The 71139-nt window shown below is 46.1% G+C and overlaps 2 protein-coding genes across 2 annotated transcripts; one reads left to right on the top strand and one right to left on the bottom strand.

The window, feature by feature from the left end:
* Nucleotides 1-31374: 31374 nt before the first annotated feature.
* Nucleotides 31375-49039, bottom strand: Zic4 (Zic family member 4). The gene is given in 5 exon segments (XM_058574870.1): nt 31375-33649; nt 35970-36285; nt 40818-41435; nt 47617-47732; nt 48924-49039. Coding segments are annotated over 5 exon segments (1167 nt in total). The 3' UTR covers nt 31375-33648.
* Nucleotides 49040-55108: 6069 nt separating this feature from the next.
* Zic1 (Zic family member 1) lies at nt 55109-58945 on the top strand. Its single transcript, XM_046431913.2, has 3 exons — nt 55109-56096; nt 57558-57721; nt 58409-58945. Exons 1-3 carry the CDS (start codon nt 55115-55117, stop codon nt 58604-58606), a joined length of 1344 nt encoding a protein of 447 aa, XP_046287869.1. The 5' UTR covers nt 55109-55114; the 3' UTR covers nt 58607-58945.
* Nucleotides 58946-71139: the final 12194 nt, after the last annotated feature.

Below are 71139 nucleotides of genomic sequence, written 5' to 3'. Positions count from 1 at the left end.
CTATGACTTCCAAGTCAATGGAAAGTTCTTGTTCAAAGAGTAGACACGCTGGCCCGAAGCCAACAGATGGAACTTCTATTTTAGAGGAGGACCCCCGACAGACCCGACTACCGGAAACCTCGGGAGAAGTTCACTCCTGCAGTACTGCAGGGAAGGCTGGGTCTGAGCTGCAGCAAGAGGAAGTCTTAAATCTGCTCAGGGAGATGGTCTCAGCTGAGGCCACCAGACCCCAGGGTTGGGAGGGGGACAAGGGACCAAGCTGTTGGGGGGACGGTCAGTGCGTTAGGGAACCTTTTATATTAGACTCTCCCAGCAGGTGCCCCCACCCCCCCACACACACACACACGCCACATCTGGGCGCCTTGGAGACAATTCTGGCTTCCGCAGGAGATTTTTTGAAGGAGAACAAATATTATTTTCCTATTATTCGATTTCCATTCTCTGGGTTAATTTCAGTCTTTCCTAGGCACTATTCTGAGCCAAGAAGGAGGTCAGTTTCTCCAAACCCGTCCACACCAGGAATCTTGACCATATCGAGGGGACATACAGACAGAAAATTCATTAACTGTGAACGACATTTGGGGAAAGAAGTTGGGCGGGATAGGGACTAGGTTCTACGCTAGGAAAACCCAAGAGTGGACCCGGCTGCCCTACCCGCTCTGTCCCCTCCCTTCCCAGAATCAGCCTCTTGAGGTGGGATGGAGCGAATGCTTTCCCCCAAGTGTGACCCGCGCCGCTCCCCCCACCTGCCCGCGCTCCGCGGCTAATATTGTGCATGTTTTCTGCGTCGTGTTGAGAACATATCCTAATGTCTATAGAAACTTGGTGGAAAGAACTTGATGAATGTGTCTAATTGGTTTAACTCGCCGTCTATTCATGAGAAGAAGAGATCCATCATTAGCCTTAATTAAGTTTTTTTTTTTAAGTCGCCGCCTTTAATGATCATAGAAACCGCAAAGTCCAACAAAGGCATCTGCGTCATTTTAATTACCCTGTTTATTTGCTGAGGATGTGGCAAAGTTACCCAATATTTCCTCACTCCTTTCCAGCTCATAGGGGTGCGCCTCGAGCAGGGCAGGCCGGCTTCCAACCCGGGAGGACGATCTAGAGAGCCGCATTTGGAAAGTTGAGGCTGAGCTTCCAGCAGGGCTTCCAATCCCAGCCTCTCCTGCCCGGCGCCCCACCCCCACCCCCTCACTCCCCACCCCCACCCCCGGGCGCTGGCTATTTGAAGATTTTGAACCACCGCCTGGGGAATGCTTTGCCATCGGATTTGTCCTCGGCCCATGTCTCACCAAACTAAATAAAATCAAAACCCCTGAAACTGGAAGATAAAAGTGCTCGAAAGAGCAGCTTGAAAAACCTACACCTGACCCTGCATTGGGAAGTTCACAGTCCCTGATCAACGGCCCATGAGTTTCAGCACCAACAGAACAAGATAAAAGGCCTTCGCCACATTCCCTCCCTGGCTGGAAAAGCCCTGGGCTGAGGCTCCTTATTCAAGAATTTTCTTTTAATTCCTACAGTTTTCTTGGTGCTGAAAACTGGAAAGCAGACTTCCTAGTCAGTAGCTGGCTTGTGGTACCCTATCCCAGTCCCTCCAGCAAAACAAACAGATGCAAAAGCAGGCCATCAGGACTTCCACCAGAATGCTCAAAACTCATCCATTCTTCATGTTAATTAAATCTGGACAACTTCACTTTCCCTTGGACTGGGGCCTTAAAAGCTTTATTCCTTACTTGTATGGCAGGAACTTGCTTTTCAAAAGTTTGGCTTTAGTTCATCCTCCACTGTTCTCTAGGTTGATGAAAAATAACAAACACAAACAAAACTAAAAGCAATCCAACTTCTTGAGCATTGATGGAGAGATGGCAGGAGCTGTGCTGGAAGCCCTTGGGTCCCAAGTCAAAGGCTCTCACTCAGTCATATTCTCTTTGTTTTGCCTTGTTTGTTTGTTTTCAGCAAAACCCCTGGTAACATTTTAAGTTGGTGGTATAAATTTTACTTCCACCTTTACAAAATTAAAAGTTCACTGAATAAAGAATATCAGAGAGTAGCCATATAAGTCAGGCAAAGGGTTTTATTCTCACAGACAGCTGCTGATCAAAAGAAATTTAAAAACATTTTTTTTTCTTAAAAGGGTCAGTGAGAGAATTCATGCCAAATGGGAAGGGAAATGTAGGAAATGTCTTATTTTCTAGAATAAGACAAGTGGCTATTTGACAGATGCCATTGGCTACACCTCTGTACTTGGGCACAGCTCTGCTCTGAAGTGGCTAGGTTTTAGCTCTCTGAGGATCCAACTTTGGGCTCAATGAGGGCCTGCAAGACCTGCCCCAGGCCAGAGGCTTGACCACTTTGGTCATATTGTCAAGAAGTATATCCAGAAAATCCTACAGATGTGGAAGCCACAGAATCTGAAGATTGTCTTTGGGTGGGGATGGATCTGGAACCTCTCAGAGACCTCATGTCAGGAGTCTGCCTGCTGCCTGCTCTGCATCTTTCACCTCACCACGACCATGCTTCAGACCCAATGGTACAGGCTGAGGTTGCTGAGTCATTTTGAGAGTCCAAGTCAGACAAAAGCAGCCAAAATCTCCCCCCAGCCTATCGCACTGCCCCACCTCTGTGCTTCCCTGTAAGGGTAAGCTGGGGAGAAAGGGGACATGGTGAGACAGTGTTTGAATTTCAAGTTCCATCCTTCGAGGAAAGCAGGCCCTAAGGAGCCACCTAGGCAGTTCATTTCTTGGGGTATTTCTGCAAGACCCCTTAAGTGAGCTATAAAGACCCAAGATCATTCTCCCAATCCTGTAGCTGGGGAAAGTACTATATCACCTCGCCCCCATTCCACATCAGCTTTTCCAAGACAGACTAATACTCCAGACAAAAAGCAAAAAGCATTCCCTGTTTAACAAGATCATTCGGTTTTGTTTCTATTCTCAACCTCCTCTTATTTTGTCTTGTGGTGCTGCTCTTCGACCTCTATTCTTGAGATGAGTGTTACTCTTGTTGTTTGCTCTGTCCCCCACCCTTTCCCACTTTCACAGTTCCTGGATTTTTTTTTTTTTTTTTTTTGCATCTGCACTTTGTTGCTTAAGGAGACTAGGTGCCTGGAGAGATAGGGCTGCTGAAAGGGGGGGGGGGGGGGGGGCTGAAAGAGAAGTCTTGGCAGCCTGAGGGCAGCCATGTGTGCAGCCCATGCAGCCCGCCTGAATGTGTTTTGGTGCACAGAGTTGGCGCCAGTGCAGTGCTGGAGTCCCCAGCCCTGGCCAGACAACGGACAGCTGCGGCTGCTACAAAAGAGCCCCTTGGCTGAAGGCACTGTTTACTTAGTGTCAGGGCTGATCCTGGGCTGCCTGCCACCAGTACAGATGCTGATTCTACCCTGGGAACTCTCTTTCTCCAGTTCTTTGGCCTGGCTGGCCCATGCACATGTTTGCAGAGAACTTCATTGACTTCTGCTGACATTGGCTTTGGGGAAAGCATAAGGGAGACTCAGGGGCAAAGGCTGCTAGCCTCTGGAGGGATGGCTTCCCACACCCTTGTCCAGGTGTGGTGTAGAACTAACGGATGATTATCTTCTCTTCTTTCCAGAGGAAGCAGATAGTCTCCAGCTTTTGAAAAATTACTGTTTTAATTTCCTAGCACAAGCAAAGTCTGGAAGGAACCCAAGAAAATGGAGCAACCCCTCTCAGAGCACGTGGACACATGAACACACACACTTACTGGCCAAGCCAGAGAATTCTTTTTGCACGTGCAGAACACATTTCTCTGGGGCTGCTGCTGGTCTATTATTTTCCATGCATGTCTGCTGATACACATGAGAATCATGATCCCTGACATCTCGACTTGATTTGAATAAAATGCACTAGGTCATCACAGTACCAAAGACAGATAAAACTTTTAAGTACTTAAACATTGTAGTTGCTCAGGGTAGAGCATACTCAAAGACCTCAGTTGGATGGCAGTGACAAGAAAATTTTAAAAAATAAAATAAATAAATGCAGTAATTAAATACAGTTTGCCCTAAAAGTAGTCTTTCTTGCCAGAGTGTCTAAAACTTTTAGAGTTTTTGTTTGTTTGTTTCTTATGTGTGTAAATTGAAGGTTCGGCTGGCAAGGAGATGCCCTACTTAACCAGATTTCCCTCCCCTAGGAATGTCTACACCTTTGAAGCTCTATCTTGGAAGAGCTGCCAGGAACCCACATCTGTAGAGACAACTGTTGGGACTTCCCCAATTCCCCAATTCCGGAGTGTCCCATACCCATCACAGTCTACACCTCAGCCTAAAGATGCCGCTGTCTCCTGCCCACCCCAGACTGACACCCAAAGACTTTGACATTGTCCCAAGCTTAATTCAGCAGGGAAATGACCAAGCCTAGTACCACTTTCCTTCCCTGATTCCAGAGATTTTATTTTTCTTAAGTGCCCCTTTAGGTTTGAGGGTGGGGGTGGGGGTGGGTTTTTGCAGGAGCTTCTTCTATGGGCAGGACTGGATGGACACCTCCACTGAGAATGTTGGAGAAGGTGGTTGGAAACCAACTGAGGCAGAAGAAGCTGAGCTCCTGGTGCCCCACTCCCTCTTTTCTCCCCTGCTTGACATTGTTCAAAATGATGGTCTAGTGCAGATATGACGAGGCTAGCGCCTCCCTTGAAATGGAAACAGAGGACTGAATAAAAAAGAAAAAAAAAGTACTTTGTAGTCTGCATCGTCCATCTTTAATTCAGAGATGCATCTATACTCCAGGGAGCTCTGCCTTTGATCTCTTTGATTTTTTTTTTTTACACCAGATCTGTTATGGACTAAAATTCCTAGGTTTTCCATAGAAACATCTCCATTCCTTCAGGATATTGATGTTTTCTTCTTCCTGGGGGTTATGATATGGTAAATCAGATTCAGAAAAGAAAGGACAATGCCAGCATTCATTGGCCTCCCCCTCCCTCCCTCTCCCCCGTGTTCTCTCTTCTCTCTCCCTCCCTCTCATTCATTCAGATATTCTCTCTCTCTCCTCTCTTCTCCTCTCCCCACCCCCTTCCTCCTTTCCTTTCTTTCCCTGCCTCATTTTCTCCCCGTTGTTCAACCAAAATAGGGTTGTAATTCTGGTCTCTTCAAGCCCTTTCAAGGGCCTTCAACTTTGGCGGCGGCAGCAGCAGGTTGCGTTGCCATGGAGACGGTACTGTATGGCGGCGGCGGTGGCGGCGGCGGCGGCGGCGGCGCAGCTCGCCTCCCCCAAACAATGCCCAGCCAAGTGCAGGTTTCTCGCCCTTTTCCGTGCACTTTTCCCTTCTAATGGGGCTAATGGCCTCAAATGGGCGATGCATCTTGACATGACAACAATCCCTACCCCTCCTCTTCGTCCCCCTCCCTTGCTTTTCCTTCCTCCCTCCACTGTCTTTGATCTATTAAAAATCAAAAGAACAAAGTCAAAGAGGAAAGTTGGGTTTTGTTGTGACTGCCACGGCACAAAATGGGGCTCTTCAAACAGAGTGTGGTGGAACCGAGGCCAAACAATGCTGATCCAGGATTGGTTGTAGCTACAGGTTAAACGGGACGGCTCTACCCAAGAGGGTGCAAATTATAGTCAGGCCCGCCAAGGGGCAGCAACCCTCTCTGCCCCAAACCCACTGTAGCGTGGAGCTTCTGGTGGCCAGAGATACTTCCATTCAGGCTCCAAGTGCAGTGTGGATGAGATCAGGGCTTTGAAGAGGTCCCATGCTGAGCCACAAGGACCCAAAGCTAGAATATAGGCTCCATCCTAAATCATCTTATAGCCTAGGTGTGGTGCCGAACCATACGCATATCTGAACCAGCTGCAGCTTCCTCCACAGTGTTTTGCACACAGCAGGTGCTCAATATATAATTCTTGGCTTTTGCTACTGCATTGCCAAACCCTCCGCTAGGGGGCAGGAGAGAATATCTGCCCAGCCAGGAGGGAGTGGTTAGACAGTACAAATCAAAAAACTAACAATTACACTTTGCCTAAAGGAGGGTCAGATGGGATATCGCTGGGGTATAGCTCAGTTGGTAGAATACTTTTTTGAATGCACAAGGCCCTGGGTTCAAGCCCCAACACTACCAAAAAAAAAAAAAAAATTTGTTAGATGGTTGAGAAAACAGCAAAGTAAGCAGATACTAAATCTGGTTTTCTTTTTCATAACATCATTATGATCAGACGTCATTTGCCACATTACATGACTGGTGACACCAACTCTGAGTCAAAACATAGTTGGGCCAATTTCCCAGAACTGTAAAACTGTTGTAAGTTCCTCAGTCTTCAGACAATCGAATTTCTTTAAGTAATGTATTCAGTACCTACCATGTAAATATAGGATGGATATTCATTGAACTAATCATGTTGGGTCTAAGTTATTAATAACATTTATAGATCAGTTTTATTTCATTTATATTCTATTTAAACAGAAAACAAATGGAAATAGGTATTACATTCCTCTCAATTTCAAGTTAGTGACAAAAGTGAATTTGCATACTTCAATAATTTACTTCATTTGGATTCAACATTAAGTGTACATGTCCTTTGGTAACCTTTACCTTTTCCATATTAAAATAATGTTAGGTGAAAATTCCTTGTAAAGTGAGAAAAAGAAAACAAAACAATCTTTAAAATCTTTAAAATCCAGACAACATGTTCCTGTTCGTAGTATAAAGTCTATCTGAATGTTTTTTGAGGATCTAGTGTTCTGATGATCCCCTGAAACATTTTAGCAATGTTAGTAAGCTTTATAGGCTAAAGAACAGCTAACAAAATGTGATAGTAAATAAACATCTGGCAAGATTAAATTTAAATATATCTTTTTAAGTCAGGCAACAAATAGCTATGCTGTGCATTTGTAGGTTTGGGGGTTTTTTGTTTGTTGTTGTTGTTTGTTTGTTTTTGGTGTTAGTGATCAAACCCAGAGTCTTTCACATACTAGGAGTAGTCATTTTTAATAACGTATCTATAAGAATCATGATAATGCAATTGAGTTTTTCCTCATGCATAATAGAACTGCTTAGTTATTTGTAATATGGAAAAAAAAGGAAAAACTTGGGAATGTGAAATTGTTGCTAGGGATTTGTTAGCATAGAAAGAATTGTGCAAAACCTTGTTAAGGTTTCAGAACTCTTGTACCTTGATCCTCATCTCCAAAGGCAGACTAGAAATTTCTGCCTTGGTCCCTAAATCTAGAGAAAATGAGATTGAAAACTATTGATAAAATAAGCTGGGAAAGAAATGTATGGATATTCCTAACCCAAGTGACAAGGACTTGAGATTTGAGGTTTATACTGTCAAATAAATTCAAACATAGAATAGGAAACTTTTAACTAGCAACATGATTGCTTGTGGTATAACACATACTCTCTTAACTAGTTAAATATTCCATAGACACACACATGCACTCACACAAAAGTTCAATAGAAGAATCTTACACTTTTCTTTCTTATGTTTTTTCTTAATGCATTTACTTTGCAGTTTAAATAAATTCAGAAAACCATCCCCTAGACAATTGAAAAGGCAGACTGTGAGCTGACTGAAAGTTTTTGGGCTATGTTCCTGCCCTCAAGGAGAGAAGAGAAAAGTCTATGAGGCCTCTTCATGGGTAGCCAGAAAGGAAGCCAAGAAGTAACCATGGTAACCACTACTGAGGTTAAAAAGGTAGTTCTGTAGGAGCCAAGTTCTCCTAAACATCAAACTAAACAGCAAAACCTCTAAAGCATGTTCGTATATGCACACACACACATACACACACAAACACACACACCAAGCCCCTCACACACAACAAATCTATCCAGAGTAACTAGCACTTCAATAACCCAATACCCAGTTCTCCCAAATCTAAATGTCATTAGCCTTATTAAAAATGGTCACTGAGCCTGGTGCAGTGGCCCATGCCTGTAATCTCAGACTCCGGAGGCTGAGACAGGAGGATTGCAAGTTCAAAGCCAACCTCAGCAATTTAGCTAAGCAACCTGTCTCAAAAAAAAAAAAAAAAAAGGCTGGGGGTGTGGCTCAGTGGTTAAGCACCCTTGAGTTCAATCTCTATTATCCAAAAAAAAAAGAAGTCACTGAGACCTCAGGAAAAGAGAGGACCTATGCAGGATCCCCTTTCTTCCTCTCTTTCACAAAAGATGCCCTAATCTTGAAAATGATTTGGTCATCTTTTGACTGAGAAACTAAACGTTAATCAGAATAAATCCATATTTTCAAAGTATCTTCTTGTTTGTGAAAATTTTAAGGTCGTTTTCTGTCTAGCCAGAGTCATTCTCCTCTTCAACGCCGAGGTCCTTTGGGTCTCTTTGTGTCTTCTAAATGTACAATCAGGATCACTTCATACTGCTGGCATTGCTTAAATTGCCTCAAAATATGGTCCCAGATCACTAGCCTCATCATCATCTGATAACTTATTAGGCAAATTCTTATGGGGATGGAGCCCAACAATCTCCTGCTGTGTTTTGTTTGTGTTGTTAATAGATTTGTGTTGACTTGTGAAGTTGATCAAGTTTCCAGTTTAAAGGAAAGACCCAACTGGCAGGTGGCTCACACCTGTAATCCTAGCAGCTCTGGAGGCAGAGGCAGGAGGATGGGGAGTTCAAAGCCAGTCTAGGCAACTTGCCCTAAGCAACCCAGTGAGACCCTACCTCTAAATTAGATATAAAAAATAAGGGCTGGGAATGTGGCTCAGTGTTTACGCACCCCTGAGTTCAATCCCTGGTGTCAGGACCAAAAAACAAGGAAAGACCCATCCACTCTTGTTGATGAAAAATGATAGACTTGAAAGTTTCAGCTCCTCCAGTTTGGAGACAAATCTGAAAGAAGAGACTAAGAAAAGTTCTGTAAAGCTGAGAGCTGAGAACAGAGCAGCCAAGTGAGAGGTCTTTGACTTTGAATATGCTCCCCACCCAGCCCAGGACACTATGCAGCCTCTCAGGTTCCCAGCCCTAGCTCACTGTGACTGTCAGCTGTGGATAGGTGGGGAAAGTGACCATGAGACCTGTTCTCCAAATCCAGAAGGGGGGAGGTGGAGATGCTGACCCTTCCCAATGAAAGAAAGCTATGGAAGAAAGAAGACATAGAGGGCAAAACACTGGAAATAAGGTTCTCCAAAACTGACAGAGGAGCTCAAACCCCACTAGCAAAAGGCAGGTGAGGAGTGGCTTGAGTGCAGAAGTGGGAGTGGTGAGGCTGGGTGTGGGGTATGCAATGGGTTTGTAAGTCTGGGGGAAGTAAGGATTGAGAGGAGGAGGATGACAGGAGATATGTAAGAGGTGTGAACACCTGGGGATGATGGCTGACAAGAAGGGGTAAGAGGAGGGGGGGTCCGTGGAACTTGGAGAGGGTAAGTGGGAGTGTATAAAGGGGCTGAAGAGGGAAAAGATGTTAAAGAGGAGAAAGGGCGGTGGGAGAAGTGAGGAAGGTGGAGTAGATGAAAGGGTATATGGGATTCTGTGGGAGTGGAGGGTGAAGAGTGGAAAAGGCAGGGGGAGGAGAAAGACTAGAGGGGAGGGGGTTAATGACGGGTTGAGAGCATTTGGAAAGGTGGGAGGGTGGGAGACCCTGAGAGTAGATAGAAGGGGCCGGGGAGGGTGAAATGGGACGGGGGAGTCGCTGTAGAAAAGTGAGAAGGCCAGATGAAATAGGGATCTGATAATTACAAGAGACAAGAGTCAGAAGCCAAGAGCATCCTACAGAAGGCCCCCTGCTCCCCCCCACCAGCCTGCTTTCAGATCAACCCGAGAGTGAGCGCCCAGCCCTCCTCGGGCTTGGGTACCTGCCGCGCTAGCTCCCTGTGGGGATCGGCTTCCGCTGGTGGCTGATTAGCACAAGCGCTGGCAATGCCTGGTGGCAAATTAAGGGGCTGCTGAAATGTCAGGTGAAAACGTGGTTCCTACACCTCTCGGGGTTCCGCGGCCCTGCAGCACCCCCCCCCCCCAATGCCTGCACTGCTCCCTCTCTCTTCTGTAACTTTGCATTCACGAGGTTTATACAAAAATAGGATTAAAATGGGACCCAGTCACTTAGGAGTCCGAGATTTTCCAAGACAGCGGTTAGGAACGACTTCCACGCATAAATCTCACCTCCTGGCCGAAGTTTGGCAAGGAATCCATTCCAAATGCCCTCTGGAATCAAATCCCTAGATAGTATTGCCCCAGCTTCCTCATCCTCTGCCAGGGATAGGTAATTAAGGCCACAAGGATGACGCAATCGGGTTTGGAAATCGGTGCCCAATTTATTTGGTCACAGATTGATAATCAAAACGAAGGTGGGAAGAACTATTTCTCTGAACCAAGAAGACCAAGATTTGTCATCCACCAGGGAATGACTCTTCTCTGATCCCCGACTCTAGCCCGGCCTGGGTACTCATGTGCAAAAGTACGGCACCTGGAAATGGCATCCTGGGCTATTCCAACTCAAGTTCAGTAATTGATAGTTACAGTCTCATACATCCAAACTATCTCTAAAGTTTCCATGTGCTCAGTAGAGTGGAATTGATAGCAACTGTGTTTAGAATTATTAGAATAATAAAATAAGCCACATCTACATAAATTAGGGAGGAAATGGCTCTGAGGAAATAGAATAGGAAGAAGATTTGGGTGCTTTTTGCAGTACCTCCAAGCCATGGAACCTTACCGTACTACTTCACTGTAATTCTACTGCGTGTGGTAAAATAGTAAAAAATAAATAAATAAATAAATAAAAATTCAGATCATGGCAGTTGCTTTTTAATAACCAAGTCAGTAAGAAAATGATTAACACAGAGGTTGCTGCATATTGAACGTATTTCAGCTTCTGTTTGCTGTAAATGCAAGCAGTTTAACATTAAGGAACATTGATTTTATATGCAATATGAAAAAATATAGCAGAAATCAAGCAAGAATTTGAATCCTATTAGAACAAATCAGTTACCTTAAGTTTTCAAATATAAACAAAATTTATAATTTTATATCTTTTTTTACTCTCAGAAAAATAACATTACTATAAGTTCTGAACTGTGTCCAGAAATGATGAAAATAATTTCCTTCTTTCTTCCCCATTGAAGTTACTACTCATTTGAATAAGAACAGTTTTGACAACTATGTTGTGTCTTCATTCATAACTCATATATGTCTTCTTGTACACTTATAGACAAAACCATCTACATATTTTAAAATATAAATACTTAATTGAATTTTAGCTTTGGCCAGGAATATGCACACAACCTAATGTTTATCAGCAATAGGTGAAAGTAACCATCCCTCATCTTCAATTTAAGTCACAGTAATTGAATAACTGAATGAATGAATTAAATACTTAAATTGTTAATAGTTAAGATATATATGAAATGCATTTTGGATAGTAGATGGATATTTTTCTAATTTTATGTGTTTTATTGAAATATTTCTAAAGCTGAGAATGTAGCTTATTGGTAAAGCACTTGCCTAGCATTTGCCAGGCCCTAGGTTCTATCTCTTGTACTGCCAAAAAAAAAAAAAAAAAAAAAAAAGATCAAAAGTACAATATTTTGATTTCAAACTAAACAAATTTAAAACTTCTTGAATTCCTAAACTGATTTTTATAGGGATTAGAAGTAAGCCTAATTTCCTTGTGTTCATTATCATGGATTGTAAATTCTAGGTTCCAGTTCACTCATAAACTTGGACCCACTATTCACCATGAGCACAGATAAAGGAAAGCAAAGACTAAAAATATAATGCTGCCTTGATTTCTCCATGTCACTGTAAAATGACTCAGAAAATGGGACCCTAAAATGTGTATTTCTATGTCTTTAAGTCCCAAATTCTCCAAAAGATTTGGAGATGTTGGGAAGGAAAAAAACAGAGAAAGAAGAGAATACTTACAGTCATTTTACTTTAAATTAAGATGATTTTTAAAAAGTAACTAAGATGATCATATAATTAATAAAATGGACAAAATCTTCTGAGAACTCAAATGTGATGTCCAAGCACAGTTATAGTTTCCTGTATTCTGGTCCTAAAGCCAAAATGCACATGCTACCATTCATTTTGTTTTCTAGCCAACTTAAAGAACTATTTTGAAATAGTTCATACCTGTCACCTTGTTGGTTAAATAATAAGCATGAACTAAAAAATCTGCACTACTAGTTAGCATATACTTTTCAAAAATTAACTGCAGGCAAATGAGTTCTTAAAAGGGAATACTGAGAAATTGTTTTTTTATATTCTTCTCATATACACTTATGTGCACTCTGCTTTCAAGCCTCTTCATATCACAATTCTCTTAAATATATCTCCCCCCACACACCTTGTATTCTGGAATTGCTGTTTTTACCTTTCTGCTACTTGTTCTAAATTCGATCTGGAATGTGGTTTTTGTTAAACAAACTCTCTTTTACCCTGAACCACAGCCCAGTAGAAAGAAGGCGAATTCTGCCCAGAGATGAAGAAAAAGAGCTTCCAAAGGAAAGGTGGTGACCCACCATCTCTTTCACCTGAAGACAGCTCAAGGAAACCTTAAAATGACCTTGCAATGCCACTCAGACATTCCGAATCTGCATTTTCAGGCAGTGGTCCTGCTGCCCTGGACAACTGCACCCCTTTGGAATGAAGGAAATAAACTCTTCTCTCTCCCAAAGGAATAACATTCCTTGAAGGGATACTGAAAATGCCCTGGTTCTTCTTAATTTGTTCTCCCTGTCTCAGCAGTCCTATCTGCCTCAGAAGTTGAGCCCTGGAAATTGGTGAGATCTTGTCAAGTTCCCGGTAATGACAAGAATGTAGGAAATTCTGAACCCAGCAAGAAACCACAGCCAAGGAGAGTTCTTTTCTTTTCTTTCTTTTTTTTCCCCGCTCCTATGTCAAAGTTCAGGAAAAGGCAACTCATTCCTCTAAATCATTTCAGATCTATAGTGTGAAGTTTAAAAAGAGGATTTAAACCAACTTAAATTTTTTACAAGGTGTTTTTCTCCTCCTGCTAAAGATTTTTGTTTTATTGGAGAAAGCTCGGGAAATGGGAGAACTTTCCAAGTCCCAAAGGATCTCCAGGGTCCTGAGAGCCTTTTGACTGGCCAGCGCTCCCCTAGGAAAAATAAACCCTCCAGGGTCTTCAGGTTCATACCCCAAACCTCCCTTTTACCAATTGTGTTTGGCACTAGTTCCTCCCAGTTTTCCCAGCTTTTCCTCTTTTTTCTTTCTTTACCCATTCCTCATCTTGGTGGAAAAGTCATTTGCGGCCATTTGAGCAAACAGCAATCTGTTGACTTCCTCAAATACAAACTTTCCTACACTCTCAGTCTTGTTTCTGGCCATTTACCGAATTTTGAGGCAGGAATGGGGGAGCTAGAGAGAGAGAGAGGTGCATCTCACATATAAATGGTCTTCTATTTAACCAGCAACTAGCAATCATCCGACATTAATTTATACGGTTTTTACAAATACCTAAGCTATTTAAAAGGCTGCTCTGGGTCGTGTGTGGCAGGGAACATCTATCTGGTGAATAGGCAGTGTCACACGGTAGCATGCTCCCTTGTCAAGGCCGATTGTGTTTTAGGCAAACATTTGCGCAAACATAAAGGCAAAGGTCAAGGACTGTTCAGCCCCAGTATGTGCTAATTCACCTAGCGAACCAATGGGGCAAAAGTTGCATTTTATATGCTCGCCCCGCCAGACCCAGGCGCAGGAGTCGGCTCCTGCTAATGAACAAAATCGTCTCTGATCACTTAGTTCCCTGGTCAATGTCTCGCCCGTTCCCTATTCAATGTTCTGGGCTTCCTCAGAAATATAACTGGCAAAGACGTGTTGGTCAACATCTGGATCAGCTCTGCCCAACCTCCGGCGCAGCACGTGTTTATTTTCACGTTCCTGGGTAAGGGAAAGCAGCAGATGTTTACAGGTCGCTTTTTAATTAAATGTACTACCACTTGGCACTGACGTCAAAAAAAAAAAAAAAATACATGCCAAGAAAATACACTGCAGACCAACAATATTGTTCAAACCACAGAACTGAGTCCCAAAGCCGTGCGTCAGTGGCAACAAAGTGCTTATAAACTACGCATTTGTAACACAAGTCTGTGCAACTGTGTGTGCGCGCGCACTGGGAGCCGAGTTTCGGGTTTCTTGGGGGCCACTTTTCTACATTCAGCGAACACAGGGCATCGCTTTCCGGTGAAATATGCCTCCCACACTAATATGTCTGCACTATCTCCCACAGATCATGCCTAGTTATTTCGCCAGCCCCTGGGGGAAAAAAATACAAATGATTTCGAGTGGATGTCAACTTGAGCAACTCGGAAGTGGTATATTTTTAGGGTTAAACAAACGCGCGCGCGCGCGCGCTCCAACCCGTAGGGTTTACTTTGCATCAATAATCATGTGGAGAGAACCAATGGCAGAGTTTTTCCAAATCGTCCATTTAAGGGAAGAGAATTTTCCCCTGATAAACCCGAGAGTCGCAGCTGTGCGCGTCCACAAGCAAGTAGTTCACACGTGCAAAACTCATTCCTGAGAGTCAGGGCCAGCCCCTGGCTCAGCTGTGGCGCGGCGCGGCGCGGCGCTCGCCTGGGGCGAGAGAGTCCACGACTTGTTGCCTCTGTGGCCCGAGCAGCGGCTCTCCAAACCCTGGCCATTCAGGGCTTGCGGCCCTCTGGGACTGTGATGACAAGGCTCAAGGAGAAAGAGTCTCCCTTTAAAATACCCACAAATCCAGAGCAAAGTCACAGGACATAGCCCAGGAAGACTCTGGGAGTCGCTTTCTAATTTTTGAAAACATCAGAAAACTAGAGCATCGTCACTGCGTTCCGAAACCAAAGAGAAAACAGAAGTAAATTTAACTTACCCCGACCTGCCACAATACTACATTTTGAGCGTCCTTTAAACACTTTGATTCTTCCTTTAGTGCGGCAATCTTTTCTTTCCTCTTGCCAGAAACCAACTATCAAACTAGCTTGGGTTACAGGGGGGGAAAAAAAGAAAAAAAAAAAAAAAAACAGATGAAAAGAACTAACACAAAAATAAAACAAAACTAGTTTCTACCCTTCTCATATCTTGCCAGCTAGAATCTGCTTCAGATACTGTTTACTTCTTTCTTTACTAAAATTCTCCAAACACCACCTGGGCAGCTTCACAGGCTTAAAGTTTGTACGGTTTGTGTGAGCATGTGTGCTAGTGGTGTGTGTGTGTGTGTGTGTGTGTGTGTGTGTGTGTGCTGGTGTGGGGAGTTAGTTGCTTTAAAAAGACATCGTTGTCCTTCAGAGTAATAAAAGTGTGGCCCCCATCTTTGGGTGTGGGGATTTTACATGCACCTCTCATTTCAGTTAACTTTTTTCGAACTGAGAAAAGCTGCTAGCTTACTTTAGGGAGACTTTGCTCGTTATTCATCTGTTTAGTCGCCTCAGAGGCACAAAAGCGGATCCGCGGCGTTATGAAAAATGGCCTGGGCGCGGAGAATGTCACAGTGGTCGGCGTATTATTTTAGCCTTCTTTAAAAAAAAAAAAAACTCAGGGAAAGTTTGCTTTTGATGACTTCAATAAAAGCAAAGCTGCAACGGAAGAGATTTTCAGCTAAAATCATACAGCATGGGGCACAGCTTAAAACAGCCAGATGGCCAAAGGTAGAGGGATCCTCTTGGTTTCAAAAACCCAGATCTAGAATTCCGAAGGCTGAGCCTCTTAGTTTATTTAATCCCGCGTGTATCTTTTTTTTTTCTCCCCAATTGATTTCTTCGCTTTTTTTCCCACTTCATTTTTGGTCCCCCACCCCGCTCCCCACCCGAGAAGCTGCTGGTGAGCCCCCCTCCCCCCACGTCTTGGGATTTGCAGAAGTCACTTTTCAATTCTTCCCTGGATAATAGAGTTAAACTTTCCAGTAGCCCAGCCTGGAGCGAAGCTAACTCCGGAGGCGGTGGGCGGGTTCACCGCAGGCCACCCTCAGGTTCTAGGTTCACATTCCTCCCGCCTTTAAGGTCTGGGGCAGCGGAGGCTTTTGAATATAAGAACGAATATGTTTATTTCAAATCTTTTCTTCCCCACTACAACCAAGGAAAATGAAAAGAGATTGGGCTCTTCCTCCAGCGTCTTATCCCCACAGATCCTCCCCACTCGAACTTCAGGGGTAGATTGTTGCTTGTGTTGCTGCTAAATTTATTTGCACTCCCCCCACCCACTAATAATTTTCTTAGGGATGAGAGACTCACAAACTGGGGTGCTCACAGTGACTCCAGCAACTTCGAAATGGAGGTTATGAAATTAATATACCTTCCTCTTTGAGTCAAGTTCTTGGAGTCTGATGCTGGTCAAGCAAAAACCCCTGAGGTGAAGGAATTAGAAACTTACTTTGCAGGTATAACACAAGTCTCTACTTAGCCCTGGGGCCCTTCTTCTGGAGATATGTGGGTACTCAAAGCCACACAGATTCTACCCCTTAACACCACCTTCACAAGAAAGTAGTTGGGTCTAAGAGTTTGCCACCACCAGGAAGGCCTCCAGAGAGATCCACACTAGCTTACTATTGTCCTTTCCTCTAAGGAACTAAATGTTGGCGAGTGGTGGGTTTTCAACTCAACCCTGGGCAGAGGAGACCATTCCTCCTCCTAGGCCACATTGAAAAGGATTGGGGGCATTGTGGGAGGACCAGGAGACAGAAAAGAAAAGGGAAGGTGAGTACTAAGGATGTTTTGGCTCCTGAGAGCCTATGGAGGAGAAAAGGAGGGAAGCATTTAACTGGATTTTCTGAGCCTCAGCTTTCCCAGAGGATGCCAATCCAAGGAGGAAAAAAAAAAAAAAAAAAGATGAGGCCCTTCAGCAAGGCACTGATGGCCTCAAGGTTTCTCCTCTGCCACATCCAGGGGAAGTCACCCCTAGCAAAATCCTTTAATCACCCCTCAACTGTTTGCTCATCTGTAACATGAGTGCAAGAGATAGAATCTGTTTCAAATGGGGTATTTTTGTTGTTGATGTTGTTGTTCGTTTGTTTTAATAAAACTGAAAGCAAAGTGTCTCTAGAAAATTCGCAATAAATACTGATGTGCTGTGGTGGCTGTGGTTTTTCCAGTACGTGGTGATGTAGGCTTTACTGCAACAGAACCATGAAAAACACTTGGCCCCAGCCCTCACTCTCTCACCTCTGGAGATCCCAAAGCGTCTGGTCCTGGACCCCAGGAGGTCCTTCTGACCACTTCAATCTGGCTCCAGTTCCTCCACCCCACCCCTCCTTTCCCAGCTTGGTCTACAGAGCCCGCCAGCTTCCCTAGAAGCCCAGGTTATTTGAATCCTAAGAGACAGAAAAAGAAATTCCCCCAAACTGTATTGAAGAAATCTTTTTGGAAATTCACAGCTCTCACTTTTCTATTTGGAGGAAGTGAAATAAATAACCCAGGGGAGTGGAGAACTGAGGGGAGACCAAGGAGGTGACTGAAAGGATAGAATCAAAGCATTCAAGTGTCTTCCCGTTCAAGTATTATTATTTATTTTTTGTGTGTATGAGATAGATAGATAGATAGATAGATAGATTTTTTTTTACGGTGCTAGGGATCAAACCTAAGGCCCTGTGCATGCTAAGCCAGCGCTGTACCACTGAGCTACACGCCCGCACCCAAATCAAGTACGTTTTGCAGAAGACGCTAAGGTAAAACCTCTTCTCCAATGCTGCCTGTCTTTCCCTGAGTGGGAATCCGGTCCCCCAACAGCTTCCGTAATGTGGGGAAAGCTCGGAGTCCAAGATACACCTCAGAAATATCCTGCCTAAATGAATGTCTTCCCCTTTGTTTTATACAAGTGAGCTAAAAACATCCGCAAGAAATGAGGTCAGTCCACATCAAGAGTGCTTAGTGGCATATGTCAGAGAAATCCTTTCCCCTCCGCTAGGGGTTCCCCACTTATGTGTGATTTCTCTCCCTCCCCGCAGGGTTGGGGATGGAACCCCTGGCCTCTCGCTCTCTAGTTGCACTCTCCCATCCAGCGCCTCCCAACCCCAGTCTTCAATCGCGACAGGTGACGGGCGGGACTGATTCCTAATCTCTGCCCCTTTCTGAAAAGTCAACGAGGACTAGATTTCTTGTCCATATTTTTCCTAGCCTGACCATCACAACGACTCTCAGGCCATCTCAAAATGAAATTCTGCCTGGCCCCCAGGTTAGCAGGAGCCGGGCGCGGTGTCGCCCGCCTGTAATCCCAGCAGCTCGGGAGGCTGAGGCAGGAGCATCGTGAGTTCAAAGCCAGCCTCAGCAACTTAGGGAGGCACTAAGCAACTCAGTGAGACCCTGTCTCTAAATAAAATACAAAATACGGCTGAGGATGGGGATCAGTGGTCGAATGCCCCTGAATCCAATCCCCGGTATCAAAAAAGAAAAGAAATGAATGAAAGAAAGAAAAGAAATGGAGCAGGTACCCCGCGTCCACAAGGAAAAGGCCATCAAGAGTCCAATCCTGGCTCAGGCCCTCTCTCAAGCCTGCCTGGAAAGCTGGGGTGTAGGACTGCTGGTTTGGGGTGCAGGCGGCCTCAGCACCCTCCACCGCGCCCGTGCACTCTACTGGGGCTGACAAGGGCCTTGCGAGCGACAGCGTTTCCTGGCGCGGCATCACCTGGGATGAGCTCTTCAAACTCTGAAAAATGGAGGTGGGGCAGAGAGGAATTCCCGGACAGAACTCAGCATCTTAGTCGTTTGTCAATAAGAAAAATCGGTAGAATTTACCCTGAAGCCATCTGTAGTTTTAAACTCAACGAACTACCTGTGCCGGACAGACGTGCGTAGAAGTGGGGAGGGGCTGATTTAAATAACTGCGGCAACAGACCTGCGGCCTACTGGGCAGAAGATCTCTTATGATTAATGAAAGGGCTTGGCTTTGCGCTTTACAATTTTAATGAGACTATCGGGGACTCCGCCCACTTTAAGCACTTGGCGGGCCTGGATTGTAGTGTCCAAAGCATTCGCTTGGCCTCAGCTTTTGCAGCAATTTGCTTGGACAACTCTGTTGGTTCCCAAAAGTTTACACGGGAAAAAATCCCATACCCTCTCCAACCAGTTATCTCTTCCTTAGTTCTCATTTGTTCGTGGCTTTCTGGCTTGGGCAGTATCCATCAAAAGAAACATGGACGATGGGTGGATGACGTTCCCGCCTGAGGTGGGTCTCTGGCATTAATTGCCCCAATAAATTGAGATATAGTGTGCATAATGCAATGTAGCAATATGGTTATAGTCCACGTGTATGACTTAATTAAGCTATTTGCAGCTTGATGCTGCAAGTCAACGGGTGTGCAAGTGGATTAACAATTGCCGGCTCCCTTATCCTCAGGATGGTGCATAATTACTTTACTAGCGGTACATATCAATTTTTGATGATTGCGGAAGCCATGCTCGCTTCACCAAGAAGTCTCTTAATAACTCTCCATTGTGTATTAAAAAAAAAGTAGTGTTTGGAAATATTTTGAAGTCGCTCCCAACATTTTTATAGATTCTGGTTGTGGCTTTTATTGGGCTGCTGTTTTATTCCTGATGTATTTTTTATAAAGGGGCAAAGGCTAAACTTTAAGTCAGTGCTCCATGAGGGAATTGGAGACATTGCATTCCAGCCTGCCTTCCACTGGCCAGAGCTAGGTTATCATAGAAGAATGTAGTGGGCCCTTGGAAAGGTTTAAAACCAGGCATCTCTAAAATTCTAGATATGCTTCTCTCTCTCTCTCTCTCTCTCTCTCTCTCTCTCTCTCTCTCTCACACACACACACACACACACACACACACACATTCCCCTTAAATATAGGTGATGTTACTCCTCATGTCCCAGCACCTCTTTCCCACTGCTACCAACACCAGCAATGTCCTGAATGATGGGCCAGACTCAGGAAAGCAAGGCGTCTGGTGGCACCGCAGGGGTGGTGTGTACTAACTGGGTTGATGAAATTTGCCAGAGCTAATAAAATTATGCAACTTGATGACAGAGACATTGATGTTCCTATTTCCTGGGTTCCTTGCCCTTTGTTTAGACTCAGATGGCCCAAAGCTCCAACTCTCTTCTGACTGGGGATGGGTGGTGATGATATGCATTTGTGCCTCTGTGGTTTACCATTTGAATCTTAAAACTAACCATTTGACCTCTCTGTTTCAAACTAGATTCATCACTTGTAATTTTATTAAAAAGTCCACTGGCCATCAATCATAATGAGAGCATGGGGAGCCAAGATTTTTCCAGAGAAATGTGTCAACTCATGGACACCTGGTCCTTCTAAGGTCCTTTTCCTGTTCTGGGCTGAAAAGACATTCTTGTGGTTTCCTCTGCAGATTCAGATTCAATGGCAGCACCCAAAGTACAGTAGCATTTAAGAGGAGAGGCTTTTTACTGGATTAGGGTCAGAGCTGAGTCAGACAGTGTCCATGCCCTGACTTAGGCCAAGTTCTAAATAAAACCTCTGCCTCTGAATTCAAGAGATGGTTTGACAAACTGTCCCAGCCTGAAAGGAAATTTCATAAAATTTCAAAAGGTGAAATCAGGTTCAGGGCTACTTCCCCCTCCATTTCTGATAGTGATGCTGTAATACAATCACTTTGAAATTATTGTTTATCTCAGTCTACTTTTATGTCAGAGTATTCATGTCATTGCTTGGTGGAGAAATAAATGTAAAAAAAATTTGAGGGTAAACACTTCCAGTAGTCTTTTAAACTGAACTTGACATAAATTCCTTAGAATTAAGGTTGTGGAGTCCCCTGTTCTTAAGGGTTCCTAGTCGAAGTCAATTTGTTCTTGTACCTGAAGCAGGTGATGTTTCTGCAAAGACATCTGAATGACAGCGGGAGTGAAGGACAAATCTAATAAAGCCTAATAAAGCGTGAGCGTCAAAATGTCATTAAACTTACAAAGATGAGACTCAAAATCACCAAAAAGGTAAATGTCTTCATTAGTCTGATCTCTGAAGACTGTCGAACATTTCATTAATTTATAATTTATGATTGTTTGACAAATATTGAAAAGTATGTAAATATGAGCGGGATAATGTCTTTTCTGCGGGAGATGAGGAAATGACCCAAACTGTACGTGCCTGCAAGATTACACACAGGACCCAGCTCTCTGTTATCAAACTGTGCCGCCCCTTTAGCCAACATATTGTGCAAGTGACAAGTGAAATAGTGCAGATAAACCAATGGTTTAAAACGTAATAAAGACAACAGCCATTTGCATTTTTTACATTTTATTACAAAGGTAATTTACTATGACACATTTCTGAATGTAATTTATGAAAACATGTTAAAGCAATTACATCGTGTATACAGCCCTCAGAGCTACAAATTTCAGATAAATAATATTATAGATCTTCAGAGACTTTCACTATTGAAAACATATCATAAAGGGAATCCTTTATCTCAAAAATGTGTTGTACATGAGAAAATAATGGCATTAAAATTTAAACTTAAGAATAAAATCTTGAAGAACAATAGAAAGTAAATGAATAATATTCTTTGCTGGAATTACAAAATTAAATCTTCATGATGACAATTTGCTTATTTCATAGGGTTTATTATCAACATTCTTTTTCTTTCCCAGAGTCAGTGTTAGGTACGAAGAATTAAAGGCTTCTTGGGAGAGGGAGTCAAGAGGAATACATATTTCCTTTTTTAAATTCCTGAGCTCATTCTTTGTCTCCATTTCTTCTCTCTAAAGCACAGGACTGTGCCAACTTTGGAAAAGTAAAAGAGAAATTCCTTTCCTTGAAGGTATGAACCAATCCTTTCAGCAGACCAGCTTATGAGAATTTCTCAAAATGAGAGAAAATTCCAAGAAGGAAAAGACAAGAAAAGTTTACATAATAAGACATAAAATAAAAATGAGGGACATTTCATTCCTCCTCCCACTCCCCACATTTTAGTTTAGTTTGTAGTGGATCCCTAATATCTTCTAAATCTGAAGGTGCGTGATCACCTACTTATATTTAGCCCCCAACTATTCTTGCTATTTGTGGGGGCGTGGGTGAAGGGAGAGTCTTCTTTCCTTCTGTATTGACAGATGTGATGTTTTTCTTAAACACATAAACTTTAAAAATCAATCATATTGTAGACCTGGCTTGGGCCCTATTTCTGCCTATGAGGTTGGGGGATGCCCTAGGTTCATTCCACAAACCTGAGATATTTTGTAAATTGACCTGAATTGTCCCCTAGGGAAACTTACCTGCTATAACAGACTTACAGCCCAGTTCCCCTCTTCCACCTAAGAAAGCAGGCCCCAAACACACTCAGATTCTAAATGTAGGTATCACCTGGAGCATGTAATAGTTGTGCTAGAGTCTTCTCCTTCAGGTGAGTTTAGTAGTGGCCACAGCTACTGACCCCCAAAACTTCACATTCATCCCAGTCCCAGTACCCAACACCCCCAGCTGGATGCAGATGCACTGGGGTCTTAAAAACATCACCATAGAGTCCCATCCAGTTACTCAAAGTGGACCACCCTTAAAGACAGACCACTGCCTGGTCCAGGTGGCCAACATTTTCTGTAGAACAGTGGGCAGGTGAGTTCTGGGGTTTAACAGCTCAGACCCTTAGAATTCTTGCCCACAGTCCTGGGGTCTACCAACCTGGACTCCAGAAGTCCCTGCCCAGAGATTTCTGTTCTACCTCACCTCCTGCTAGACTTCTGATGACAGAACCCTGCAGGTGCTGATGCTCTTATCAGGAGAAGGTAGAATCCTCTTCCCCCAGAAACTAGCAGTCAGCATTCCTGGTGGCAGACAGCAAGCTCAGTTTTTGGATCCCCATTCCTCACCTTTCAGCTCTTCCACCCTGCCTATTCTCACTTTACCACAAGGATTGCCTCATCATCAATCCCTAACCCAAGCCAGACAGGGGCCTAAGTTTGAAAGCTCTTGTCACTAGCTTTCTTGTTTGCCCCACAGCCTCCAGGGCTCCATCAGGCGAAGGGGGTGGGGGGATGGGGGTGCTGTGAGTTAGTTTTAACCAGGGTTAAGACGTCTTCAGCTCCAGCCTTTGTCTTTCTTGGAATGTTTAGGGGCTGCATATGCTTTTGTGTTGCAAACAGCAAGCAGGGTCCCCAGGAGTCCCTGACCTCGTGCCTTGGCGGGAGCGCAGTTTCCCTGGACAACTGCGGCTGGGCCAAGCACTAGGAACAGGCGCGCTGCCACACGCACCCGAGCCCTCGCAGACACGCAGCGCCCCGTGCGTATACGAAGAAAATTTCCTTCTTCATGGAAAGAGAAGAGGAAGGGAGATGAGGAAGGGTTAGCAGATTCAAAACTGAATTTCACTAGAATTGAACTACCTGCATTCGTGGGCTACCAGAAGGATGAAATGTAATGAGAGAGGAGGGTTCAGTAAGGAGAGAGGAGGAGGGGGGGAAATGATACCTGCTGATTTGTCAACTCCGATGGGCAAACAATCTCCTAATAACAAATGAAACAATGAAAGGGCTGCATTGTTTCCTACTAAGCTCTCTGTACACGACCCCATTTATATCTACATAGCCATCTTGTGATGACTTATAGTATATGCAAAAACAAACTTTCTCGCAGTCTCCCCCCTCCCTTCTTCCTCTACTTCTTCTTTTCCTCTGCTTGTCAGGCTTTTCTTTCCAAACAGATGATTTTAAAAGCAGGCAAAGAAAAGGAAGAAAAAAAAAAAAAAACTCTACCAACATCACCACCCAAGAAATGATAAATAGCGTCGCATAGCTAATGGCTGGAGGGCGCGTTTACCAATTCATAATCATTTATTCTTGGTGATGTATGGCTCTTACTCTTAAATCTGAAAAGCTTCTATTTGAAGGTGTAAATAGCTTCCCCCCCCCCTCTTGCAGTAAACCTTCCTGCATTAGCAGTGATTGATCTCATGTACAATTCGTCCCAGAGTGCTATTTTACAGGGGGAACACTAGCTTTTGGAGATTAACTGGGGAGTCTGTTACATATTAATGAAGCCGGGAGATATACTAACGTTTTGGTAATTTAGTTATTTGTGTCTATAGCTATCGTCGTTATTTTCTTTTAGACCCCTGCGGTTGCTATCCATCGAATTAAAAAGTGGTCCTTAGAATTATTTTTTTTTCCACTGGCAACTAAACGCCACTTAATGTGAAAAACAAATGTTGACTTCTCTCTTGAAGGAAGTGTGTTTCTTGGCAAGACATCAAAGTATTTTAAACTGTATTAGTGGGTTATATTAGTTTTCATACCCAGAGCTTGTGCTAAAGTAATAACTAAAAATCAGAAGAAAAAAGAATTCCAGGCCTCCAAGAAAAAATATTGGATCTTCTGGAAGATGAGGGGAAATTTAAAAGTTTAAGAGGAAAGTGTTCTGGCAGAAGGTTCCACAAAGTATTTGAAAATCCAAACTGAGTTTAGTGTTGGGAGTGGGGTAAGGGAGGAGGAGAAATGAAGTTGCTCCTTGATTTGCAATCTGATCATTAATATCCCACCCAAATGAGACATCAACGTCATTAATGCTTGTGGGTTCAGGGATAGAGACTTAGAGTGAATTCCAATCATGACTCCGGATAAAATGACAGTGCTGTTTTGATTTCCTGTAGAATTTTTATAGCGAGGTTGTTCCTAAAATGCCCTCTAACTTCCCAAGAAAAATCTGGGAGTTATCTGAAGCAAGGAAGTCTTTCTAGATTGTCCCCCAACTCCTCCTGCTCTGTGAAGGACTCATGATGGCAAGTGATTAAAGAAGTGACCTGAACCAGGGAGAAGAGTGTCTTCAAAATACCTTGGTCAGAGTGGAGTGAGCACCCCAAGTCTGCCTTGTGGAAGAAATGTGGATCACTCATTTCCACTTACACGAAGTCTGAGAACCGCCCGCTGAGTTATGAGAGCCCAGCGACTTTGCATCACATCCCTGAGGGACACATCCCCCTCTGGATCCCTAGCGTTTGGACCTTAGCCCGATCTGTCTTATTACTGCCTACCCCACACCGGATCCCCTTCCTTCCCCCAAAGGAGGCCCTTTTAAGTCCCCTCCCACAGCTTCTGTCACCACCCTCCTCCAAGATGCCCTGATCTGGAGCTCCGGACGGCGCGGGCCTTCCTTCCACCAGTGTTTGATGAGAGGGCAGCTTCAAGAAGCAACAACCTTTGCGGAGCGGCGAAACGCTGAAGCGTGATAGCGCCAGTTGGCCGGGGCGCGCCCCTTTTGTTTTCGGGGGGCGATTTATGTTCTTTATAAAAATGTGGTTTGGAAAAATAGAAAGGGCCTTGAAAACGTTGTTACAATGAAAAAGGGACAAATTAGAAGACATTTTCTGTGATCAAAGGCGAGAGGGAGAGCGCGCATGGGCATTCACAAAGCTTGACTTATTCACTCCCCTCCTTTGCAAGCCGGGGCAACAAGCGTGTCCCCCATTGACAAGGAGCCCTATTCAGACTGCAGGTGCGAATTGGGCCGGCGCGCCCGGCCACATTATGTCAAGGTTGTTGGAGATTAGTGTTCGGCCTTAATAACTAAAGCGCTTGATTTACATTGGAAAAAAGCCCCCTCAGCCGTGAAAACAAAATCGTTGAACGCGTGATCATTGCGAGGGCGGCTGATATCCTAATACTAGCATTGTTCTCAGTCGGGCCCAGGCGTGCCCGGCCTCCTCATGAAGGGCACGTCCTGGGCTGCTGGCCGTGGACCAGGTCCCCAATCACATCCCCTGTCGGGGGCCCACAAGAAAAGGTGATATGTGGAAGTGTCCTTGAGGCCAGAGAAAGACAGAGTTGGGGAGAGTCCACATCTGGACAGGGCCTTGGCATAGCCTGGGATAGGATAGGGGGCTCCAGGTCCATTGGCCATCAGGTCAATGCTGGGGAAGCTCCAACTTCACTCGGGTAGGAGAGTTGGTCTTGAAGTGCCCTTGGTGATAACGATTTTGGTAACAGGTGAAGGTCATGTGGGGGTAACCAGGAAGCTGAAGGAACTTAAAAAGCACTAAAGTACACCCAAGTGTTCTGGGTGGGTGGGGCAGCCTCCAAGAAGGCTGGCCAAATTTCCTTCCTGCAAGGGAAGACTATTTCAGAAACTCCCCAGCACTACCTGCAGCCCATGATTTAATTTTTCCCCCCTTTTCAGGTTCTGTCTTCCCAGGGAATGGGGAGGAGTCCACCTTGGCCTTGGTACTGTGTGCCCCTGTGTGGCTAGTTCAGGGCAGACTCCATCCCCCATCCATTCTATGCCTCCCACATGTACCCCTCCCCCACCCATGAGAAGGGATGCAGAGAACAAGAGGTCTGTAGTAGGCAACTACCAGCGGGCATTTCAGTCTGGATGTGTATGCATTCTAGCTGCAATATCTTTTGTGGAAGTCAAGCTACTTAAGGCAATTTCCATAAGATCTGTCCCTGAAGAAAAGGTTCTGTGGGGACAAGGTGAGAAAGCTGTTAACTATTGTCTGGCCCTGAAAAGGTCGTAAGTCAGCGCCTCAGTAGCTGACCTGTCAGGGGAAGGTATAAAGGCTTTATTCATGCAGTGGCTGCAATGTTCTCAGCTCTCACAAAAGTGTTTTTATGATTCGATTTTCTTACCTCTTTTCTTAATTAAAAAGCTGAACCATTAGAATAGCACCTGCATCGTGTCTTGACGGTGCCTGCATACTAATTCCAGAGCCTTTACAGGCAGTAATTATAACATAAAATCAGAGATTGAATAAAACAGAAGGATTTTGCTCCCAAAGCCCCACTAATCCCCTTTTAAAAGGGTCTGGTGAAATAATTCAGAACAGTTTCCGGAAGTTGGATTACCACTCCTTTTTTCACTTTTTACAATGAAATGATATTTCACACTTAAAGAAGGCTGTTTTTCTACAACAGTTTTTTGGTGTTGTTATTGCTTCTTTCCTTTTAAAGAAAATTGGCAGTTTCTTTTTCTTTCTTTTTTTCTTTTTTCTTTTTCTATTTTTTCTTTCTTTTTTTTTTTTTTTTTTTTTTTGGACAATGGAAAACATTTCACTACAGATTCCTTACTCAGTAAGTGCAGCAGCAGAAAAAAATGGGGAGGTTTTTTTTTTTTTTTTTTTTTTTTTTTGGTATGTTTGGAACATTTATATTTTTCCTCAGGTGAAGTGGCTGAATAGGAATTGTTTATATGCATCAGGCAACTCTTCAGTTCTCTCAGAAGAAATAAATAAGCGAATCTTTGGAAAGGCAGACATATTTTTCTTGACTTAGAAATGTACACATTTCCAGCAAAATGCTTTTTAGCAAGATGCTCAGAATATTCTTTAAAAACAGTAATACAGGGTCTGGGTTGTGACTCAGTGATAGAGCACTTGACTGGCATGTGTGAGGCACTGGATTTGATTCTCAGTACCACATATAAATAAATTACAGAAAGAAAGAAAGAAAAAATAAAGGTCTATCATCAACTTAAAAAAATGTAATACATTGATGAATGCAAATGCTAGAGGCCTCCATTAAACCCTGAGTAAGACCTTGCTATGGCAAAAAGAAAGGACCTTGATCTATTTGCACTTCTTCTTAATTCTGGCAAAGAATATCCTGTCCTCATCTGGCTAATATGATCTTGTGTGCCAGCCAGTCAGTCACAACACAAGAGAAAACTGGATCATCCTTCTGATATTCTAAATTAATCATCTGATGATGTTGGTGGTGGGTATTTTTCTTTCTTTTTGCCATTACCTGCAATAGCATGGCATAGCACCATGCATTTGCCTAATTTTGGCTTATTCCTTCTGCACACATTTCCCAGGGCTGTCCATTTATTTTGAGGTTCAGAACCCTGTGCACAGCCCTGCTCACCTTGTTTTGAATTGATCAATATCCTCAATCCAGATTTTGATTCATGTCATCTACACTGGCTCTACAGGAGAAAAAAAAAATGTGGGACCAATTTCAAAGTCAATCTGCTAGGCCATATTTACATTAGATTAACCTGTATCCTAAGGAATTTTTTTCCCTTTATCTTTTCACAAAGCTCCTTTGATGTTTGTAAAGCAACTGGAAGATTCAGAGGAAACTCCAGCCCCCCTCCCCCATTGTCTACTGAACTGAATTTCTTTCGACGTCATTTTTTTTTTTTCTGAACGACTTTGGAGTCTGAGCTCATGATGACCTTCCTAGAAAAGTTCTGTTTCTCTTCTTCATGGGAGATATTTGGGTTTTCACCCAAAAGGCAGCACAGTCCTGATTCCCAGATAGAAAGCTGGAAACAGCAGAGTGTCATTGTAGAATATTCAGTCACTTGGTGACCAAGGGGTTATTAGTTTTCCCTGAAATGAGGATTAAGTAAGAAAAAAAAATCATGATTGTGAAAGAGTTCCTGGTGAATTCCTAGGAGGAAAGTACTTTTTTGGTGACTTTTATGCCCACTGCCCTGTCACTCTACTTCCCTCTCATATTTACCGGCCTCCACACTTGAGTTTTAAGAAGCCCCACATGGGACTCACAATAAACCGCAGAGACTTATGATAAAAATAAATCACCATCACTGCTGGCTGGGCCTCGGAGTTTAGTACAATGCCAGAGTCTTAACAAGTCATAAGGGTAACATTAAAGCTATCAGTTTCTTCAGCATTATTCTGTACTGAAATAAACTCAGTTCTCTCTAATTTTTCTTTGGCTTTTAAAAAATAAATTGTGTATCTGCCTCAGTTTTTGGCTGCACAGGGCTCTGCAATTCTTAGAAAAAAAAAAAAAAACAGTCAATAAAGTATCAGGACCCTTAACTATTCTCCGGGCTGCCTGAGGGAGGCGCACACTGCTGGGGAACTTGGGGCCCCTTCCTAGGTAGATGCCTAACTTTCTAGGAGAAACTAGAGAAAGCCATCTTGTTTACTGAGGCACTATGGGGCATGTCTGAAAGATGGAATTTCAAGTTATAGTAATAACAACTAGCAGCCAGTAAACCTAAAGGTTTCAAGGTTGTCTTATATCACAAAGTCGCTGAAGATAATACAGCATTAAAACAAACAAACAAACAAACAAACAAACGAAAAAAAACACGGAGGCGGTTCATTTCCCTCCATTATACAAACAGGGAGCTGAATCACAAGGAAGGGCACAAAGTTAGTAGGTGGACAAGTGAGACAGACAGTCTCTTCCTATCCAAAGTTTTTCCACCAAAGTCACAGTTTTTATCAGGTGCTTTAATGTGGAATTGGGATAGAGGAGTAAGGGTAGGGAAGGGAGGGTCTTTAGCAGGCTAATTGTGCCCCAAGTTACTGCTGCAGGGTAGGCATGGGTAACTTTCCCAAAGGACAAGTGAAATGATTCTAGGATGAGGCTTGCTGCAGACACTAGGAGACCCAAAGGTTACACCATCCCAAACTGCTAAAATAATAATAATAACAGAAGCAGCAGCAGCAGCAGCAGCAGCAGCAGCAGCACCTAAAAGTAAAGCATTCTCTCCTGGTGGCTAGCAATCAAAGTGTCCTCAGCACTTCCTCTTCCCTCTCTTTCTAGCCCCCGGGTTCCTCCGTTCTAACTGGGACTAGGAAGTTTCAAAGGCAGGCTTTGCTTCTCCAAAACCCCAACGTGGGATGTCAGGGCAGCTGCCCCTCCAATGCTCCCTTTCTCTGCATTCTCTCCAATGGTTCAGGTGGCGACTCCCAGTTCCCTCGCTGCGCAGGGCTTTCTTGGGCCGGACAGGGAGTTGGGATCTCCTCTAGAAGCCCCAGGAGGAGTAGCTGTGAGCAGGAACAGCCACACCGGGCAGGGAGCACTGAGCCAGGAAGGGCCCTGACTGGGGGTGTCCACCTCTTTCTTAATCGCACCACAATGATTTAATGTGTGCTCTGTCTCAAAGTTGAGACAGACCGGGTTGAGAAGACCAAAGCAAGAGAGGGGCTCCTTCAAGCAGTCCCTGAGCCGCAGGTGGTGGTGATGGGGTTCTGCGATTGGGACAGGAGGGGGAGCCTGGTGTAGTGCCCATGCCCAGGGCCCTCGCCCACACGGACAGTCTTGGTTTCCCCTGGTGGCCTCCCTACTCGCCCCGCGGGTCTCCCTCCCGCCTTTGCGCTCTGGGATCCCTTTCCCCAGTGCTCTCCCCAGGGCTGCTGCCCTTGAACCGTGAACTGGTTCTCTAAGGAGACCTAGCAATTCCACCACAAGAGCCACCGTCCTCTCCTCCAATCACGTCCCAGCCAGGCCCGTGGAAACCAACTTCTCAGCAATCGAAAAGGTGCCAGGGCTTTAGCTGGAAGTCACCGGTCTGTGCCAGGTGGTGGAGGGGAAGAAGGGCGCTGGTAATCTGGTGACGCAGTGACTTTAGTGGAGACAGGGAAGAGGACTCCAGTGATTTTGAAACATTTGAAATGCATTCCAAGTGGCAGGCCAGATACACTGGGCATATGCATCAGATGCTGAAACCCAGCCAAGGTATCAGCTAGGGTCCAAGGAAGAGTCATATGGGCTGTAGCCTGTCAGTGTCAAGGCTAGGACCTTCGCAGATGTCAGAAGGGAGGATGGTGCCTCCCCTACTTGCCCAAGGGGCAAGATTCAGCTAGAAAGACGCCTGCGGGGGCCCTCTGAGGTACTATGCCAGAGTTCAGGCAGGACTTGGGGTCAACTGGACCTCTCTTGTTCTTCCCTTGGTTTGATTCCTGTCAGCCACCAGAGTTTCCAAATGCAAAGGTGGTTTGTGAGAGTGTTCACCCCTGGCCCTCAGAACCATGGGAAGAAAGCCTTTCCAGGCAGACACAGGTCAGTTACCCTTTTCCCTTCTGTAAATCAGTTGATGCCACTGGGGCAAAACTGAGGCAAGAGCTGTGTTTCCCAGGATGGCCATTTTGGTGGGCCCTCCATTGGGCTGCCTAGGTGAGGCCCCAAATATGTTTCTGTGAAACCATAAAGAAAGAGGGGGAGAGAACTGTGGGCTGTGGTAGGACCCCAAATCTCTCCCATGACGGTGAAGCAATAACAGGACATCCAGATTCAAAAGAGAAAGGAAAACAACACATCATTTATTTCCAAATAAAATAGCAAAATGGAGCTCTATGTACACAGAAGACTTCAGAGGGGAAAAGAATCGCAGGTTTTATTTCGTTTACATTTACATGATTCCAAAAAGATTATGAGCCTCAACTTTGATTCAACAAATCAAAGTTCATTCAACAATCACTTTCAGTCAAATACATAACAACTTCTTTTTTTTTTCTTTCAAATTAGTTCATAATTTAACTGATGCTAAGGGGACAGATGATAAATCACAAAGTGTGGGTAGAGAAGGTACCAAATAGTCTAGAGTTTCATTCAGGCTTTCCTGTATGTGTGAATTATGATTATAAAATGTTTGCCTGTCTGTATAATTCACGTTCATTGCAATCATTACATTTTCCCATAAATTAGCGATATAAACAAACATATGGAGACCTCCAGTAAACAAATAAAATCAATATAAGAGACAACATTTTGCAGCAACTATAATAACAGCATGGGTTACAGCTTGGGGAAACTTCTTTACAAATCATTTAGTCAGCACACACAGGGTGGGGGGATGGGCACATCCTTGTTGATTTAAACCACCTTTAAAACCACAACAGGAGGTTGGGGAACCTGAACAAGGGTGAAAGTTTCTTTCCTGGGCACAATATAAAGTGAAGAACTGCACATTTGGGTGGGGGAGGGGAGAATGAGCATTAGCATGCACTTTTTGGTCACTATCACGTAGACCAAATCTTCGGAACTCCAATTACCAAGATTCTGAAGAAAATAGGAAATTATTAGAATGTCTTTCTCCCTTCAGCCACTGTCCTTTTAGTTAATGGCATAAAGGGCTTGCTGATTGCTACTAGGGAGAGGAAACACACAATGGGTCTATTTTTAGCAAGAGTTGCCTTTGAAGGACGAAATTAAAAAAAAAAAAAAAATCCTGGACTGCAGCCTCAGGTTCCAAGAATCTCAGGCAAGAAAATTTAAAGCCTGAGGGGTCTCCAAAGAAAGCTCCTCCAGGTAACCCAACCTGGGCTGATAAAGTGCAGGCCAGAGCCAAGAGCATCAGACATACAAGTATGGACTTTGGGTATGTACCCTTTGCCTGCACCCTCTCTGCATTCTTTTTCCCATGTTCCAGAGCTGGAGCAAAGGGTCCCCCAACATCTGCACACTTCACCAGGCCCTGACCCTGAGGGCTAGGCAGTGCTTTTGTCTTTCTCTTAGCAAGACTTATCCCTAAAGTTATCTATTGGTGTAGTGTGTGGATATTTTTTAAAAGAAGTTTGATTTTATCTCTTTAGAAACGGTTTGAAACTAACGGGGTAGAGGGAGTTTGACAGAGAGGAGAACAAATCGCTGACAAAGAACCTTTTACGTTTCATCAGCGTTGTTAGGACGACAAGCAGGAATGTCTCAGATAATAACTCCCACTTCAAAGATTTCTCAGCTCAATAGAAAGCGGACCATCCTTTTTATTCAACCACAAGGACTGGCACTAAAGAAGACTCCACTGTTTGATTTTTTTCCACCGTGTTTATTTTCCTCTATTCACTGGGGTACTTGGATAAAATAAACAACAAGACAATTAAGGGAACATGGACTTCTAACTTTTCTGCCATCTTCCCTATCCCCTTGGCCTTGGGCTTTTGAGTTCGTACCCAAGGCCAGCCCAGGCCTAAGGATAGATACCACACACCCCAGTCCCTGGGCAGAAAAAAAGTTTAGGGGTTGCAAGAGTCTTTTGGGATGGAGGGTCAGAGACCAGTACCAGGAGCCAGAGTAGAAATGTCCCTGTGGAACAGTGTGATTTCCCCAGACTTCCCCAGGGTGGCTCCCTTCCCCCCAATCCTTCATCAAATTCAAACCCACATCCTGCTAAAGATCCAGAGAGGCGCTTTGCACAAAACTGAGCTAGGGATGCTCATTTGTTAAGCTTCTGAGGTTGCCCTAAAGTCATTTACTCCTGACCCTGGAGCCTCTTTGGGGCGCAGTCAAGATGCACGGAGTCCGGCTCCTCCCTTTCCTGAAAGCGTCCGGGCGCCAAAGCCCCCTACATCAGGGTGCAGGGTGAACCCCTAAACTCAGGCGAGGCAGGTCCTAGGGAGGAAGTATATACTGGAGAGCACAGTGACAGTATTAAATGGCGTGAAAGCAAAGGTCAGCGCAAATGTATCTTAATAGAGTGTCTGCAGTGAAGTGTGCCGCCTTTGAAGCGGCCGCTCCCCGCGCGCATTTCCATGGCGAGCCTAACACGGCATGCTGATGCACCGTCAAACTCACACTTTCAACCCCAAAACCCGACTCTTTGAACAACCCGAGCTTGATTAGACCTTTCTCCTTTTCTTTCCCCTCTTACAAACCATTTCCTCGCCTTTAGAAACTCGCCATCAAACCCAAATGCGCCCTCTGATCACCGCAGAAAGCAGAAACAAAGAGGGCTGAGCGGCGATTCAAGCGGCCCTTTTCTTCCCTCACATTATTATCCATTTTTATTATGATCGGGAACAAGTGCCCATTCGCGTGGGTTTTGTTTACCGGAAATTAAATGAAAATGATTTAGTCCGCGTCAAACAAAAATATATACTTGTATACACAAGAAAAAAGGCCTGTTAGACGTAAATATTATGTCCTTAATGAAAAGCCTGGACGGGCTCCAGGCTCGGCCTTTCAGGATTTCAGTGCGACTTGCCCATTGCCATAGAAATCCTAACTTACCATGAAGATGCACCGTGGCGAAGAAACACTGCTTTGTGTGCGGGCCCTTTGATGTCGCAGGCACGAGATGCGGGCGCTCAGCTGCGCAGGGCGAGATTACCTTGCGAGCAACGCGGTGGACATCTGTAACAAGCGAATGAAAAATTAAAGGCGATTAGTGATCGACCAAACACTTTTATTTTATTTCGTTATTTTGGATTGGGGTGAAGACGAAATGCGGTGCTTAGAAACAGAAGGGAAAGAAGCGATTCCTATTTGAAGAGGGACACTCTCTAAACATCTCCAGGAGAAGCAAGTTTGGCAGATGCCCTCCACACCTTGGCTGTGGGGCTAGTGGGCCCTGATGGGAACCAGTTTCCTCTCGATTGCAGCTCTGGCCTGACGGCCTCTAGACCCTATTGTAGTGGGGGCTAGGAAGGGATTGCAGTCTCCCTTCCTGAACAACAGATTCACCAAAGACGTATTTGGAAGATTTCAGTTTTTATTAGGGGCGATCAAAACGGTCCCTTTCAGTTAGGATTTTATTTGGTGGAAGTTGTGGTGGTTGCAGGGCAGGCGTGAGAATTGTCTAATAGATTCTCAAGAGGAGCGAATACAATACAATATCCCGCAGAGTGGCAGGGTCAGAATTTGTTCCATCTTTGGGGTTTTGTTGTTGTTTGTGGGATTTTTTGTTGTTGTTGTTGTTCGTTTCAGGGCTGGGGTTCGAACCCAGGGCCTCACTCATGCTAGTCAAGACCTACAGAACTGACTTACATCAGGGCTCAGCTTTTAAATTTGAACTGCTGAAGTTTCCCCCAGGGGAGAATTTAGCGCCCCCCTCCCCATACACTTGTTTCCAAATTCTTAAAGAATTGCCATGAGTCCTTCAAACCTCCTCTCTTTTTTCTTCTGCCTTTCATATTTTTTCTTCTTCATATCTCAGCTAGGATTGTGGGGCAGCCCCCATTCTCCCTGCAGAGGGTGGAAGACTGGGAAACAGACCCCTTTTCTGTTTTTTGGTTTTGTTTTTTGTTAACCCCTTTGGCAACAATTCCAAAGGCCTTCCCTCTCCCCCGCCCCCAACATCTGGTTCTTTCTTCTAGGGACTTCACACTAAGCATATCAAATACACATTCAATCTAGACCCACTGATATTGTTCCTTTACAGTATTTATTTTTTGTAGTTTGTTTCTCTCCCACCCAACCCTTTAAAATAAGACAACTTTAGGTGATTTTTGAGAAAGACTGTGACAGAATTGATGCCATTCACCCAGACACGTTGCCTAGGTCAAGCCCTGTTGGCTGTGGAGGCCTGGATTCAGTGACGTCATCAGCCAGCTCCACACGGCCAGCCCAAGCACCTACAAGATTGAAAGGCCAGCGCCTGGACAGGGATAGGGGATGGGTAAGGGGACCAGAGGCCTCCTAAGGTTGAATCCTGAAGCCTCTCTGGCAGCTCTTTTGTTTGTATTTCCTGTAGTTGTGGACTCCCTACCCCAAGTATACGATGTATATAGAATCCCTGAACATACAGGCAGGCAGACCTACATATTTGAGTGCCTAGGCCAGTCCATGGGGGTGGAGATATAGGACTTCCAGAGAAAGGGGCTAAGCACCCCGTTATCTCCTGTATGGATGTTATGAGAAAATTTAGAATTTGGGCATTATTTTAAAGGAAAACTAAGGAAGGGGAAATTGGGGGGGAGGTTGTGAGGGGAGCAAAAGAAAAAAGAAATGGGAGACAAGAAAATGGCTGTGGAATTCTCTAGGCCACTTTCCAGAATCTGATCTCTTGAGGTTGGGATTGATGAGAGAGGGGAGGGGACAGGAAAAGGAGGCTCCGACTGGGAGCTGGAAAGGGAGTGGGGGAGGGGGCAGTTCAGGCCTCAACGAAAAATTTTCCCGTTCTATGAACCTCGTGGGGACTTTGGTGGCCTTACTTTTGCCACCTGCAGTTGCCAGAATTGCATATAAATTCTGATTTATTTTTGTTGTTGTTCCATATGCCTCTCTTCCTTTATCCTCAACATTGGATTCATGCACTCATGAGGGGGTGGGGTGTAGGGATAACTGTAGAATAAATATAGGGACCAATTTTTGTTTTAAAATAATGCATAATCAACATACTCAATGAGTATTGATAATTGAATATGTTGACATACGCAATGATCAATACTCATTGACCTCTGGAAAGTTTTAGTGGTAGCCGGCCCGCCGGCTTGCTTCCTTTTTCTTCCTTCACTTCCTTCCCCTCCCTCCCTCCCCTCCTTCCTCGCTGTCTTCAAGCCTCAGTACCCGGCCTAGACTCCGAGTGGGGGTGTACGCTGAAGCAGCAACCACAGAGGCAGACCTGATACCGGAGGTGGCGGCGGCAGTGGCAGCAGCAGGGCCAGGAATTGCCGTGGGGCTGGGGGTCGCGGCAGGAGCAGCCGCGGCGGGGCCCGCGCCCTGACACACGTACCATTCGCTCAGGTCTGTGCCGCGCACTGCCACCGCCGCTGAGGAGGCCACTGGGGGTTCGTGGCTGCAGTCTGAAGAGGGCGATACGAGGGCAGATGGTGTAGCAGAGTCGTAACCAGAGCTGGGCGGCGGCGAGCGACCATGCACCTTCATGTGCTTACGAAGAGAGCTGGGGTGCGTGTAGCACTTGTCGCAGCCGCGCACCTTGCACGTGTATGGCTTGTCACTCGTATGCACGTGCGAATGCTTCTTTCGGTCGCTGCTGTTGGCGAAGCGCCGCTCGCAGCCCTCGAACTCACACCTGAAAGGCTTCTCTCCTGGCGGAGGCAAGGCAGAGACATTAGTGCGCGTGGGCTGAGTCCTAGGCTCACAATTGCCATCCCTCCATTCCTCTTTCATTTTATCAATTAAAAAAAAACATATTTTTTTTAAAGAAATCCTTCTCCTCCACACTCAGGTTGGGCACCCCTCTCCACGCAGAGAGCGCGCCCTGGCTTCCTGGAGACCCCTCCCTCACGCCTCCACCCCTCCCCCTCTTCCCTCTGGACCTAGGGGGAGGGTAAAGAGGAGGAGCGACAATGACTCCATCTTAGTCGAGTTTCATTCTCGAAAATCTGATCCACTCGGGTTGTTTTCCTCCAAATTTTATCCATTAGGAGCCAGAGGCACCTTTGCCCCGAGAATACATAGAGTTGAGTGAAGAGCTCACATCTGCTCTGTTTAAAATTGCAGTTCTAGCCAAACGTCTCTGCCACCACCATTCCCGCCCAGCGGTCCACCCCTCACATACCCCTTCCCGTCCCAAAAGTAGCTTTTATGAAAACGCCAAAAGCGATGAAATGATTTAAGAGGATACGCAATCTATGCACACGACGTGTGCATAATATAGGTCCTTGCTTCGGGGGAAGGTATTCGGAGCAATGATGCACCTCAAAGGCGACTTTTGCGGAAACTGAAGCCTCCTCCCCCTTCCTTTTTTTTTTTTTTTTACCCCCTGAGGGCAGGCATTTAGCAGCATTCTTCAAATCTTGCTAAACCATCCGATTCCTCCAGATAGGTTCATCGGCTATATTTTATTATGCACCTCCAGCCATCTCTCGGAGACCCTGCAGTGTGCAGTTCGTCTTCTCAGTCCAAACTGTGCAAGGTCTCCCGGCCTCCTTGGACCACCCCGCCCGCTGTTGGGCTTCGGGAGGTCTGAGCCAAGCGGCTGGCGCGGGAGGAGCCACCCAGCCAATTCGTGACCTGAGGTCTCTCTCCTAACCTTGTCCGATAGCACCGCAGCTTTGGGGGGTGAACGCAACTGCTGGGATCAGGCCAAGTCCCGCTCGGAGGCCAAGCGGTGGCCTGGATAGGCCAGCTCGGATCATGGCTGCGATGCCCTGCAGAGCCCAGGGAAGGCGCGAGATCAAAATAGGGTGAAACATTGGCGGGACCAAGCCCCAATCCCCGAGCTCACTACAGCCTGAATTCGCGGGCGTGAGGGGGAGGAAAGAACCCTGAGAACCCGGAAGCCCAAGTTCCTGCCCGAGCTGCAAATGCTGCGGAAATGGGGGCGGAGAAGGAGGTGTCTAGGGCTTTAAACAAATGGATGTAGCGGAGAGCTCTGGGTCGAGGGAATCGCTACCTAGCGTCGAGCTGAAGAGCAAGAGATGTGCGGGAGAAGTACTGTTGGCTCTGCGTTTGCTTCTCGGGTCGCTTCCAGGAAAGATAGGTGCTTTTCGCCAGGTTTGAACAAACAAAGCCTCTATTCCTAGCAGTGATGAGGCTCCCGCTGAGCCAGAGGTTTGCACACAAGCATCTGCTCAGGCAGCGGCTTGTGAACCCGGGACTCGGACACCGCCCAGTCGTTGGGTTCACCCCCTGCAGGAGTAGTGCTATATATCAGGCCCTCTGGAAGGTGCTGCCCTCTGCTATTTCCTGGGACACTGTCAACGTTTTATAAAAAAAAGTGGACGAAAGATACTCCCTATTTGCGCCTATTTTCTCCCCACGGATCCCTGCCAGCGTCTGCAAATTCAAAAAAAAAAAAAAAAATCCCTTTTTTCCTTTCTCTTTCTAAAATCACACATAAAAAGAATCATGTAATTCAGAGCCTGCAAAAAAGAACAAGATTCTGATAAAATAGTGGAGGAACAGAATTTGAGGCTGATTTCCCTTCGCCCCAGAAAAAATAATTCCCGCCACACACTTAATCCAGTCTTGTGAGCTGTTCCTTGAACAAACTGATAAAACAAACTGATTTCAACCCAGACGAGGAGCAGAGGAGGGGGGAAAAAAAAAAAAAAAAAAAAAAGCAGTGTACTGAGGTGATTCGTACAGCCTGGAAGTTCGCGGGCCCCAGGGAGGCCAGGTGAAGCCGCGCCCCAGCGCTCTCCCGAGCTGCAGGAGGCGCCCTGGTCCCCTTACTTGACATCCATCCCGCCCCCCGCCGACAGTCTGCTGTCGCCCTTCCCCTCCCCCTGGTCCCGGCGCTGAGCCCGCCCGGAGCGGCTTGAGCCCGGGACTGCGCGGTGAAAGGCCCAATCTCCTCCCAGGGGCTCTGCAGTTGGAAAAGGCCTCCTTCCCTGCCCCGAGCCAGGTTCGCAGGACAAAGTTCGGAAGCGTAGGGGCGGCCGGGCCAGCGCCATTTTCTCGCACTTGTGGCTGGGTCTGCTTTTCCTGGTGACTCCGCCCCAGCGCAGTCTCTGCTTCTCTGCCTCGGATCCCCAGCCCTGACTCTCTATCCGCCGCTGGGGAAGGTGGGGGGACCCCCACCCCCAGCTGAAGGGTCCCGGACGGGGCGCCTGGAAGTGGGGTCCCGGCAGAGCACGGTGGCTGGCCCCGCGCCTCGTTCGCCGAGGCACCATTGTTGCAGGATCGCTGTGACCACCACAAAGTGAAACCTTTCGGCGCGGGCAGTCGCCTCCAAAGCCGGGCCTGGGATTCAGATCCGAGAGAATCTCAACTCCTGAGAAATCTGCTCCTGTTCGCCGCTTCCGCGACTCGAGGAAATGAAACGCCATTAATATTTGAAAAGGCAATTATTTTCCTGTTGCATCGAGAACTGTCTTCATGAATAATTTGTAGTGAGGTCTATTGCCATTTGAGAAACATTTTCTCTCTCCTCTCTCTGTCTCTCTTCTCTTTTCATTACTTAGGAGGGGGGGTTGAGCAGGAGAGACTGTCGATTTTTTTTTTTAACTCAAGCGGTAATGAATCAGGACTGCGAGCGAAAAGAACGCACAGAATTCTGTCCTGAATAGATGCAAACCTGAGAGCCAGCCCTGGCGCACGGAACTTGCTTCTCTGCTGTAGGTCGATTGCGCTAAGAATTTAACCATTTTCTGCTTCACAGACTTCAAACAGTGGGCCGGCAAAGAGCAGTAAAAGTTTGTTTGTTTAAAAACCCCTGTCATTAAAGATGAGTTTCTTCTCCAGCTTAGAACTGCACGTCTACCTTCCAGGTGCCAGCTGCCAGCTCCTGGAGTAGCAGGCCTGCAGGTCGGGGTCAGAATCTTACCCATCCCCCCCTACCCTGGGGGATATAACGAAAGAGGGGGCAGATACTTGCGAGAGGGTGGGGGACCCCAGAAAGAGCTCGAGAAAACAATAAGCCTCCAGATATACTCCGAAAATAAAATGCAATATTCAAAGTGGACTTTGGTCTTTCCTCCGAGCAAGTCAGTGTCCTAGGTCTAGACCTTCACGGAGAAGGCAAGAGTTTAGAACAAGATTAGCAAGCTTCTTTCGGCACTTCCAACCTAAGGGGGTTCTTTGACTGTAACAATGGTTGGTTTTGAAGCAAGCAAAGGAGTAAGGCAAGGCGCAGGGTAGTAAAAGTGGAGCACCAAGCCGGAACTTATTTCATCTTCTGGTTCCCCCCCACCCACCCGCCCCCTTCTCCCGCCCCCAAAGTGGGGGAGGGGAGATGTCGACTTCTTAAACTTCGAGGGAGGGGGAGGAGTAAGAAGCGTGCAAACAATGGCTGCTAAACTAATTAATGTAACTTCACATGCTATTCTGGAAGTGTGAAAACTTTTTTCTTGCAATTGTATTAATTAGATGCTTCTGGCCAGAAGAGTTCAACTTTGCAAGCTCTTGCGCGAGGCTCCTTTTCTTTCTGTTAACTAGAACTAACAGATGTGGTTGACACATGTCCCTATTTCGCTTAACAGCTCGGTAAATGACATTTAAGTTGGATGAGTCCCGTTGGGTCTCTGCTAAGATAAGAGGGTTAGCAAAACCTTTCTGCTGTCGGGCCAGCAAGACTCACCAAAAAGGAAGGGTAAAAGTTAGCCTAAGAGACTCCCAAATCCCAAAGAAAGTGCTAAGGATCTGATGACCGCTCAGTCCAAGTGGCAGGCAGGTTGTGAGGCTGACAGGAAGAAGAGTTCTGTCCCTCCATGCTAAAGAGATGAAGAAAAATTAGGCAATTGTTCCCCTGTTTTTAAGACTTTGAGGAGCTGAGCTGTTTTTGAAATGACTTAAAAATCAATCTCCAGGGTCTGGGGGTGTAGCTCGGAGATAGAGTACTTGCCTAGCATGCGTGAGACTCTGGGTTAGATCCCCAGCATAGCGAACAAATAAATAAATGGAACTCCATAAGCATACATTTGCCCATACAGTGTCGGAAGCACGTTCACCCTTGTCCCCCAGAGCAGAAATCCTTCACTGTTCTCCCTACACACAGCCTCCGGAAACTTCTGTGATTCTAAGAATAGAAGCGCATAATTAATATTTTATGGATTTGGCTCATGGAAACAATACCAAAATACCTCCCTCCTCCCCTCAGTTGGAACTTGAGGAAATCCAGACCCGAGGGCCTGCTTCCCCAGAGGGTCCGCACGAGACAGCGCCGAATACTGACCTGTGTGAGTTCGTTTGTGTATTTTGAGATTTTCTGATCTAGCAAAGACCTTCCCACACCCCGGGAAAGGACAGGGGAAGGGCTTCTCGCCCGTGTGCACGCGGATGTGATTTACAAGTTTGTATTTGGCTTTGAAGGGCTTGCCCTGTCGCGGACACTCCTCCCAGAAGCAAATGTGGTTGGCCTGCTCCGGGCCGCCGACATGCTCCACGGTGACGTGCGTGACGAGCTCGTGCATAGTGCTGAAAGTTTTGGAGCAGAGGCGTGGGGGCACATGGCCATCGGCCGCCAGCCACTTGCAGATGAGCTCCTGTTTGATGGGCTGGCGCATGTAGCGGAAGAAGGCGCCAGGGCCGTGGGACGCGGCGAGGTTCACTGTCAGGTTCATGCCGCCGTAGCCATGCAGGGCCGCGGCAGCTGCCAGGGCGTCGCTGCGGGCCGCCGACCCTGGCGCGAAGGGCTCAGGCCGTGCGTACATGTCTCCGGGGAGCCCCAGACGCAGGAGTCCGTTCAAAGGACGGCTGTGAGAGGCCTGGTGAGGCTGCTCGTGAAGGCCTGGGAATACCGAGGGGCTGGAAGCGGCGGCGAACTGGGGGCCATGGTGTCCGGAGCTGCTACCTGTTGTCGAGACAAATAGCCCGCGTGAGAACCAGTGGCGTGGGCAGCGGACTTCCCTGGGCCCCGGGGGGCAGGCCCAGCCCAGCCGCACCGCGGCTTCTGCGGTCAGCTGGGATCAGGAGCCAGTCTGCTCTCCCAGTGAACCTGGTAGACAGAGCAAGGCCATACGCCTTCACCACGGTCAGGCCAGGCTGCTGTTCCGGAGAGTCCCCTGCCGCGCCTTGACCTGGTGAGGGATGGTAGCGGTAGGGTAGGTGGAAGGGGCAGCAAGGATGAGTCTGTGGGTTGCTGGGGGGAACCTGGCCCCTGCCCGAAGGGGATCCGACCTAAGCCCCAAGCGCACTTTGGAGGCCAGAACCCTGGGGCGCTCCAGGACTCCGCTCCCTGCCCCTGAGTGGAGGTGATAAGAAGTGGTGGTGTTGGAGGTGGTGATGTTGGAGGTGGTGGTGGTTCTGAAGTGCCCCAGTCATATATATTAATTTCAGTGTCCTGCTTGTTTGGGAGAGGGCCGCCTGCAGCATCCCGGCCCGTCCTCCCCTGAGCTTCCTGTGCCAGTCACTAATGCCACCGTCACCTGACAGAGAGGAGGGGTAAGGATACCCACCCCCCCCCACACACACACACACAAACACGCAAAGATTTAAAAAACTTGTTCAAAGTGGGTTTTTCCCCCTTTAAGTTTTGGGTTTGGGGTTTTAGCTGCCCCCCCCCACCCCCGCCTTTAATGTCTACGTGAAATCCCGTACACTACAGAGGCAACAGCAGGGCGCTTGAGGAAATGAATAGAGATTCGGGACCGTGGCCGGGGCCCACTGAGAGGAACAATCGCCTAGGTCGCCCATTGGCCCACCGCCCTGCCCGACGTCAGCGATGACAGGTCCAGCCGTTCAGGGTTTCTCTCTCTCTCTCTCTCTCTCTCTCTCTCTCTCTCTCTCTCTCTCACACACACACACACACACACACACACACACACCAATACACCCGCTTTCCCTCACCCCACCCCCACCCCAATAGCATTTCACGCTTCTACTGCTCATGCGCTCTGACCCAGGCATAGATTCTTTTCTCTCCCCCTTACCCCCTCCTCCTCTCCCCTCCAGAAAGCTGCGGGCTGGGGGAATCAGTTTGCCTCAGGGTTCCTGGAAGTGAGCGGGGCTGGGTTATGTCCCCTTTCTCCACCACTTTGGGGAGATTGTAATTGTGCTATGTGTAATATCTGGGCAGATGAGGATACCCAACCCAGTTGGAGTTGATGGGCAGCACCGGTGCTCGGGGATGTTGGTCAGCTTGGGCAGTTTGTCCTAGGAGCTGAATGGAGGAGGGGGTCAAATCCTGGGAGGGGAGGAGGCTGCAGACCAGGGTGCCGGGAACAGAGAAACTCAGGCCGGCGGCCTTCCAGCTCAATTTACTTTCTTGGCTTTTCCCGAAATTTCTCTCTGCTCTCACCTTTCTCTACTCTTCCCCATTTTCCCTTGGACCCCCTACTATCCTTTGTCTTCCTGATGGTATCTTTTCTCCCCTCCAAGTCTCTTTCGTCTCTTCTCTCTCCCCATTTAGCCTTGTTGGCACCTCCCCCCTGTGACTGTCCCCCTACCGGACTCTCAAACCACAGAATCCGGTCCTAACTAGAGCCAGGATTGGGCCTGAGGCGGTAGTGGCTTGGGAGAGGCTGGCCTCGAACCCATCTCAGGGTCTCCTGAGAGGTCCCTTTCCATCCCGAATCACGTCGACCTGCTGGAAGACTGGCCAAAGAAACAAAGGCACAAAGGCGAGGGGCGAACAACTAGGAGGAAGCGGTCCTCTCCCTCAGGGCTGCCCGGGCCAATCTGGGGTCCTGAGCTAGGTACCCAGACATCAAATGGAGATTCTGGGAAAGGGTTTTGGGGATCACCTCCACTTTCAGTTCTCGCCACTTGTTGCCCGCAGGCCTAGCCTGTCTCGCTTTTTGCTGGCCTCAGGGTTCTGTAAAAAGTGGACGCCAAGTTTCGCTCAGTCCAGGCTCCCAGGCCCTCTAGAGCCTGGACGCCGAAACACCACCATAGTGGAGTGGGGGACTGTCGGTCGGTTGAAGAAAACTTCAGTTCTGGGCCAGTCGAGTGTGTCATAAACAGGAGGGAGTGTCCTTTGTCTGCACCGGCCAGCTAGGGTCAGCTGCTTCGTCCGGAGATTTAAAGAACTGCTGGCCCCTAGCTCTGCCTGCTCTCTGTGGTCGAAAATACCAGTCGAAATGCCTGGACCTCCCTGACCGCTGTAAAAAGCACCCCCGCCCCCAAACACAGAAAGGCTTGGATTTTTAAAAGAGAAGTCTTGAAGATTGGATAAAATATCTTGTGCCCCATTCGCAGAGGCAAGTGAAATCTAGGTAAATCACAAGAAACCTCCTAACTCAGAGTTGATCGAACTGCCCAATCCATCCCGAGAACGGAGGAGTATTCTTAAACATTTCCTGGTCAATAAATAAGGGTTTCTTTTACGTCATTTAGGAAAAAAATATTTAACATTTATAAAGGTTGACACATTCTTTCAGACTTTCTTCATTTAACACATCCTTCCTCTCTTGAACTTTAGTGAGGGATTAACTTCCACAATAATTTCTCTGCTTTGACTAGTCTGGATCTTTCTGCTCCTCCAGCTGGAAGGGCTTGAGCAATTCTGCCAATAGATTCTTTTTCAAATTAAAAACTTTTTTTTTTTTTAAGAGGAGAGCGGAGAGCAGTTGACTGCAGACCCCTCCTGCTCTCTAAATCAAGGTCTTCCTCACATATTTGACATCAGACTCTCAGGATTTGTCTTCTTTCCTGGCTTTCACTTTCCATGGTTTACTCTTCACCCAGAGGGGTTCTTCTCTGTCCCTTGATTTGTGGTCCCTTACTCCATGATTGGTTAGGCCTGGTCTCTAGAAAGTTGTTCCCAAGTGTCGTGAGTAGTTTCAAATCTCACCACAGTGCAGAAGGAGGCAGTTCTCCATGTGAGTCTGGGCTGAACCCAGGAAGGGCAAAAATGAACAAACAATAAATAAAATATTAAAAAAAAGGCAAAAGAAAAACAATGTGTTTCTCCTTGGGTCTTCTTCACCAGCTGTTTCCACTATCCATCTCTCAAGATGAAGCTGTCAGCCTCTGTGGTTTTCAAGCTTAAGTGCAGGGACATTTTGCAAAACTCCAGCGATTAAAATATTTTTACTTCCACTATAACCTTGATGACCTATAACTAACTGTTCCAGATGTTTGTCAAACTCATCATCCACTTTAGCTTTGATTAAGACCCTGATTTCAGGCTGGGGATAAGGCTCATTGGTGGAGTGCTTGCCTAGAATGTGCAAGGCCGAGAGTTGGATTGTGGAGAGGAAAAAGAAAAAGACAACACTCTGACTTGCTCCAAAATGATCCCTTATATACATACTGTGACCTTATTCCCATTAGAAGCTTTGATAACATTACTGACAGAATAGCTGTTGATAAGCAGATGTTTTAGGCTGGGGACCACTTTAAAAGTCTGATGAGTCTTGTAAAGTCTTAACAGTCCTGTTTTTATTGTCCTTACTTATCATAGAAGAAAATGCTCACTTTCCATTTGCAGGTTGCAAAAGATGCATGTTTTTATCTATCCAAGTTTATATACCTCCTGAATTCTATGCACTGACTCTGTGGACTCCAAGGGGAGAAAGCAGAGGTTTTATATAGAGAGAGACTGTCAGTATACTGCATACTTTCTCTTATTAACTTTGCCCTTGAAAAGCTTTGAACATGTGTATGACTTTTTGTGCCAGCAGCAAAAGGGCAGACACATCTGATTCAGCCAAAATCACTGACAGTAACCTGGCCCCATGGAGCTCCTTCCCAGATGCAACCTTCTCTTGAAGCACAGAAAACATCTGGCCACATCCTGGGTAGATGCTTCTTGAGTTGCCAGGGGTCAGTGGACCTGCAGGTCACTGAGACTGCCTGATCTTTGCAAGTTTCTTGGAGCCATATGGTCCAAAGCTTGGTTGGCTAAACACAGCAATGGGACCAGACATTCTCTTATGAGGACATTTTCCCCAGAAACAGTGATAGGGAGAAGAAAACTCTTTTGTACCCCCCAAAATATTTACAGACAATGAACTTTGGGCAATTGCATAAGAGTCATCAAGGTGCTTCTTTAAAATAAGTGCCCAAACAGTATCAAGCTAACCACAAATGCTAGGTGATAGAACACCAATGTCTTGGAGGCATGTTTTAGTCTTCAGAGGAATTACTCTGAACTTGGAGAAAGCAAGGACACAGGTTCCAGAGACTGCCAATTAGTCAGGCTGAGGAGTGGTGTCCCCTCACTGGTTTTCAGGCTTTCTTATTCAGAAGTTTATCTCAATTCACTTTACCCCAACACAAATGCTTGGCTGGAGAATTCTATTCCCAGCCTCTCCCAGTGTTACAGCATCATTAGGTCCATTTTCCTGCTTGACTTGGAGAGTAAACAAATATCCTGTAGCCTGAAGGTCTTTCAAAGATGTCAAAAAAGAAGTACTGAAAGGTTTCAGTTGGAGTAGATTCCACCACCAGACCTCAAACAACCCTCAGTCTGCAAAAGTTGCATGTAAACTGGTGCTCAGAATCATGCCCTAAATGCTTTGCTCACCACAGCCAGGCCAATGTAGTGTCATAAACAAGTGATTTTCTAGTCCTACTTTCTAGAAATAGGCCATTTGGTGGCTCTACCATCTGGCAGAGCTCCTCATATTACTGGCTCAAAAATGTCTGACCTCTCTCCCTTGGAAAGGAAAAAGAGATGGAGGAGATTATAAATCGATAGCTGAGCTATTTTCCATTTTGATTTTTTAAGCAATGCTAACTGATAGTTACCTGTTGCAGACTTTGCCCAGAGCATAATCTCAGTAGTTGAGGGCCACACTGCACAGAACCTGGCCAAGTATAGCTTCTGTCATCTGTATGTTCTGCTTCTGAAACTGCAGCCACTTGTTCAGCTCTTTTTCCCTGTTTCTGACCAGGTTACCACTCCAAATGTGGAATATATCTCTTTAGAAGCCATTCACACACAGACTTCAGGATTCCCACAGTGGGAGGTGTCTCCAATCTTGTGAAAAGAGATAACTTAAGAAGGCTGCCTGTATGTTCAAGCATGAATTGTGCAAAGGAGATGAGATCTATCAGGATTTTGGAAAGGAAAGAAATTCTTCTCTTCTACTGGGGAAATTTTAGCTTTAATCATCACTAATGACACTAAGATTGAAAGAAAACATACTTGGACAAAATTTAATTTTCAAGCAAGGCTTCTGCAAAATGTCTTTTGACAAAAGATTAGGAAACATTACCAAAGGATCTTCCAAAACAGTATTAAGGAATCAAAACAATGGAATTTACATAATAACCACATCTGTCTCTCAAGAATTCTGCCCATCAAATCTTCCCAAAATAATATAAAAGAGCCATTCTCTGAATCATTTACTTTACTTTTGTTAAGAAGGTTGCTTTGCCTACCAGCAAGAGAATATCTTTGGAGGTAACTGTTAGCTAGTGGTATAGTTGAAATAAAAGGAACTGCATGCCTAGAAAGGAAAACACCCAACCCTAAATCATAGGCTCATTCTAAATGGAATATTAAATTAAATTCTTCACAATGAAGGTATTCCTGACAGAGTGGCTGTCAGTCACTCCCTGTTCAGACACCACATTGTGGGAACCGAGTCGTTACCACATTGCAGAAGGCTGGTGTCCCTGGTAAGGATGATGCATATCATGTAAACCCCATCACCAAGATCAAAGTCTGCTTCTTTCATGGAAGCCAATACATGTCAAACCTCATTCCAATCAAATCGTCTGGAAATGAATTCAAGATGAATATGTCATAGAATAATGTGACAGTGGAATTGCAGAAGGTCAGGGGTGGTTGTTTCAATGAGAGAGTCGTCAAATATTAATTCTAGAACATCCAGATGAGTAGGCATTGAGGAGGATTAGCCAGCTGCTGATAGGATGTTGTGTTATTGATTTGTGTGCAAATGCATTGAACACCAAGGTGTTATTCTAAGTTTCATTTGAACTCAGGAGACTCACCTAAACTCACAACTGAGACTCGGCATAACTAAACGAAAAAAAAAATTGTTTTTTGCACATAAAAAACCCCCAAAAAACAAACCCCCAAATTTCAGTGAGTCAATATTTAAAAGGGGGTTTTAACTTACCTGACTCTTTCAGGTTATTTCGGTAAAGCCGCAATCGTTTCCTCATTACCAAGGAAGTCTTGTATCTCATTTTTTAACTTTGAGCCTGTTTGGGAAGAAAGGAGGAACTGACATTACTTAAACAATTTCATACTTCTATCTGTGGTAAGATTTTGTGGCCTGAATGTACAAATGAAAGAAAGTGTTGGTCTGAAAATAGTCTTTTGGTGTTTGATCATTTGTAAATTTGGAAGCTAAAGAAAAAAGATTACTGGTAACTGCCCATAGTTATTGCAAAAGTGTATGTCCTGGGTAATAAAAATATTGAAAAATTATAATTTGCCAAATAGATTTTTTTTTTTTTTAAATCTGAAGTGCATTTGTTGTCCTGCTTTGCTGGTAGAAGTGGATACTCTTCCAACCAGTGTTGAAAAATCTGTAACTTCTAGAATTTGAAATGATTGTTAGAGAAGTCCCCATTATTTCCTCCAGCTAATTATTTAAGTTTATCAAAGTATGGTGAGGAGGATTCCCTATTCTCAGAGGGGCTAGCAGGTTAAAGTCTTAAATACTGTTAAGTGTTGGAACTGAGAAGACAAACTTCTTTGTATATTTTTAGATCCTGTTCTCTGTGGGAGTGTAGAAACCTTTAGCCTCAAATGACCCAGAACCCCAAACCAATTTGGGGGCTATCGCTGTTCTATTTTTTTTAAGTTAATATAAAATTCACTGGACTAAACAGGTACTGTTTTTTTTTTTTTAATCATTTGGTCCAGGCTGTTCCTATTTTATAGTTGAGAAGGTTTGAGGAAGACATCCTCTTCAAGATCTGTACTTGATCATGTATTTGATTCCTTGTCAGTGGCGTGAACTGCCAAACCTTTTGTCATTATAAATTCTTAAAAGCATTCGGAGGACTTTTGCATCTCTCAGATGGGGCTGAAGGCAGCAGAGCAGTTAAACAGAGGCGATCTACCCAGTCCCAACCCTCAATTTGGCCTAGAAAGACAAACAGTCATTGTAAAGGTCTCAGGCTGGACAAACACAGCAAGCCCTCTGTCAATGAGGACTGGTTGCCTGTCTTGACACTCCAGTCCACAGAATGAGCGTTGTTTAACTTGTTGACCCACAGGCCGAATCCAAGTGGGGATTGCTGTCTCTAAGGGCATCCAGTTCTCTATGTTCAATGATCTTTCTCTCTTCCCCTCCACCTCCAAACTAGATTCTAACTTGTCTAGTTGTTTTTACCCTTCCCTCTCCCTTTTTTTTCTAGGTTCAAGCCTGGGATGGGGAAGGGGATTGACTCACCTTTTCCCAGAGGATTTTACTTATTTTCAATTCTTTCTAACCAAAAGGCATCCTTCCCCAAAGGTAAAAAGCTCCTTCCAGCACAGATCAGGAAAAAAAGGGGGCCCAACTTTGCATTCCTACAGAAGGGCGGCATGCTGGGTGTCCTCGCTCTGAAATTTCCTCATGGCAGGATATCTGGCAGGGACAAATCCTGGTTGGTTGGCAATAATAGAATTTACTTTTTTGCTTCTGAGAGAAATGGGTGAGAGGTTTCTTAGAGACCTCTGTCCACCCACATTGCTGCCCCAGCCCAACTTCCAGGAGGTCTGGGTTACTTCTGCTCCTAAGGTCCTGTCATCCCTTTGTTCATTACAAACCATTTCATAGACATGCAAACAAATGTTGCAGAGGTTGGACCAGGGCAGACAACAGGGACCTCAAGAAACTCTGTAGCAGCTCCATCACCGGCCTGTGCAAGGAAACAGAGTAAACATCTCCTTTGATTCTAAATCTTACATCACTTTCCAAGCCAGCCATGTAGTGGCAGGAGGAGAAAGAATTTGTGAACTGTCCCTGGGTCCCTGGACCTGAGGTTCCTGGGATATGGAAGCCTCAAAAATGGCTAGATCTGATTTCCCCCAAACACTTGCTCCTGACACAACTTCTTATACCAGCCATCCACCCATGCAACAAATCAGAATGGAACACATTGAGGACACTTATTGGAATCTGTTTTTCACTCTGCACCTTGAAAAGAGGAAAGGTTGCCAGGGAGCCCCAGTAATTGATGGTGCCCCATGAGATCCAAAAATGTGAGACAGTGGGTAGGTGCAAAAGGCAGTATTTTTATTTGGGGATTCTCTTAAGCTGCATGTTAAGAAGCTGATTTAGTTGGTACAGGCCTATCCAAGGTCAGAGGTCAGCCACAGCTAGAGATTTCAGTTCCAGAGCTGCTCCCACAGGGATTAACTGGCAGGCACCCCCCCGCAAAGGCACGCCTGCCTCTGGGTACAGCTTAGTCCTGACCGGTGTAAGAGCAAAAACCCTGAAGGTTGGCTGGGAGCTACCAAGCCAAGGAGAAAATCCAGCTCCTAGCTTCTGCCTGCTGCGGCCAGCTGCACTCCTCATCTCCTTGGCTACTCTCTTTTGGGTCCTCAATGCCAAGATAGCTAAGAGCCTGGGGTTGTGCTAGGGCCTTTTCTCATTCTCCTGTTCTTTAGAGGGAAGAGCTTGGGTTCCCCCAGCACCGCTACATTCCTGAGTCACCTGTAGGTGACCAAGTCTAGGCAACTAATGGTCTCTTTGAATCCCCTTCCCCATACTACAGGTATCTAAAGAGAGAAGGGAAAATGAGGCATTGGCGGGGATTGCTGTCAGGCCAATACTGTTGGAAAGGTGGGAGAAATACGACTTCGGAAAAAGGTATCCTGCAGACAGTGACTGCGAGATGCGGCCCTCCAATGCCCCCTCTCCATTTCTAAGACTTCTGTGACTCACAAATGTCCCTCTGGGCCATTACTCAACCCTAAACTTTCAGATACAGCCTGTGAACTAGTTCTAACTCTTCTTCACAACCCAAATCTGTTACCTTTCCAATTGCCCCAAATTTCCCGTGCCCTGGACTTAAGGTAGTGGCCAGAATTCTACAAGCTGCGGCCTGCTACTCAGAGAGAAAGTCGCAGCCCTCGTTTCGGGAGAGAGAAAGCTAAGTCCGAACCCATGGCCCGCGTGCGCAGAGAGCGGATCCCAGCGGTCAGCATCCTGAAGCAGAACCAGGATGAGTGAGGGCAAGAAGCCGGCCCGGAGGCGCACCCAGCCGGCATCCTCAGTCAGAATGGGGCGACGAAGTTCCATCGTGTTCCTGCCAGCAGATCTAACTTGGCTCTTTGACCCTAGGGAGGGGAAGCCAAGATCCTCCCCGCCAACCCTCTGGGGCAGGGCAGAAAAGCTGCCTGCAAGGACCCCCCTCTCCGGGCACCCGCCCTGCTCACTCCGTGTTCGGAAAGCTTTGGGCTATTCCTGCCTTTCTTGTGACCACGGTGGGGCACCCAGGCAATTCACAAGTAGGGGAGGGGAGGCGGGCGGGCAACAAGCTGCTCTCGGTGCGGGTGCCAGTGGGAGCCCCATTTGTCCTACTTGCCCCCCCCCTTTCTGTGAGGAACGGATGGACTCATCCTCAACACTGCCCCTCCGCGGAAGGGCCCCCTCCCGCCTTAGAGTCAGTGGGGTGGGGCCTGTATCCGAGGTTGGGGGGCCAATGAAGGAGGAGATTGGGAGAAAGTCTGGTTGGGCCTTTTCCCCCAGTGGGTTTTGGGTGCCAAAGGCCCCCCGTAAGGACATTAACTACGCGGCCGCTGGGGTACAGGTCTCGCCTGTCTGCCCCTGGTCTCCAGCACTTACCCTGCTCCACCTGTTGCCCGGATCACCTCATTTCTCCACATCACTTCGGGGTGGCTGAGGGGGGACCACAAACCCCTCTAAGCTTCTCTTTTGTGGTTCCATCGAGGCGGTCATCCTTCATTTCTCCTTTTCCAGCTTTCGGGAAGCAGTTAGGGAATGTATGATGAAGCAGAAATGAGCCGTCAGGATGATATTTTAATGGCTTATATGTCACGTTGGTGCATGTGGCTTTGAACTGGAGCCGCTCGCGTTTCCTGCAGAGAGCGCCGCAAATCCCACTTGATAACTTCTACAACCCACAACTTTTTTTTTTCTTTCTCACATTCACTCTTACCCTGTATATTTGGACGGATTTCCTAAAAATACCCTCTTGTCAACGTCCCCGTTGGATTTTCCACGGACTGGAGAAGAGAAGACTGACTTTTCTGTTTTGAAGAATTATTTTCCCTCCCCCCTCCCAACAGCTACCCTTCCCCCTCAGGTCCCCTCCCTTGGTTTTTTTTTGAAAGGCAGGCGAGGTGGGCTCAATATTTGTTCTCCCTAGTGAGAACAGTACAGCCTCTAGAGAGAACTTCTCCTTGCAGATAAGGGTTTTTTTTTTCTTTTTTCTTTTCCTTCTTTCTTTTTAAAAAATTATAATTGCAGCATCTAACTTTCCCCTTGTAGACAGTAGAAACAACCGAGCAGTTATTGTTTTAAAACACACACACACACTATACACACACACACACACACACACACATATATACACACACACCTTTTTCTTTTTAAACTCCCTCAAGCCCCAACCCTTGCCCTCCACTCCTCACACCTTTCCACTCAAAGTTAGTAGAAATTTCTGGTTGCTGGGCTCAGACTTGTTGCTGAGACCAGATATTAATTTTTTTTTCTCTTCCTAGAAATTTTATTTTCCAGCACAAATGCTCAGTTAAATCCCTTCAGACACCAGGAAACCTTCTCCGATACACCACCCGACATTTGAGCGGAGAGAGCACAGTGAAAGGGCAGCAGCCCAGATCGCCAAGCCCAAATCAGAATTTAGTCGGTGAGAAGACCAGAAAACCAGAAAGGCGAGGAGTGGCCAAGGCTGTTCCTGCCTTCCTTCAGCCCGGGAAGCCAGCGCTGGCGACGGGGCAGGGAAAAGGAAAAAAAAAAAAAAAAAAAACAGAGAGAGAGAGAGAAAGAAAGAAAAAGAAAGAAAGAAAAGAAAGAAAAAAAATCATTTTCATTTTCCTCTAGCCAGTGCACTCTGGTGAGTTTCCTAACCCGGCCGCCTGTGAAAGGATGAGTTGAGGTTTCTTTGTCTGGAAAAAAGAGTTTAGGGCTCTGATTCAGCTGCAAAGAAGCCAAATGAAGTTAGAAACAAAGGGCAAATTGAAGGATTCCGACTCTTGGCTTTTTGTGTTTTCCTTACTAGAAAATAATTAGACCTAATGAATATGCAGACGCTTCGGCTAAACCCTGGGCCGAGCTGCTGGTTTTTAAACAGAGCTGAGGAGAAATGCAACCTTCATCCCCCAACCCCCCGCATCCGCGTGCATTTTTTGAAATGCATAAATGTTGCTCGGTTTAATTGATTGAGTCACAGGGATTTTTTTTTCCTGCTTTTAAGTGCCATACTCCTCTACCTTTCAACAATCATTTTAATATATAGTCAATGGCTCTTTGTGGATGGGACAAAAAGCAACTACGCGCAGTTGTTGAATAGACTTTGCGCTGGGCAAAGACAGGTTAATCGAGGGCCGCATCGCGAAAACAAGCGAGTGTTGTATGTTTGCACTGAATCCAAATGTCTGCATTTTCCTAACTAAATCAAAGGGAGTGTTATTTCTTTTTCTGCTCACTCATCTGAAGGTAAGTAAATTTTCTCTGGCGATCAAAAGCCTGGTCGGCAACAAAGACCGCGCCCGCTTTTTCCACCGTCCTGGTGTGGCGAGTTGCGGAATTTCAATAACTGTGACAAGGGTGACTGATTTGTGAACTAGAAAAGGTTTGAATGTCACAAAATTTACATTGGTCCTATCTATCGGGGATTTAAATACCAAAAAAACTATTCGGGAATCTCTAGGGAGCTTTGGGCAGCCCAGAGGAACAATGGCGTAGGGAAATTTACAGTTTTACCTGAATGAAAGGGGCCCGGGATGGGAACAGGAGTGCAGAGGGAGGGGGTTAGCGGGGGCGGCTAAGGGAGACAAGGGGAAGGGAGAAAAGAGAAAAAATCACATAGAGAGGGTGAAAAAAGAAAATTGCAACAACCTTTGCAATTTCCCCTTAAAAAAACCAAACCCCCAAACCTCAATAATCTGCAAAGTTAAGGGACCCTATCCACCTGTGTTTGGGGGGGGGGCATATATGGGAAACCTGATTGATTTGATTAAGTTAAAAAAATCAAGGCTACTGGTTACACTGAGAAATCACACTTCTAGTAAAGAGAGGAGTGCAAGTGTGCTCCCAAGATCTTAAATTATAAACAGGAGGGGGACTAGGCAAGAAGGAAGCAAACTTCAAAAGAAGCAAATAACAAAAGCCTCCTTTGCTGCCCTTGAAGGGGGAAAAGGGGGAAAGAAAGAAAAGAAAGTTGCTGAATCGGGACATTCTGGAAGTGCCTTTGCTGTGTTTACCAGCCCCATCCCCGCCTCCTGCTCTCAGAGACGCTCGAAGTCTCTAGTCTGTAATCGCTCAGTAGAGATCAGGTTTAAAGTAGGACCGGGGTGGGGTGGGGTTAAGAGGGAGAGAGGGAGAGGAGAGGAGAGAGAAGAGAAAGAGATGACTATGAGAAAGAAAAGAATTCGTGGAAAAAAAAAATTTTTTTCCGTGAGAAGAGGGAAAAAAAAATTTGGCTAAAAAAAAGTTGCTACTCCTGGCAGCTCTGTTTGTCAAAAGGGGATGTCAAGCGCTTTACAATACCTGGGATTGATGAGGCGGGCGGGCCAATGAGCAGCGCGCGGCGTCTCGGCGCGCCCTCCGTTGGCGCGGCGGCTGCGGGCGGGGGGAGTGAGGGCGCACCAATCCGCGCCCGTGTCGGCAGCACGTGACACCTCCCCCTGCTCCCATTCATCAAGGGGGGGACGGTGTCGTCCTTTCAATTCATTTATCTGCAGGAATGATTGCTGCTATCAGTCTCGCGCTCACCGCCCGGCTGAGGAGGTGAAAGTTTCTCCCCAGGAAGATAAACCGCAAAAGACAATATTGTGCATGATTTGCGCCTTTTCTTTGGCTTTTTCTCCCCCCCCCTTTTTTTTTTGCAAAAAGCGGAGAGGGGAAAAAAGGAGAGTGAAGGAGCGAGGAGGCGAGCCTGAGAGAAAGGAGAGAGAGAGAGTGAGAGAGAGAGAGAGAAAAGAAAGGGCGAGGGGCTAGTGGAGAAGTGAGGAGGGGCGAGCGGCGCGAGGCGAAGAGAGGGCGAGCAGTCGTAGCTCCGGCGCTCACATTCCTCTATGCCACAAATCCTGGAGGAAGTTTTTTTGGGGGGCTGAGATGTTCCATGTCTTTCCTCGGGCAGCCTTGATTCAAGGCCCTTTCGGCAGAGACTGAGCGGCGAGAAAGTGAGAGCCGGGCCGGCGGGGTTTGCGCGGCGGACACTGGAGCCCGCTTTACTCGCTGCCTGCGGCCGTCCGGCTTCCCCACGCTTGTCCGGGCGGGTGCCCGGACGCGCCGCGCCACTGCCTGCAGGCTAAGACTTCGCTAGGTGGGTCGACTCCCCCTCCCTCCTCCTCTTCTTCCTCCTCTTCCTCCGCCTCCCGTTCCTCCTCCTCCTCCTCCCGATTTTCCCTCCTTGGCGGGCGAGGGTGGGGGGGGCGGGGGAGGCCGGGGCTTGCCCCGAGCAGCCACGATGCTCCTGGACGCCGGCCCCCAGTATCCTGCGATCGGTGTGACCACCTTTGGCGCATCCCGCCACCATTCGGCGGGAGACGTGGCCGAGCGAGACGTGGGCCTGGGCATCAACCCGTTCGCCGACGGCATGGGCGCCTTCAAGCTCAACCCCAGTTCGCACGAGCTGGCTTCGGCCGGCCAGACGGCCTTCACGTCTCAGGCACCCGGCTATGCGGCTGCTGCGGCCCTGGGTCATCACCACCACCCGGGCCACGTCGGCTCCTATTCCAGCGCAGCTTTCAATTCTACGCGGGACTTTCTGTTTCGCAACCGGGGTTTTGGAGACGCGGCGGCGGCAGCCAGCGCGCAGCATAGCCTCTTCGCTGCTTCAGCCGGCGGCTTCGGGGGCCCACACGGCCATACGGACGCCGCGGGCCACCTCCTTTTTCCCGGGCTTCACGAGCAGGCGGCGGGCCACGCTTCCCCCAACGTGGTCAACGGGCAAATGAGGCTCGGCTTCTCTGGGGACATGTACCCGCGGCCCGAACAGTATGGCCAGGTGACCAGCCCGCGATCCGAGCACTATGCCGCCCCGCAGCTGCACGGGTACGGGCCCATGAACGTGAACATGGCCGCGCATCACGGCGCCGGCGCCTTCTTCCGCTATATGCGCCAACCCATCAAGCAAGAGCTCATCTGTAAGTGGATCGAGCCAGAGCAGCTGGCCAACCCCAAAAAGTCGTGCAACAAAACTTTCAGCACCATGCATGAGCTGGTCACGCACGTCACTGTGGAACACGTCGGCGGCCCAGAGCAGAGTAACCACATCTGCTTCTGGGAGGAGTGTCCACGCGAGGGCAAGCCCTTCAAAGCCAAATACAAACTGGTCAACCACATCCGCGTGCATACGGGCGAAAAACCCTTCCCCTGCCCTTTCCCTGGCTGCGGCAAGGTCTTCGCGCGCTCAGAAAACCTAAAGATCCACAAAAGGACGCACACAGGTACGGAAACTGATGTAAGACACCCTTTCCCTAGTCCCGGGCCTGGTACCCGAAATCCGAAAGCCAGCGTCTGGGAAGCACACAAATCCAGCTGCGGTGCAGTCCCGGCATCAGGTTCTGGCAGGCAGGCAGCCAAGGTGTGCTCTGATTTTTAGTTAGGGGCTGGAAATTAGGGGTGGGGGAGGAATCGGAGAGAAGGCGGATGAAAAGGATGTGAGGATATAGATTTTTAAAACGAGGAATAAAAAGGGCCGGGAGAACAGGAAGCCAAGCCTTGCTTGGCAGAGCCCTTGACGCGCTGGAAGCCGGAAGAGGTGGCCGGCTCCGAGCTGCAGCAGAGGCGCCTGCGGATCCAGCTGTAGGCAAATCTGCATGCTCGCTTGTGGCCAACATCCCTCTCCAAGACTTAATTAATGGAGGACTTTGCTAAAGGAAAGGGCTGAGAAAGTTGAAGTGATAGGGTTCAGGGATGTATAAAGAAACAAAACAGAAAGAGAAAGGGATGCGGGTGGGCGGGAGGAAGTAATTTAGGATTTTAGGAGGCTTTTTAGGTTCATGCCTAAGGAGAGGACACCAAATTTAGTACTGATGGGCTTGAGGGGCGAGGAGAGTCCGTGGAAGACTGAGGAAGACCTTTCTGTCGTTTAGATTCCATGGGGACTGTGTTTTTGTTTTTGTTTTTGTTTTTTTAAATACCGGATCCCCGCGTTGGCCTTTAAAAATAAAGACAAGTCGAAAACAGTTTAAGAAAAGAACAAAACAAAACAGAACTTCATGGCAACTCAAAACTACAGACTGGGACAGGCAGGACATTCTGGGCCTCTTCCACCCATGAGGTGGGGAATCCGCTCTCCTTTTCTATTTTGGTGTGCTCGGTGATGTCTGAGAACCGCGCTTGGAACTTTGGATTTAACACCCAAGTCAGGGAAGAACTTGGCGCGCCCAGCTCCCCACTTCCCAGATTATGTTATAAAATGTGAGTGTATGTAGGGGGTGGGGTGGGGGAGGCGAAGAGGGGGTGTAGGGAGTTGGGGAGGAGATAGGGGGAGGAGAGAAGAGCAAAATAGCGGGAGAATTAGCCCGGAAAGTAAAAACCAGAAACCAAGAGCTTAGGTAGAAGCAACCCATAGTGTGTATAGCCCCAAGCAAAAAAAAAAAAAAAAAAAAAAAGCCAGCATCCAGACATGCTTCCACACTGGGATGTAAAAAAAACAACGACTACTGTTACTATAAATACAATCTAAAAATAAAATTAGGTCTAATTGTCTAATTGTACTGGGAACTAATAAATAGTTAAGATATTTATAACTCCACTGCAGGTATATGAAGTCCTGGATTTTTAAGCTTTCAAAGTGCTAATCCTGGGCCTCTGACTTTTTAAATTATTTCTATTGAAATTTTAGAAAAGGATGGCGGGATATATTCTAATAAGAACCCTCTCTTTCTCGCCTTTCTCATCAGGGGAGAAGCCCTTCAAGTGCGAATTCGAGGGCTGCGACCGGCGCTTTGCTAACAGCAGCGACCGCAAGAAGCACATGCACGTGCATACGAGTGATAAACCCTATCTTTGCAAGATGTGCGACAAGTCCTACACGCACCCCAGCTCGCTGCGCAAACACATGAAGGTAATCACCGAGCTCTCGCCTTTGGCCTTCAGAGCTGGAGCGCTCTGTGCTCTCGGGCTGGGGTCAGGCTGCGAGTGGCAGCTGGGCGGCTGCAGGAGCCAGAGCTAGCGGGAAGGCGACGGTTCCACTCTGTTGAGTGGGGCCGGGCAGATTGGATGGGGACTGGAAAAAAGGACAGGAGCACCCAAGGCCGTTTTAAACTCATTATTTCATTAAAAAAAAAAAAAAAAGTTAAAAGAAGTGAGCACTCGCGGCGTCGCCGCGTGAATTTGGCCCAGAGCTCGGGAGCTAGGGCTGAGCAGCGGGTTTACGCTGCAGAAGCTGCCGCCATTGCGGTTGGCAGCACTGAGCGGAAGAGTTGGGGCCTGGTGCCCTGGCTGGAGCTTTTGCTCAACTAAAACTGGGAGGGCAAAGTCTTGGGGAGCGAACCGTCCTAGACTCTGGCCTCAAATGAAGTGTCCTCCTTCCCAGGCCTTTTTTTTTTTTTTTCTTTTTTCTTTTGTGAGTACACGGGGAGCTCGGCCTCCGGGCCGTGGTGGGGGCACCAAAGCCCAAGTGCCACCGATCCCACTTCTCCGGAGTTCAGGGGGATCCAGGGCTCCTGGAGGAGAGTGCTGCCTTCACCGGCCTTGGCTGGCCGCCGAGCTGGCTCCTAATCTCCGTAAAAACGCAACTTTATTCCCGCAGGTCCACGAATCCTCCTCGCAGGGCTCCCAGCCTTCGCCCGCCGCCAGCTCGGGCTACGAGTCCTCCACGCCGCCCACCATCGTGTCTCCCTCCACAGAGAACCCGACCACCAGCTCCCTGTCGCCCTCCTCCTCCGCGGTCCACCACACAGCCGGCCACAGCGCGCTCTCTTCCAATTTTAACGAATGGTACGTTTAAAATCAGAAACAAAACACCGAACAAAACCCTATTTAAGAGACTGAACACACAGGTATACACAATATTATTGAACGAACCCTGCGAATCCGAAACAACCCCTCCCAGACCCCAGTATCCTATTTTTTTTTTTTTTTAATCTGCCAATAGGCCCAGGACTGAGTCAGAGAGAGGAAGTATCAAACCTTCTTAAAATTTCCTTCACTACATTTTCTTTCTTTCTTTTTTTAAAAAAAATTTATTTGGCAAAGGCTTGCTAGCCGAGGTGCGGGAGGGGGGTCGAGGAGAAGGCGACCGCCTGACCAAATGCTGCCAACCCCAAGGGCCAATTTCTTGTTGGATCGAAACAGGCTCTCTGGGGCTTGGGCTTTTTTTTTTTTTTTTTTTTTTTGCTTTGCTTTCTTGTAAATACAGAATTATTAGCTGAAAACTGTTCTGTTGGATTCTGTAAATAGTTACATCTTGGTTGGAGCGGGTGGGTGGGATTGTGGCGTTGTGTTCTTTGCATTGGGGGAGGGGGGAGGGGCCGGGGGAAGGGGAGGGGGAGGGGGTGGGCGGCCGAAAGCCAACTGTTTGTACTGAATGGCAAGAATGTTCTAGTAAATGTGTACCAAAATGTGAATTACTTTGTACGATTACAGTCTCCACGTCGACCTAACAGACTATTATTGGTATTAATGTGCTTTTTTTGTATAAAGTGCAAACATTTCGTCCCAAAGTCTTAAGTACTTTAGTGCAGTAAAATGTTGTTTCACGTCCTGTCAAGAATTCGTATAGTACGAGCCTGGATCTGCGTGTCAAACTGTTCCATTTGTTTATGTAAAGTGATATTAAAAGAAGATATAAACTATAAATGTCCATTGCTTTTGGCAAAAGATACAACCACATAATGTATATAATTCCTAGTTTCCATATTTATCCGCATGTAAAGGGCCGGTTTATCCATGTTACAGCTATTCAATATTTATGGCTAGAGAAACTCGTATGTACACTTTAGTTTCCAGAACTGTTTGGTAACCTTTCGTACCTTATTAAAGATTCTTAAATCTCAGTGATGTGGTAGGAATTTATTCTTCATATTCCCCGCCCCACCCCCAACACCCCCAGCAACCTGCTGCCTCTTCTGCCAGTCTTGGTGGGTTTCTGGATAAGCTCTCTAGTCCCTTGCCTTCCCTTTCTGTCATTGCAGGTCGTATAAACGTGATAAATGAACGCTACCCTGCTGGCTCTCCGAGAGTGTGTAATTAGTATTTATATCAAAATTTATGAAACAAATTTTCGGCCGCAGTATAATTTAAATGACCTTTGCAGACGTAGAATAACAACCATAAAAATAACAGAAATAGATTGCACAGGCGACATCAATATTAATGTAGGCGAATGGTGAGAAGCTCAGGGGCTCGCTCTACAGCCTGGCAAATGAACTTGCAGCCGAGGGTTCCGCTGTCCTCCAAATTAAATCCCCCGTTCTGAAACCGAGTTGCAGATTTACAATATCATATTTTAAATTGCTGTCTTCAATTAAACCATTTATGGTCATAACTAATTTTCAGAATGTCGATGCATGCTTTTCCAGGCCTTCCTTCTTTGTACAAAAGTAAATGTCCATAAAACGTTTCACTTACATTTTTTCAAACGTGATGCTAATTTAAATTAATTACTTCCTATGATATGTTATCATTCCTATAATTTTGCCACTGTTATTAGTTCTCTCAAAAAATACATCTAAGGCAGAGAATTATTTTATGTAATTTGATTATCTTTCTATCTCTTTTATTTATTTCTCATTTACTTAAGAAATTCGTTCCATTGGCTGGCGTTGATACAGTAAATTTGTAAATGAGGAGACAATATAAAAAATCTAAATTACTTGTGCTTAATGACTGTAGCAGAACGCCTTTTCTCTAAATCAGATTGTCTTTCTTGCAGTTTAGTTTGATAGATTTGCAAGCTATGCTGCTTCCATGAAGTTAGCTTCACTGGTAAGAACGCAGGCTTCTTTGTCTCTGCTTGTAGCTTGCATGATCGCCCCATTAGGCAGACGACGTAGCCCGAGATCACATATCAGGCCCTTGGCTATAGCTGCGAGGGTGTGGATGTGTTAGATCGGGCGGGAGAAACTGACCTAGCTGTGGGCAAGAAGGAAGGTGGATCTGATTCTTTAATAAACTGTGTCCAGGAAGTCATAGGCCAAAGTATGAATGTCCAGTAAGATCCTTATATCTGTTTTCAATCAGTATTAATTTTTCAAACCATACCATTGACCAATTCCAAAATTAAAATGTAGTATTGTCTTTAAGAATGTTTTGACTTGTTCCTTGCATCTCTTGCTATTTGTATTTGTCATTTTTAGGCAACAAAGTCTTATTTACTGATGAAAGGGTTTGCTGCCCTTCCAGTAGCACATAGAAAACTGGGGACTGTGTTGTTTTAAACTTTTTAAAAATAGTTATTCTGATTATTGCAGGAATATTGGCCTTTCATGAAAAGAGCGCCACCTTGCAAAATTTGGAGATATTTAAGAAAGTAGAACACCTAAGCAGGAATTGCTTCTAGCTCTAAAAATTTGTGAGACCAAAACCTGGCCCCGTACAGCTTTGGAGAGATGAAATTGATTAACAGTGGAGTATTTGAAGTGACTCCAGACATTGAGCCCAATAGTTAAAAATAGAAAGGAATAAAGATAGCTCATCTCTCTAGGAAAGATAACAGCTCAATTAATAATCTTTCCCTTTTTCATTAAAGTTGTCTGGGAACCTAATATAAGTATGGTAGTGATAATCATAATAATATCAGTACTTTTGGAGTTTTGCTTCCGCATTCAATAAGATAGTAAATGATGAGTTTACCTTTGTTTTGACCATCCCTAAATGCTGTTTACTTCAAATTTAAGATTATGAATGTCTCATTATTTGTTATGTAACTCATGCCTCTTTGGAGTGTGATAATGAAATATAACACTATGATGATTTATGTAGAATATTTTGAAGATACATTTTAGAGGTAAATGTTTATTTCAAAACAACTTCATATTTCAAATATTTATTTAGACTTTGAAGGTCAAATATTTTTTAAGTAATCATCTGAGGAGTCTTCTGTGTATGTTTATGTGTATTTATGAATATTCTCCCCGTAAAGGCACTTTTATAATAGAAGCCAACATATATAGCAATCTCCACTTCTGCAGTCTGTGCTCCAACACCCACCACAAAGAAAGAGTCATTAATGATGTAAGTCGCCTAAAATAATGCTTCAAACTTAAATGTAGTCTATTATTTTTCTGGTACCTTTAATGTCTGCTTCTTGAGATGTATTCTTCATACTTTTCTTCATGGACTATTAGGTTTTGAAATACATGAATGTGAACAGCGAAATATATTGTTAGACTCTATTTAGCAGGAGCTGAAGATGCTGCAAATGGCTGGTTTCTGTGTGTAGCTGTGGATTTTGATTTAGGCAGAAGGCCGTACTTGTTCATATTGTGACTGCATTGTATTCTGGATACTATCAAATGATTAGAACAGCTAACAAGTTATTAAAATGTTATTTTGTGTCAACAGAAAATGCCTGAGTACAAGCAATCATATTTGAGAAATGAAGAGAAATGAGTTGTGGTATGTGTGTGTACATTTATAGAGCAAGCATATAAATATACAAGCACCATTTATATGGGGGCTAAGTAATTTTCAAACATTTCAGATCCTTTGTTTTCTTCTTCAAAAGCTACCCCCAACTGCTTTAAGCATTTGCAGCTGATGATTTTGATTTTTTAAAGTCAAGCATTCAAGTTAACCTTTAAGAAGCAAACCACCTCCAAAAGAAAGATGTAACCTTTCAATTGCCCCATCTGCTTATCATTTTTTTTTTTTTTTTGGCTTTAGCTGACAATGAAAATAGCACTAACCTTCTTCACTGATGGGCTTGGCATTTAGATGTTTTTATTTGTTGATTGTGAAGTTTTCTCAGAACTTTTAAAGGGTTGGCTACAGAACTACACCCCAAATTATTCACCCAGTCCCAAACCTTCCAGAAGTTCCTCTTTTGAGTTTCAAGGTGTAATCAGTGTCCTGGATCCTGTGTGAGTCATTACTGGTAGAGTTGGAACCTGAGCATAGAGTGACTTGGAGAAGGTCCTGAGTCTTAAAGAAGGGATTCAGTTCAAGTGTTCTGAGGAATGACTGCATGGGGTCTGCACACTCAGAATGAAGACACTGAGCTTGTGCCCTTAACCCACTGTTGACTAGATATAAACACATCAGATTTTACACATTCCTTACTTGCAGTTGTTTCCTTTTTCCAACTTAAAATACTAATTACTCATTCTCTCTAGGTAAAGAATTCTCACCTCTTTTAGCAACAAATGTAGTTCTCTGAACTATGAGTTCATATTGGGGTGGGGGAATGTTGCTTTCTCTGAGAGGCACAGTTGATATCACTCACTTTGGTTTTAGAATTCTTGAAAACAGAGTGGTAGTGGAAAGATCGATCTCATCTATGCCAGTCAAGCCACAAAAGTCTCTCTTTATCTATAATACCTTCTCTTTTAGCTTTTTAATCACCTCATCTGCCTCTGTAATATATATGTCCATTTATTTAAAAATAGTTAGATACAGAAAGTAAAATTTTTATGGGGGAAACTACACAACAACCTATTTTTTTAAAATAATAACTGCTAGATTGGGGCAAGAAGTAAAAAAAAATGTTCATAACTTATAGCATGTTACTTTCAAGCCTTTTTTCTCAACATCCATTGCAAATATGATGATTTAATAGGCACAGAATATGAACAATGTTCTCCTTTAATCTATGCAAGGCTGGCTGGCTCCAGAGTCTCTTCCTTAGCAAGAGGAAACACATCAGGCCAAAGTAAGGGCTATTTTTACCCCACAAGCTGGAATCTGTTCATCAGTTCCTAAGGTTGATTTCCACTTGAGAAGGACGAGCTAATAAAACTATATGAAGATTCCAAATGATGCTGCACACTAGAGGTGAGTTATTTTATTAAGATTAAGAAATCAGATTTAGCTATCTAATATGAAAACTACATTTGGCAGTGATGATGCCAGACTTGTGACTGTCAACTGAACACAACATTTTGACTGCCTCTGATGCTTGTGGGGCATCTCTGTAGGCATATGCGAAAGGTGCACAGTGATACCTCCACCTACAGCACAAGATAAGCTATTGAGTGTGGGTGTAAACACATTGTAATCATTAACACCAGTTCTAAGGCATTCCACCTTAGCAAATCTAAAAATTGTTATTTCATCTCCATTGTGTAACAATTTCCATTAAGGTACAGAAAATAGGGACGTAAACGGGGTGAGAGAAGCTCATACTGTGATTCTTTTAAATTCTTTTCTGTCCATCCGGGGGGAAAAATCCTACCTGTGGTGAAGAAAGCTAAAGTTGGGGAGGAAGATGGAACTGGAAGAAAGAATAGGGGATGGGGTGGGGTGTACTTCAAGAGAAATATTTGCTCTGGAGAATATCTTGACAGTAAGGAAACGCAGGCCTTGAGGGTGGGTGTACAGGGAAATACAGCCAGAGTTCCACAGAAGGCTCCGCCGTTAGCGGTTGAGGGGCCTCCGGCGCCACCCCGCAGCCCTGCAGGGCGCTTTCCAAATCGCCGCGGCGGGCTCCGGCCGCGCTGGACGGCTAAGGCGCATGCGCAGCTCGTGGCCCGCGGTTCCACGTGCTGATGAATATGCATGAAGCGCCCCCGCCCTTAGCGGGCTGAGGAGGGAACCGCGCGGAGCTCAGGCCTGTGAAAGTCTCTGGCCAGGCTCCCAAAATAGTGCGGCAGGGAAGCTGCACGTGTTTGTTTTCAAACCGCGCTGGTTTAAGTGAGTTCACAATGCCAGCAAAGCCTCCAGCAACCTGCGGCCTCCGCCATCGGAACTGCAAGCAGAGCCAGCCCAGCGGGGTCTCCCCTTCCCCAAGGGTCCGGGGCTACCCGGTGCTTGAGTCCCAGCGGGCCACACTTCTATGCTCGGGAGGCCGGGTTTCTGGTTTACACCGTGTCCAGTCGGGAATCCACCTCCTTTTATCCCCCTGTCCCCCAACAAGCTGGGAGCTGACACCTTAGCTTTTCTTAGATCCCTTTCCCCTCAGAGAAGATGGGCCCTGGACTCACCTGGCCCCTTGACAGAGCCCAGGCTGGAGGCGACAGGGGCGGGGCAGTGGAGAATTTTCCTGGAGTCTGCCCTCTTTCCTTGCTCAGATCCCAACTGGAGTTCAGGTACAGGTTTATTGACTTCCTCTCTTGGTGATACTAGAGTTCTGCACAGTGAATGGTATTTTGTGGTCAGTGTGTTTACTGATTTCAGAAAGAGCACATAACCTGCCCGATGGAGAGGCCCACCCTTGTAAAAAATAAAAAAAATTAAAAATTAAAAAAAAAAAAACCGAGAGAAGAAGTGGAACGTCTCTGGGTCACCGATGTCTGCGGAGTTAACGCCTTTGGGTGTTTTACAAAATATTTGGTCAGGTGATAGCGGGAATGGCAAACAACAGGTCCCGATCCTCCTCTGGATTTCACTTGCAACAGAATAGATAGAACCCACTTCCCTCACTGACAACAGGAAAGGCCTGGGTCACTACGCAGTTCACATTACAGTCTAACTCAGAGTGCCAGTTCTGGAATCCTGAGACCACACCATCCGTCCAATAGCACTCGCCAAGTCTTTGGCTTTGAACTTGAGGACGCAGGGAGAGGTTTTGGAAACATTCCTGCCAGGACAAGGCCTTTCTTCCTAACCAACATCTGAACTCAAGTCCAGTCTCAGACCATTATAACCCGGGGATGACCAGAGAAGAGCATTTGCCCTGGGCTCTCTGCCTGCCTCACCACCCACCACCGCCCAGCGTCGGGCTCTTGGAGGCCTGGCAGAAGCCACGCACTTCCGATTCCCGGTGACTGTGAGCAAATTGGTTGGTGCACGAGGGTTCCCCTGTCAGAGGCTCTGGAAGGCCTGAGCGACCAGTGTCTGGTCAGGGTCGCAGAATCCTTGAATCTCCGCCAAAGGGGTCACCCCAGAATACCCTCCTTTGCGATTTGGGTCTTTCTGTGTTTGGATATGGGGGTCGAGGGACCGATCTAGATCGTCTGGCCTCCCAGCTAGTGATGAGGACCTGTATGGCGCTTTCTCGGAGCAGAAAGCTCAAACCCAGCGTGGGTTCCCGCGTCTTTCCCAAAAGGCCAAGGCCCAAAGAACCCTTTTCATTTGGCGAGGGGCTTGAGGGAAGGGAGGGGCGGAGGCGGGAGCGGGTTGGGGTCTGCACGCCACCGGCCCGGCGCTGCGGACTTGCCGGGCTGCTCAGCTTGGCCGCCAGCCTCCAAGCAGGGAAAGCAGTTATCCTCTCCTGGGCTGGAGAGCAGGGACGTCCCTTCCCCGCCCCCCGGGCGTCCCCGGGGTCGGCGCCAGAGCCCTGGAGACCCGGAGGCTCTGGCTGATGGAGGCAACGCGGGCTCTGGAGCCTCCCCTGGCCAGGCCGAGCTTAGTCCGTGGAGGCGGCGGCTGGGGACGTGGGGGCCAAGGCTAAAGGGGACCCCACACCGCATAGGCGTTTTCCTTCCCCTCACTTGCGCCTTAGCCTCTGCCCAAATTGCCTGTCTCCAGTAGGACTGACTCTGCCCGGCCTTTCTCGGCTGCCAACCTTGCCCGAAATCTAGACCCCAGACCTGGTAAGTGGAGTTCTTCCCCTACCCCGCCCCACCACCTTCCCAGCGGACGCGGCCCGCGACTGCGCGCGCGCGCGTGGCCTAGGGCGCGCGCCAAGAAGTTGGGCCGGTTCGGAGCAGCCACGCCAATTCGGCCTTTGCCTCTGGAGCGTGTGAACGCCGAGGACCCCAAGGTAGTCAGCAGTGTAGCGGGGCTCCATGATGAAGCAGGAGCAAGAGGGGCCCGGCCGTGCTCTCCTGGATCCTCTCTGGCCTTGTGGACACCAAAGCTATCTTAAAAAAAAAAAAAAAAAAAAAAAAAAAAAAAAACAGCTTTATGAGGGTCTTTAAAGAGGGAAAGGCAGCGGGGAGGGGAATTGGCTCTCCCCCTAAGCAGTTTCTAATCACTAAGGTCGCCAACAAAATTTACCCCTGATTTCTAGTGAAATGCTGTGGAATTATCATTACTATTTTAAGATTTTAAGGCGTCACAGCTTCTCAAATGTACGTGCCTCTTGAGGACATTTTGAGAATTACCTTGTCCACTAACACCACTCCCTTCCCACTGGAAAAAAAAATTAACTTAATTTTTTAGCAATTGCCTTAGGACACGTCGTTTACATGTCACTGATGTGAAGAAAGAAGGAAGGAAAGAAAAACAGCCATGGCATTTCTGGGAGCTCCAGTGTGCTCTGTTATTGAAATGTGAAAGATGGATTTTGGGGGGGAGGGGGAGACAGGGCGCTGGAAGAGGGCTTTTGAACCACTCTGCCCTGTTGCACGGGGCTGACCTTTGGCTGACACGGCCACGGAGCGGGCCGTTAGTTAACGAGGATTTGATACATTAGACATTCGAGCTGGGCGTGGAGACCCACTCTCTGAATCCAGATTTCGCTCAAATTAGTGTTCTAGGAAATGATCTTTCTAAGTCCTGAGGCTTAACCAAGTGTCAGGCGGGCCCGACGGATCGCTGCCTGAAAAGGGCAGCGAAGGATGCCGGATAAAAGTCACATCCCTAGCTCCTTTAAATAAACAAACAAATAAACAGCAAGAAACAACAAAACAAAACAAAAACCTTCTCAGAGCCATTTCTGAAACGCTTCAGGCCTCCACTTTGAGGCAAGGCTTGAATGGAAGGCTGGTCGTCTTCTAATTAGAATTCCTGTCTGAAAAGTCCTAACACCAGACAATCCTGTGAAGGTAGTGTCACACTTAAGGGAATACTTTTTTTTTTTTTTAGACTGATATCTATATCTATATCTATATCTATTTGTTTAACTTGCAGTTTTGAAATACTAGAGTGGGACTATTTATATCCACCAGTCAGTGTGGCACTCATAGGTTTTAAAGGCTTTTTCAAAGTTGATGAGTCTCAATTTAATTTGGTTCCACTTATTCCCTGACTTTGGAGCCCACAAAAGGAAGGCAGGCTGGCCAGAGTCCTGGTCTTGCGCCTTGGCTGAACCTGCAGCGCCCGGGGCCTCGCAGATGACACTGCAGTTGGAGATGTCGCTGCAGCGGCGGGACTAGGAGGCCACTTACTTGGAGGGTGCGCCGACTCCCTCTATATGTATTGACGGACTGGACTCGGGAAAGGTGTCCTTTTATTAAATCGTCATTAAAGCTTTAACTTTAAAAAAAAAAAAAAACATCCCCAGAAAATGCTTTTCTTCTCTTTCCTTCAATGACAGAGCCCGCTGACTGCTCTCAATTGGAGAGGCAGAGAAATTAGCTCCAGCCTGAGTTCTAACCACTCTCAAGGTGGAAGCGGGAGGAAGGGAAATCGTGTTCTGGTCCTGCGCCTGTGGCCCTCCAACGGCTGACTTCCTTTAGCTGCTGCTTTGGGGAGAGGTCTCCCCCGACAGCAGCCTCAGTTTTCTGCACCTGAGTTGTCTTTTGCCGTTGGTTTTTGCTGGGTCGGCCAGGGCTTCTACTTGGGACTGCAGAAAACTACAATAAGCAATTTGGGGCCTCAAATCTTTGCTCAGGGAGTCTCTACCCCACCTTCTTCCTGTCCCCCCTCTCCCACTACCCCCCCCCCCCGTGTAAATGAAAAGATGGAAATTTAACGAGAAAGGCAACTACTCTCATTAAAAAAAAAAAAAAAAGCCCAACAACTTTCAAAGTAAGGAGTCTAGGGAGAGAGATTATTCTCGAAAACTTATTCTGAAGAAATCCAGATAGGACAGGGCCTATGGGAGCTCCAGGGTCAGTTCCACGGTGATCTCTTGTAGACTCAGTCCCAAGCCACTGGCCCAGGACGCCCCAAACTTGGGTCCCTCAGACCTTGGGAAGTGGGCTACTCACACTTTTCTGTATGGCAGAGGCCAAGGTCCCCTGTGGAAAAATCAAACCTTTCCATATTCTTGAGCACTCTTCACTTTGGCAGGGTGATAAAATCTAGTCTAAAGGTGAGGTGACAAGTGGGACAAGAAGGAAGTTGGGGAGAGGAAAAAGAGTGGATGGTTAATTGCGCTGTCGGGTTCTTTCCCCCAGTGACGGGTCTCCGCAACCTCTTCTACCAGGTTGATCTCTAGCGAGAAACTCCCTGCGAGCAACTCCACGTTGTGTCGAGTTAAGGTAGAAACGGAAACGGTGGGTCCATTTCATTTTAGGTCCACATCTTTTGGATTCAGGGTAAAACAACTTTGCATTGACGCTCAAAAAAGAGAAAGGAAGGAAGCACTCTGTGTTCACAGACTTGGCCAGCTCTTCTCTCTGGCCCCTTTCTCCAAAACCCTCACCCTGGTCTAACCCGGGGAGCCAACGCTGGGAGTTTCGGCCTACAGACCTGGTCGCAGTCTGGGGTGCCGCTAATCCTCCGGAGCTGCAAGCTTTGCGGTATTAACTGGGATAGGAGTTTCTTTCGGGCGCCGAGGGAAGCCCCTTTCGCCCCCTCTGGGGTTTCATCCTGCCCTGCCAGGGGTTCCCGCTCCGCATTCCCCCCGCAGCTCTCAGGCCACCCCAGGGACTCCTAGGGACCTGACGCAGGCAGTACGGTCGCTGACGTCAGGGGCTGTTGGCTGCCTGAACCCGAGCCCTGGCCACAGGCTCCGGCGCGGGCATCATTAATTATCAGGCACGAAATGTTGCAAAGAAAACGCAAGCTATTCGGATGGGGGTTGATACATATTTTTTTCCCTCTTGTAGGGGGGATCGGAAAGGAAGAGTAGAATAGGAAGAGAAACGAGATTGTTTCTCAAAACATCGTTACTAACTTCGCACCCTCCTCCCTCCAGATCGACGCCCGTGTCCACTCTTTTGTAGGTAGCGAGCTACGCATTTTCTACCTAGTTACAGGGGATTCCTGAAGGAAGTGCCAGTATTTGTTCACATGGGAACCGCATCGCTGCAACTTCCCGGTAGATCAAACATGAAGGTCTTAATCATATCTATCAACCAAGGGGGGCATTGTCCCTCAAGCTGGATCTAGCTGGTTCATATCACCTTTGCCCGTTTGGTTCAGATCCTTTGCCCGAGATCTGATATTGTTGTTATTCAATAAAAAGACACCCCCCCTCCGCCCCGCACACCGATAGGGCCAAGATAAACGAACAGAGCAATCTGGCATCGGGAATGAAACCTTTTATTTGTAACATCAAAAGTAGTTTTCCTTTTTTCTTTTGTTTTAAAAGGAATTATAATAACCAGCTTAAAATAGAATTTTAAACAGCTAAGCATTAACTTCTTCAAAATCACACCAGTTCGTGGTTCTAATTCTAATGCGTTATGAAAATTCTTCCTCTAAGTATCACTGCGGAGTAAACCGGGGAGGAGCAGGGTCATTGAGAGGCGAATTCTCTCTTGGGCTCTTCCCTGCAAAGAAAAAAAAAAAAAAAAAAGAAAGAAAGAAAGGAGAAAAAAAAAAAAAAGCATGCCATTCATATCGGAGTTCCACAGGTGATATAGAAGTGATGGGGTGGGGGGAGGATAAAAACCAAACGAATAAAGGGGAATCATACTTAAACTTAAAACCTACTCAAATTACAAGATTTTTTTAAACATAAGAGTAAAAAACCTGCAAATTGAAAGAACTTGAATATTATCTTTTTTATAAAAACTAATTTCCTTGAAAGTAGCTAATTGACTCTTTTGAAAGATCTTGTATGTAAAAACACTACTTACATTTATCGTGCATGTTGTTAGCAAATAACAGATTTTGAAAATAAAACTTACTTTTATAATAATGAAAATACATGTAAAATGTATTTGTCAGCACCCACAGGGACAGAATAAAAAGCCTCTCTAGTTATAGAAACAGCCAGAAAGTGTTGCAAAGAAATAGTGGAATGTTTAACAAAGTAAAATAACAGACTGAATTTTTGAATTTCTGTTGAATTTCTGTTGTAATTTTTAGAGCACTTGAAATCGGTTTGAATTATAATGGTGATTATTTTGTCCTAAAATTAGCAATTTGTTTTTAATCAATAGTTATAAAGTAAACACATCATATATGTACTGGTGCTTCAGAGGTGGGCAGTAATTATTTTTATAAAATGTAGGTAAAACAGAAGTTCCTTCACTTTTATATAAAGCATAACTTTTTATGATATTTATATCTTTATGAGTGAACACTTTACAAAGTATAAGTGATCCCACTAATGTACAAAATTCCATAAACATGATCCGATAAAAATTTTCTAGAATTATCTTAAAATTATTTTAAAAAGTGATTGCTGTACAAAAAGGGAAAAAGAAAACCCATTTAGAGTCAGTAGATAAAAACAATCAAACAAATGTTCAAGGTCCACAGTATTTTTCTTTAATGAATCTTACCTATTTTTATGTCTTGTAATAACTAGACTTTTAATTAAATTCCAAAAATATGTGCTCACTGAATTAAAAAAAAATATTTGGAGTTGAAGACAACAGT

The sequence above is a fragment of the Marmota monax genome, unplaced genomic scaffold (assembly GCF_021218885.2).
Source record: "Marmota monax isolate L192 unplaced genomic scaffold, Marmota_monax_Labrador192_F-V1.1 WCK01_AAM20220418_F8-fsc00022, whole genome shotgun sequence".
Taxonomy (NCBI): Eukaryota; Metazoa; Chordata; class Mammalia; order Rodentia; family Sciuridae; genus Marmota; species Marmota monax.
Note: the sequence above shows the minus strand (reverse complement) of the source record. Positions and strands in the feature narration are given on the sequence as shown.

Bases quoted from the DNA above. Each gene is read 5' to 3' on its own strand.
- Zic1 (XM_046431913.2), top strand. From the start codon at position 55,115: ATGCTCCTGGACGCCGGCCCCCAGTATCCTGCGATCGGTGTGACCACC. The intron at 56,097-57,557 runs GTACGGAAACTG...CTTTCTCATCAG, and splicing joins CCACAAAAGGACGCACACAG to GGGAGAAGCCCTTCAAGTGC. The intron at 57,722-58,408 runs GTAATCACCGAG...TTATTCCCGCAG, and splicing joins CGCTGCGCAAACACATGAAG to GTCCACGAATCCTCCTCGCA.